The 72089-nt window shown below is 36.3% G+C and overlaps 4 protein-coding genes across 4 annotated transcripts; 2 read left to right on the top strand and 2 right to left on the bottom strand.

Annotated features, from left to right (window-relative positions):
- Positions 1 to 515: 515 nt before the first annotated feature.
- Positions 516 to 1378, bottom strand: LOC109147399 (U1 small nuclear ribonucleoprotein C-like). The gene is made up of 2 exons (XM_019295052.1): positions 974 to 1378; positions 516 to 889 (listed from the first exon to the last, which is right to left on the bottom strand). Exons 1-2 carry the CDS (start codon positions 1248 to 1250, stop codon positions 645 to 647), a joined length of 522 nt encoding a protein of 173 aa, XP_019150597.1. The 5' UTR covers positions 1251 to 1378; the 3' UTR covers positions 516 to 644.
- A 22799-nt stretch (positions 1379 to 24177) lies between these two features.
- On the top strand, positions 24178 to 24951 carry LOC109147335. The gene has a single exon (XM_019294998.1). It carries the CDS (start codon positions 24178 to 24180, stop codon positions 24949 to 24951), a length of 774 nt encoding a protein of 257 aa, XP_019150543.1.
- Positions 24952 to 40033: 15082 nt separating this feature from the next.
- LOC109147301 (methanol O-anthraniloyltransferase-like) lies at positions 40034 to 44514 on the top strand. The gene is made up of 2 exons (XM_019294956.1): positions 40034 to 40550; positions 43345 to 44514. The coding sequence occupies exons 1-2, from the start codon at positions 40104 to 40106 to the stop codon at positions 44323 to 44325; spliced, it is 1428 nt and encodes a 475-aa protein (XP_019150501.1). The 5' UTR covers positions 40034 to 40103; the 3' UTR covers positions 44326 to 44514.
- Positions 44515 to 49160: 4646 nt separating this feature from the next.
- On the bottom strand, positions 49161 to 54196 carry LOC109147443 (methanol O-anthraniloyltransferase-like). Its single transcript, XM_019295103.1, has 2 exons — positions 53602 to 54196; positions 49161 to 50445 (listed from the first exon to the last, which is right to left on the bottom strand). Exons 1-2 carry the CDS (start codon positions 54046 to 54048, stop codon positions 49471 to 49473), a joined length of 1422 nt encoding a protein of 473 aa, XP_019150648.1. The 5' UTR covers positions 54049 to 54196; the 3' UTR covers positions 49161 to 49470.
- Positions 54197 to 72089: the final 17893 nt, after the last annotated feature.

The raw sequence follows: 72089 nt of genomic DNA, 5'->3' as shown, positions 1-72089 counted from the left end.
AAACCAGTTTAATTTAAAGAAACATGATCCCCAAAAAAAACTATATTATATTGCCAGGCAAAAAATATTGTTCAACTTTATAATAATAATATTGAGTTAATCTATTAATCATCCATTGATTACTGATATTTATTAATTTTTATATTTTCAATTTATAATTTGACCATAAGTCTTCTCTTGCCAATTGATTTTGTTCAAGATTTGATTATTTAATTAAAGAACAAATTCTACTTTTAGTCATTCATATTTGTGGCATTGTCAAATTTAGTCATGTTATTTTAATTTTATCTCATTACATCCTTACTTTTTATTTACTTGCCACAAATAATTCTCCAATAAAATTTGCGTCATTTTACCGTATAATAAAGAGAACTAACATATAATGTTTTTAATCAAACTTCTTGCCTCAACAGGTGATTACAACTAATAATATTCCATGGCATAATTAAAATCGATGCAGTTAGAGAATTGAAGCGAGTAGAAATAAAAATTGAAGGCAAATAACACCGGAATTATATATGTTGATATAAATGGAGCTTTAATTTTCATTCATCATTTCTATAATTTCCTTTTCTCATCCAATGGGAAAAAAATGAGAGAGTACGGTCAGCAAAGCATGACAAGAGGCAGCAAAGGAAATGAACCTATACTATCTTGGACTCATCACTCGCGAGCTCGATGCTAGGACTTGGTGCTTCAACTGGACCTTCTACAGGTTCCCCGGGAACAAATGGTGGAATTTCGGGAATCCCATAAGAAGGTCCTGGAAATGGAAAATCAGGAATTTCGGGAATTCCATAGGTAGGTCCTGGAATTGGAAAATCAGGAATCCCATAGGCAGGTCCTGGAAATGGGAAACCAGGAATTTCGGGAATCCCAGGGATAGGTCCTAGAAATGGGAAACCAGGAATTATTGGAATTTTGGAATCAGATTTTAGTCCAGGAAAAGGGAAAGGGGGAAGATTTGGATTACCCGGGCCTGAGTTTGGGGGAACAGGAAAACCAGGGATAGGAAAACCTGCAACAGGAGAACCTTCTGGGGGAACAGGAAAATGAGGAATAGGTAAACCTGCATAAGGATAACCCACAGGAATGTTTGCAACAGATGAAAATGATGACAAATCTAGTATCTTTTTTGTAGCTTGATGATTTTCTTGTTTAAGAATACGAGCATCACAGTACTTTGTCAAGCTCATACCCAAGATCAAGCATAGCACATATAGCACCTTCAATAAAATTTGAATCGTCATTTTCTTTAATTTTGTTTTCCAAAAACAGTAAACACGTACTAAATCAAGTAGAGAGGAAAAAGGTTTTCACTATAGGCATCATTACCCATATTTGCTTACTTATATAGCCACACACAAAGACCAAAAAAAAAAAAAAAAAGGAAAAAAAATAAAAAAAATAAGTCTGAAAAAAACAAATAAAAAGTAAACAACAATTAATGTATGGTGCCTACAACCGTTTCTTTCCCCAAGTAAAAATATTGCATATAAACCAACTAAGAATTTTGATAATTTTGTTTTCAAAAAAAAAAAGAATTTTGATAATTTTGACTAAGTGAACGGTTACAGAAATATGTCAATCATTATTGCGTGAATCGTAATTCACACAACTGAGTCGACCACGATTCAAAAGTACATTATTGTAATTTATAAAATGCATTATCTTATACTTCAAGAAATTTTATTATTCTAATACATAATGTAAATTATATATTTTTCTATATCATAAAATACATTATTCTAACATATAAAATACATTATTCTAACTTAAAAGATACATTATCTTACCCAGAAATTTCATTATTCTAACACATATAAAGTACATTATTCTAACACATAAAGTAAATTATTCTAACACATAAAGTAAATTATTTTAACTCATAAAATACATTATCTTTTTCTCAGAACATTCATTATTAAAACCTGTGCGTAGAGCAAGAAATTTTTTAACATAAAAATGAAATCGTTTTGTACCGTGATCCACATAATAATTTGCTAATATGCATTCAATTTATTCGCATGAACTTGCGGGATAGTCAAATACGCGTCATAAGTCCAATATTTGAGCATTATAAGCATTTGGTTATTTCAATTTGAATGAAGAATTGAAAAAGAATAAAAAATTGTACTTTTTTTTTTAAAGATTTTATTACATTGTAGTATCTATTTAAAGCACAAAGAGTCAACAAAACATACTTTCTCAGTCTAATGAAGCACAAAAAGTCAACAATACATTTGCTGAGGTTCAATCTCATGACCTCCCACTAAGAGAGGTCACTACATGTCATTTGAGCACAAGGTGCTTGTCTAAGAAAAAAAATTGTACTTCAAATTTGTATGAATTTTAAATCAAATGTTTGTATTTTCAAAAAAATTGTATATTTTGTTTTATTTTATTTAATGAGATATTTGAAAATTTGTGATTTTAATTTTTAAATTCTTGCAATTTTGGATTATAATTTATTTTATTTTTAAAGCAAAAAATATATCATCCTATCAAAGTCCAACAAACCAAATTCGCAATTACCACATCAGATTGAATGGGATCCTATGTCAAATATTGTAATAATTAATTATTCAACTTAATGCAATATTTCATAACTTAATTAAGGCCGCAAATTATATCGTGCACCGCGGTGCATGATCGATCATGCACCGCGCATCAAAACGATATTTTGTTTAATGAAAAGAAACAGAATTTTCGCAAAAAATAACTGTGTTCTTCAGTTTTATTTTGTATACATTGCAGTTTTAGTTCAACACAACTACAGTTTCATTTCGATATAACTACAATTTCATTCAACATTTATACACTCAAACATGTGAAAATGTTATTTAATTTTATTTTATATACACTATAGTTTCATTAAAACATAACAACATGATCATTTCAATATAATTACAGCTTCATTGTACAATATACACTCAGATATGTGAAATGTTATTCAATTTCATTTTATATATATTGTAATTTCATTTCACCACAACTACAGGAGCGGGATTTTTTGGCCCGCCCCGCTTAAATTAATGAATTTTTTAATTTTTTAATTAAAAAATTGTCTCGTGCATTATTTAATAATCTCTCTTTATAATTGGTCAAATTATTTAATTATGGTAAATTAGGGAATAATTAATAATGGTAATAGAAATCCTAGAAAAATATAGAATTAAAGAATATTTAATTATTATTGTGACTCACGGAATACAATACAAGAATATTTAATTATGGTTATATTATTATTGTGTGCCTCACGGCTAGAGCCGTCAAAACGGGCTTAGCCCGCCCCGCCCCTACTTAGGTAGGGGGCGAGTTTTCAAAATAGAGGACCGTTTAGGAGCGGGCTTTTGCCCGCCATTATTATATTTTATTTTATATAAAATATTTTTATATAAAATATGCACTTTAAAATTATTGTTATGTGTAATATTTTTGGACTTTGTAGTTGTGACTAGTTTGATGTTTGATAAACTATGAACTTTGAACTTTATGTAATATTTAATGTTTGATTATTATGTTTTATGTGAGTTATGACTTATGTATCAATTTATTTTAATTAGTTAGATATTTGATGAACAATTTTTTTTAAAAAAAAGGGGTTTCGACGGGGGCCCGCCTAGCCCGCGGGCCACTGGCTGGGCGGTCCGGGCCTATCAAACCCAAGCCCGTTTAGGAGCAGGCTTTTTTAGACCGTCCCGTTTAGGCCCGCGGCCCACCGGGCTTTGGCCCACCCCGCCCCGCCAGCCCGTATTGACAGCACTACTCACGGCCATTATATTTAATCTATACTATATATAATAACAAAATCCTGAAATTTTAACTTCCCGCCCAATTCCTAAAAAATCTCTCTTCCTAATAAAATATATTGATTTCTACTTGCAAATTCGTACAATAATTCTGCGTTAAAATTCAATTCTAATATTATAAAATAGTGTAATACAATTCCTATTCTAATTTATACTATATATAAAAACAAAATCCTGAACTTTAACTTCCCGCCCAATTCCTAAAAAATCTCTCTTCCTAATAATATATATTGATTTCTACTTTTCCATTTGTACAATAATTCTAAGTTAAAATTCTATTCTAATATTATAAAATTGTGTAATACTATTCATATTCTAATCTATACTATATATAAAAACAAAATCCTGAACATTAACTTCCCGCCCAATTCTTAAAAAATCTCTCTTTCTAATAAAATATATTGATTTTTACTTTTCTATTCGTACAATAATTCGGGGTTAAAATTCTATTCTAATATTATAAAATAGTGTAATACAATTCCTATTCTAATCCATATTATATATGAAAACAAAATGTTGAACTTTAACTTCCCGCCCAATTCCAAAAAAAATCTCTCTTCCTAATAAAATATATTGATTTCTACTTTTCCATTCTTTCTCCTGTGGCATGGAAGGCTGAAATCGGCCTCCTCCGCGGCCGTCTAGCCGGCTGAACCGTCGATTAATTTTTATTTTTTTTTTTAAATTGTAATGTGTCAAAACTTCGGCAAGGCATAAATTTTGACTCAGTTGTCCGTTTTGGACAAATTTTTTTTTGAAATCGCATATTTTTTCGAGATCTATCCACCTCAAACTGCCGTAGGCGGTTTGGCCCACCAAGTTCTCAAAAAATACTTCATTAAATAGTTTCTAAAAAAAACTATGAGAACCTTATGTTTTATTAATGAATTTTTAAAATCTATACTATATATAAAAAAAAAATCCTGAAATTTTAACTTCCCGCACAATTCCTAAAAAATCTCTCTTCATAATAAAATATATTGATTTCTACTTTCCAATTCGTACAATAATTCTGGGTTAAAATTCTATTATAATATTATAAAATAGTGTAACATAATTCCTATTGTAATCTATACTATATATAAAAACAAAATCCTGAAATTTTAACTCCCCGCACAATTCCTAAAAATCTCTCTTCCTAATAAAATATATTGATTTCTACTTTCCAATTCGTACAATAATTTTGGGTTTAAATTCTAAAAGAAAATTTATATTATTATTATTGTTATTATTATGTAATAATGTAATAATAAAATAAAATTACAATAATAATAATAATAATAATAATATTAATATTAATATTAATATTAATATTAATATTAATATTAATATAATAATAATCAAAATAAAACTATATACAAAATAAAATTAAAATTTAAAAAAAAAAAAAAAAAAAAAAAGACAAAGCGGAACCACGAGCTCCCTTTGTAAATGATGTGGGATCATTTTGATCCCACATCGAAAATGTTTGGAAAGGGGAGCTCTGAGCAATGCTCCTTTTCCAAACATAATTGCTTGCCCATCAACGTGGGCAAGTATTGAGAAGACAAAAGGCTTTTATTTAAGAAGTCTTAGCTTAATGACTTATTATTTTGGTTTTTCTTTGAAGAAAACATTTTACAAACCATGATAAATAAAATCTTCAAAGTTATAGCACCACATGTGTACATCTAGACATTAGCTATTAATTTGAGCAATTATTTACACAAATTCAAGCAATGATAACATCAAAATACATAAACGATCCAAACCATATTTTTAAATGCACTATATAATATTTGATGTTCTAATTTAAATAATTATATATCTATTCAAATATTCTTAATATATTACAACAATTCTATAATTCTATTCCGTGCATCGCACGGGTGAAAATACTAGTTACGTTAATAATAATTATTTTGGACAATAAAATCTTTGTAGATCAGGAAATAATGTAATATTTCGTAACTCGAAAGTTTAGATTTATTATATGGGAATTTGCTTCCATATATAGTTTAACCCAAATTTTGTAGAGAAAAGGGTAAAATACACCCCTAAACTTTACCCCAAAGATCAATTAGACCCCTAAACTTTATAAAAGGTCAATTAAACCCTCAAATATGTTATATTGAGTCAATGAAGCTCACAAACTGGTAAATGACCTGTTATTATAGGTCATTTCAATTCCGGCGACGAATTCCGGAGACCGGCGACAAAATCCGGAGACCGGCGACAAAATCCGGCCACTGGCGACAACATCCGGCCGTCCGGTCGTCTTCCACAGGAGAAGATGACCGGACGACCGCCTTCTCCGGCCGTCTCCTCCGATGGAGAACACAGCCAGATCTGGCCGTCGCCGAAATTGAAATGACCTATAATGACAGGTCATTTACCGATTTTTGAGCTTCATTGACTCAATTTAACATGTTTGAGGGTTTAATTGACCTTTTCTAAAATTTAGGGGTCTAATTGATCTTTGGGGTAAAGTTTAGGGGTGTATTTGACCCTTTTCTCAATTTTGTATATTTTGATTCTATTTTTAAAGCCACCAATTAATGCATTACAACTTTTCTACTATGCATGGATGTTCGATTAAAGTTAAAATATTTACATTGTTTGTTGGAGATTACATCAATTTTAAAAGAATAAAGAAAGTCATCACAAGAGAAAATGACAGATTATATTGGGTCCACTTTAGATTGTGGATCCTGATCTAAAATAACTTTCAGATTATGTATATAATTTATATATATAGTTAATAGTTTTTGTACATTGAAATAAATTGAAAACACATAACTAGGGATATCAATGGAGGTCGGCAAGTCCCATTAGGCCCACCCCACGGCAGGCATTTTATTTGACGGGCATTTGCGGGCCGGCCAGCAAAACCCGCGGGCTGAAAAATACACAGCCCAAGCCCGCCCCATGCAGGCTTGCGGTCCCCGTGTGCCATCCATCAATTAAATTAAAAAATAATAATAGTAAATACTATTTATAATCAAATTCAAATATATGATAATAGAAATAAATGCATTCAATATTCTAATTTCTTAAAGTTCACACCACAAACCACAAATCCACAATCATAAAAATCCAAAACACATCAAATTAGTATCTAAAAGTTCACATCACACCACACCACAAATCCACAAATCCACAATCATAAAAATTCAAAACACACCCACTCTTCAAGTCTTCAAATTAGTGTATAAGTAATGACAGTCACCATTGAAAACTCGGATGGAACTGAGACAATTTCTTCAACACCACAAACATCACCATAATCTATGCATGATACATCAATTAAAATAATCAAAACAAAATAACAATAATAATTAAATCATAAGAAAATTAAAAATTTTGAAGTAAAATATTATATGATTTACCATGATCTTCGAGTTCAAAACCACGTACCCAATTGCGAACACACACCAATGCTTGAACGTTTGAAGGAAGCATAGAATTCTGTATTTGTTCAACGCACGACCTCCTATATTAAAAGCTGATTCCGATGCCACAGTAGTGATAGAACTATTTAATATATCACATGCCATGCAAAATAACTCAACAAAGCGGTGCCTATTTTTCTTCCAAAAGTTCAAGATATTCATATCAGCATACATGTTCATGTCCTTCTGTGGTTCATCTAAATGGACATCCAATAGTGATTTTCCATTATCCACATCATCTTGGTTACAATATTCAACAAACTCCTATATCATTTATTCATTTATAAGTACAAAAATATCTAAAACTGTTATAAGTTATAACAATATATAACAAAAAAAAATGAAACTAAAATAACAACTTACATCAGTCATTTCATCACTTGTTTCTTGTATTCTTGCATTTTCACATGAAGAAGTGGTCAAAGTTGAAGAACTAGGGGCCACGGTCATAGACTTGCTTTTATATGCTTCAAAGAACATATACAACTTGCTTTTCTATAATTCAACTTTTGCTTGCAAGTATTTGGATCCAATTTTTTGAAGCAAAATTCCACAAATTTAAATTTCATTCTTGGATCAAACGTCGCTCTCATAGAAATAACAACACTATATTGTTCCCAATATTTTTCAAACTTCACTCTCATGCTAGCAATGTTTCTAATAACCACATCTTCATTATTTAAATTTATTTTAAACGCTAAGCACCTTGTGCTCATATGGCATGTAGTGACTCTCTCATATGGGAGATCAAGAGACTGAGCCTCAGTGGAGACGGTGTTGACTCTTTGTGCTTCAACAGGTTGAGAAAGTATATATCTATAAACAGACTCTATAATGTAATAGAGTCAGTAGCTTTCAAAAAAAATACAATCTGCACACGTTGTTCTTTCACAACGAACGCAAAAAACTAGGAAAGTGCACAATTCTTCTCCGGTACATAGCATAGCGCAACACCGTCGTAGCTCATCCTCTCCAAAATGCATAGTCGACGTTGCCTTCACCGCCGCCCCTTCCTTCGTCGCGTTCTCCATTGTAGCAGGGCAAGCTAAGGTCGTTATCTTAGCTTGCTCGTCGCTCCTCAACAGTAAGTATGTTTTAATATTTTATTTAATTATACTATTTTATTTTAAGTATTTTTAATATATTATAGAAATATTTTTGTTTATTTTAATTTAGATTGTGTGTTATTGTACATGTTAGTTATTGTTGTGAAAAAAATTGTTTAATAAAAAAATAATTGTCAAAATATATTACCAAATTTAACAAAAAGTTATATAATCTAATTATAATTATGTGAAAAAGTTACATATGATTACTCGAATAAGGGAGAAATTTGTAGCAGATCGTCAAACTGAAGAGTTCAAGGTACACTACGTAATTCATTTGCTTAATAATTATTTTTTATTAGTCTTAATGCTTTATTACTAATAACATGTTATTATTTAATGAAAAGTTTTAATTTAGGTCAAAATTCAAAAGGCTAGGGAGTTGCAACAACGAAATGCACATCGTCACTTTTTAGGGTCTAGGGGATATGTTGGAAAGTAACCTGAGTGGATTATGTCTGACCCGTTGTCTTCACGATTTTCTTGTTATTCTGTTACCTCAACCATATCAGCAAATGATCATAGCTTTGAATGGTTCGAGTGCGATCTAAAAATTTTTTAGATGGAAGTTATTACATTTCCAACGAAAAAAAAGTGTTTGATGATAAAATTATAAGTAATACAAACACCTTAAATATATACTATTGATGAAAATGCTAACATTTAGTTTATATATCTTGTTGTGTTGATATAGGCCGAGAAGTGTGAAGAGGTGAGTTAAGGCTCATTCCAAACAAAAAGACAAAATGATATATTGTCAGCATCTCTTGGCAACAATGACTACCTTGGTTATGTGAGAGGTGTTGGTATATATGTCACTGTCAAGGATTTGTTTGGTAAACCAGAGAGCACTACTCGTGGAAAATCAGCTGGAATTGTTTCAGTTAGTGATCTTGAGGAGATTATGGAGAAGAAAGTTTATGACAAAGTGGCTGAAAAAAAATTAGAAAACAAACAATATTGGAGATGCAATCTAAGTTTGATGTGGTAAACTCTCAACTTGAATTTTGATGAAGAATTCACAACTTAGTCCTTTGGTTGGCACACCTCAAAGCGAGTAGATGCATTTTGATCCACCACCTACTAAAAAATAGTTGTCACTCTGTTGATCTATTCAGTAAGATCAGGTAATATTAAAAGTTTTATATTGTCTTTTAAACAAAGTATTTGAATAGGAGAATTAATATTGTTTATATCTTATTTTGTTTGGACAATTAGATTTCGACGCATTGTCGCCTTGCCATATGTTTGGTTGGTAATGCATTATTTGTAGTTGCAAGAGCAACGACGCATAAAACTAGACCTGATACTATTGTGTACAGTGAAGGAGTTTTACCCAATCATGTTAAAGTTTATGTGGATGAGGTATTTAAAGAAGCATAGATAACTCCTTTACCAGTTCCAAGTCTATTTCATAACACCTTGGGAGAAATCATGGGAACTGTCACCCAATGGCCTCTGCAATTACTTCTTTTGAGTGAGGTAACAAGTAACAACTTTAATATCTTGTTCAATTTAATATCTTCCACTTGTTATTAAGCATTTTAATTTTTGATTCATGGGAAAATACAAAACGAAAAAAGGGATGAATTTTGAATGTGGTGAACTATTTAGTATAAAATTACTACCCCCCTTGTTCCTGATGATGTGCTGCAGCACTTGCGAGAAGAAGAACCAAAAACCTTTGACGATGCTATGCGATCTGTTGATTGCACCTTATGGAAGGAAGCAATCAAAAGTGATTTAGACTCAATTAAGTCTAATCTCACTTGGGAGTTATTGAATCCCCCAAAAGGGTGTAAACCAGTTGGCTGTAAATGGATCTTCAAGAGAAAATTAAGACCATATGAGTCTATTGAAAGATTCAAAGCCAGACTCGTAGCTAAAGGCTATACTTAGAGATTTGGTGAGGATTACTTTGATACCTACTCTCCAGTAACAAAAATCTCAACCATTAGAGTTCTGTTTGCCTTAGCTTCTTTACACAAGTTGTTAGTCCACCATATGGATGTCAAAATAGCATTTCTCAACGGCGATTTGGAAGAAGAAATTTACATGGAACAACCTCCTGGTTGTGCAGAGCCTGGTCAAGAAGAAAAGGTATGTAGACTCAAAAAATCTCTGTATGGCTTGAAGCAAGCTCCTAAGCAATGGTATGAAAAATTCCATAACACTTTGCTAGACCTAGGTTATTTAACTAACCGGTCAGATGCTTGCTTATATTTTATAGAAGTTGAGTCTACAACCGTGATTATATGTCTCTATGTAGATGATATGTTGATATTTAGTCCAGACATTGATACAATCAATGAAACCAAAAGGACTTTATGTTCCAAGTTTGATATGAAGGATCTGGGTGAAGCTGATGTTATCCTTGGGGTAAAGGTAACAAAAACTGTCAGGGGTTATCATTTGGCTCAAAGTCACTACACAGAGAAATTATTAAAGAGATTTAACAGTTTTGATATAACCCCGGTAAAAACTCCCTATGATCCAAGTATCAAACTAACTAAGAATATGGGAGAAGGCATATCCCAGAGAGAATATGCCAAAATCATTGGAAGTCTAATGTTCTTAATGAATTGTACTAGGCCTGACATTTCCTTTTCAGTGAACAGACTCAGTCGATATACTCACAACCCAGGAAGTGCACACTGGAATGCTCTGAATTGAGTACTTCGGTATCTCCGAGGCACTATGGACTGGGGCCTTGATTATGCCGCAGGATTCCCGGGAGTAATAGAGGGATTCTGTGACGTGAACTGGGTGAATGAAGGTGATTATGCCAGCTCCACTAGTGGATATGTGTTCACTATGTGCGAAGCAGCAATATCATGGAAGTCGACTAAACAGTCGTGTATAGCCACGTCAACTATGGAAGCAGAATTCATTGCTTTAGATCTGGCAAGCCAGGAAGCTGAGTGGCTGAGAAACCTGTTAGCAGACATCCCATTGTGGGGGTGTCCAACACCTTCTGTGCCGTTGCACTGTGATTCACAAACGGCTATATGTGTTGCAAAGAGTAGCGCCTATAATGGCAAAAGAAGGCACATAAGAGTCACACATGAGTCTGTAAGACAATTGATTATGACCGGAGTAATCACGTTGGAATACATGAAATCTGAAAGGAATATTGCATATCCTCTCACAAAAGGGCTTAACCGTAAAGCCATCCTTGAAACGTCAAGGGAGATGGACTTGAAATCGGTGAGGTGAGGAATTCATGACGAAGGCCAGCTCACTGGTCAATAGAGGTCATGGAAAGACTCACATATTGAGTTAAGCCTCAATAACTCTGTAACCTAAAATGGTGGTCTATGTTGAGATAGACTTGACAGAGCGAGATTCAAGGTGTAAGTGGTAGAAATGAAAAGTTGGTGCGTGCATCTGAGTTCAAAATTTGTCCAACCGACGAGTTCAAGACTAGTTTCACTCTCGGGAAGAAAATTACTCAATGTCACTACGTGTCAGTTCAAGACTTCGATCAAGTCACTGGCATTAAGATCAACTTTATGTGTTGCTCAGACGCTATCTCTATCAGTCTTTTCTTTTAATTGTCTGGGGGATTGATGGAAAACAATTAATAAAGAAAGACTCACTTTTGTAGTAAAGAGTTGGTCCCTATTTTTCGGTCAAACTACTCACCTTGTCCAATTCAACATGGGAATATGTTCAAACCATGATCCCCATTTTTCTCTCTAATTTGTGGCGTTGTAGAATTTGTTTGTTGCACAGAAACACTATAAAACCACCAGCCATGTTGTTCACTAAGAAGCATCCACTATTATTAATCTTTCTCCGCCAAATTCTTGTTTGAACATAATTTTGCTTTCTATCTTTGCAAGTTGTCCAGAGTCTGCCTGTGTTACCGGTCGAAAGCAACCGTGTGTGTCCAAAAATTGCTTTTAAGGGTGTGTTATACATACACGACACAGTGCCTTTCGTTATACATTCACAGTGTTCTTCGTTCCTTACCTACAACACGACATTGTCCACTCTCTAAATCACAATATATATTAGGAATAAGGTGCAAATTGGCCACCAAATGTAACTTGAAAAATGCAATTAGGCCATTGAATGAAAAAAAATGCAATTAGGCCACTGAACACTCCAAATGTATGCAATATCACCTGATAGCAGGTTACCATCAATTTTAGCAATCATTATTGTGTGGACCATGGTCCATACAAGTTGTGTGAATCATATTTTGTATACTGTAAAATAATGTACATTCAGTAAAAAAATAATGTACGTTGTATTCAGGGAATGCACATTATTTTTGTACTGAGTGTACATTATATTGTATAATGTACATTCAGTACAAAAATAATGTACATTTACTATATTAAAAATGCACTTTTTGTTATGGTCTACATAACATTGTGTGGACCATAGTCCACACAATAATTTGCCCAATTTTAGCAGGTTACCTACTTACCTGGCAGCTGAGTTTGTATTTTTAATAATTTTTAATAAATTTTAATAATAAATTTTTAAAAAAAATTTAAAAATGACAGGACCCCCTCTTCCTTCGTCTCCGGCGGAGAAGGAGGAGGGGTGGCCGGCGGCCCCCCATCAGTTTTTTTTATAAATTTTTTTTAATTTGTTTAAATTTATTATTAAAATTTATTTAAAATTATATAAAATTTATTAAAAGTTATATATCTGTGCTAAGCAAGAATTTAATACATACATATGATATTACACAGCCAGACGAACAGAAGGTTCACTCGTTTGGTACTTTGACTCTGGAGTGTGTTTCAATAACAAAGAAGCTAGATCTGGAGGAGCAATCTCAAGGTGCAGTGAGTACAACTGAATGTGGCTTAGTGGAAGATGTTGTGGATTCACTGAAGATCGAACCATTCCAAATGAAGATGCAGTTGGGAGATCACCTGAGTGTTCTCACTGCTTTTGATATTTCTGATTTGCCAAGGGAGGATTGTAAGATTTTCCCTAATAATATATATTATATATTATATATTATATATTGGGCCTTAATTAAGTGGTGCAAGTTGACTAGGCTTATTAAGTGGTCTGGTTGGACTTAATAAGTAGTAGTTGTTAGTCAACCAAACTCTGTGCCTAATATAATCCTGGATTGATGGGATACAGGATGTTGGATGTTAGCACATTCAGTTACGGTACTCAGACTGCTCAGTAGATACCAATACACCATCTAGGATTCTGAGTCAGGTCTGAGGCAAAACATGGCTAATGGTCTACCGTTAAGAGGCAACACAATAGGAACATCAACTATGGCTGGAGATCTACATGGCTATGCTTCCGCTATCATACGAGGTCAGGTTTCTCGTATACTATGGTTTATTATAGTTAGATTATTTATATTTAACATTTGGTATCAGAGCCATTATAATCTCTGTCTGGTTGATTGTATTGCCTAGAATCAACATTAGGTTTTTCATATACATTGAGCTTTCGTATATGTTTTAATTCTTTAAACTATACACGTAAAAATACATCTATTCAGTACGGATATAATTATGTAATTTATCGTGTATGTTTTGAGTGAATTAAGAATAATTTTGGTTAATTTGAATATGTATGCAATCTAAATATATTCATTCTATTAAAGACATGCATATATTTGTGCTTTGTTTTACAATCTGTATGTATATATATTCGGATTTCATATATGTATATATATACATTGCCAGTTTTTCCAGAAATAATGAAATAATTTTGGAAAATAGTATAAAGTGTTTTTCGAAATATTAAGGAAATAATTTCGAAATTAAAACAATAAACCTACTGCCTTGCTACTTGTTCGCCAGAAAATCGCCGGAAAATCACCGGATTTGTTCGCCGGTTACGGTTTCCGTTCGGTGGAGAAGCTAGACATGGCGGGGATGGGTGGTGGCGGCGTTCACCGTTAGACGCTGCACATGGCAACGACGTTGGCGTTGCAACCAGGAGAGACGGCGAAGGCAACACTGGGTTTCCGGCGGTGGCTTTATCGCTGCTTTTCTTCTTCTTCTTCAGGCGATGCCGGCGACGGAGCTTGGAGTTGCAGCGACCTTGAGGGAGACGGCGGATGGCGATGGCGACAGCGAGGTTGGGACAGGTGGACGACGACGGCAATGAATTGGCCCTGTCTCTTCCCCCTTTTAGTCCTGGTCGCACCTGTCTCTTTTTCTCTCTGTGTTTGGCTGCAGCCGAAACAATAATCATGGTTGCTAGGTTTTGGCTGATTCAAGATGGAGAAGGTGATGGATAATTAATGGGCCGGGTCAGGCCCCTTTGGCCAGACTTGGAGTCTTTGTTTTATACAATGATACATGAGCCTACTTTAGTAATTTTGGGCTTAATTAAGTTTTTTTTCCATCACATTTGGACTTCTTCTACCTTGTTCAACTTTCATTTTCTCCTTAATTCATTATTAAATTATCATTCAATTTAGGGCAAATATTAAGTTTTAATTTTCTCTGTGAATTTTAATTTAATGTTAAGGTGCAAATTGAATTGTCTCAAGTCTTACAATTTATGGTTAATAATATATTAATATGCAAAATCAAAGCATGCTATGTATATTCATAAATTATTGTTGTAATTATACATTCATAAAAGCACGCATTAAGGTTGGATTTAGTATATTATTAACTCATAAATTCATTATTAAATATCATTCAATTTTAGATCCTTTGGCCCATTTAGTACGTTTCCCCTTAATTTTGAGAACATTTTAATTTTATGTGCCTCTGGGACTTTAGAACCTATTTTAAACAAGCTATTTGGGACCTATCTTGGGTCATTAAAGTATGGATCCCACCATTTTGATTGATATTCTAAATAATAATTATAGCTCCTTATAACATGTTTATTCACTTTTAATTATTACTAACTACCATATTTTGGTATTAATCGTTGGTAATAATATTAAGTTTGGGTCTACTTCAGTACTAGACCATTTATCATTCACGTTATAATTCACTTAGGCCATTGAGGTTTATGAGCCTAATTTGAGTAATTAAGTGCTATAATTATTGTCTTGATCTATTTTGAGACATTAAGGATTAAAGATTTAATTGTTATTTTGGCCATTAAAAATTATTACTATTGTTTAAGTTGATTAATTTTTTAATCTATCAATAGTTGTTTTTTTAGGGCCTTAATAATAATATTAAGTCCTTAATTTTATGGCAACAACAATATAGTTATGTTGGTATATTGTCTGTATAATGGTAATTTGGTTATTACCTTAACTTCAGTCTCCCTAAGTATCATAATAGTCATTGTTAATTATTATGTGGTAAATTGAGATTTGTATTTGGCATCCCTTAATTACAGTTTTGCATTTATTGTAATTATTATTAATTGGCATTATTAATTACTGTTATTAAGTTTAGGGGCTAATCTCATTTTATTACTTTTCATAATAATTATCATTTAATGGTAATCTGCAATATTTGGTACATTGGTAAGATTACCACTTCATTTTACATGACTATTAATGTTGGTAATTAAGTCCTACCAATAAATTTTTTAAATGTACCATTGGACGCTGCATCGAGGCTACTGACACCGACAGTGAAGATGGAAGAATTCTGGAGTTTTTCTTCTCTTGTGGATCGTCATCGTTGTTAGCGCAATGGGCAGATGCGGTTTTCATCATTAAGGTTAGTCATTAATTATCTTTTATGCTTATTATTGATAATTAGTGCTACAGTTACAATTAACCGCTAATTTGGACTAGTCACATATTTTATCTTTAGAAAATGGAAACATTAAAAGTGCATTACCATACTTTCGTTTGTCATTACTAATGTTAATAGTGATTATAATGTTACTTATTGCTATTAATAATTGATTAATGATAACATTAATATTGTTATGGTATTCAGATATGCATCTTAAACTGTTTCCAAATAAATTTATGTGACAATACTCCAGTTCAGAAAATAATTTTCTTGACATTAAAGATTTTCGGACTTCAAATTTTATTAAGTTTTCAAAATTTTATCCGAAAATGTTTATAAATGTGAGTGGTTTTGACCATTGTTTTTTCATATTTAGTCTCCTACTTAATGTGATAATATTATTATGGCTATTTATTGCTATTTAGGTTATTTGCAATTTTGCCATTAATAATAATAATATTATCAACTGGGTTATGGAGAGTGATTTTGAATCAATTTAGTAATCTTGGAAAAACATATTTTCTAGGCAATTGACTTTTGCCATTAATTCCATAATTCATTTAGTTCTTGAAATTATGATTTTAATTAGTTCTGATTGCCCATGTTTGGTTAAGTATGAATATTTGGTATAAATTCATATTCTTTAGTTGGTTCATACTTTCTAGATTGTTTTATGCATTCGATCACATTAAGTGCATAATATTAAGTTTAATTATGCAATTAGGGTTTGTGAGATTTTGATTTACAAATTATAGCATATCTTTTTGGTGTGATATTGTTTGAATTTGTAAATTTAGTTATTTCTCATGAATTTGATCTTCATGCATTAAAACATTTTACCATGGGCTTATAGTTTAAAAATTTTAAAGTATATATTCAGTACATTGTTATTCAAAGTGCTGGGTCTCTTTTGGTTTGAACTCATCGGTGTTTGAATATTAAATTTATACTTTGAAATCTCATATTATAAATTGCTTTAAGTTATGCAATTTATTTGAAATATATGAGTTTAATGCATAATTTTATGCATATTTGTCCACCGCATAATATTATGTTTTTTAAATTATGCAATTTTATTATGCCTTTAGCAATGCATACTTTGAGATGGAATTATATTAGTTCCTATTTAAGTTGGACTTACGCATAAACTTTAGTCGCGGTAGTGCTTGAATTTAAGCACATTTAGTCTGCTATTTTTAGGGACTGACGATATCTCCGGAAAAGGGAACGGCGGTAGAGTTGCCTCCATCTCCGTCGAGGTTCCGCGATCCTCCGCATGCGATCAAGAAAATCAGTGAAGACACGACCATCCGTAAACCTTCTGGAGGGCTTGCCGGGAAAGGTTATACCATAAGGCTGCTTCCAAGATGATGCGAGCTCCTTCGGGAAGTTTCCGGTATAGGCGTACGAATCCCCAAACACAAACAGCGCCGTCAGTGTAAACCCGGCCTTCTTCTCATCCCGTCGCGATGGCGATCTCCAGCCAAAGCTTCAACAATCCCTAACAATCCCTAAATGCCCAGAGATGAGGAGCGAAAGGAATAAGGAGAAGAAACTAAGCAGAACACGTCTACATGAAAACCAGCGACAGATAAAAAACCATATTGGAGAAGAGAGTCATTAACAATGAGGCTCAGGGTTAGAGTCTCGTGATAACGTGTTAAACACAAATAACAAAGCAAGAAAAAGAAGAGGGGAGAGGGAAGGCCCTATCTTCTCATTCATCATTCACCATTCTTATACAAAGGTATCACTATATATACAAGGTAATAATTAATATATATAAAAAGTAATAACTATATTAGTTACAACAGTTACCATATAGATAATAATGTCCACAATAATCATATTTATAACAAAATTTACATTTTTCATTATTTATATCACTTAATTGAATTATTTGTGAATAACGCTTAACATATTTATTTATGTTTAAATGTAGACATCATTGGTTGCTTCTAGTGATTTGCATTAGTTCAAAAACAATATATTATTAGACCTCAGCTCATGGAACTGCGACAAAGAAATTAAGTCTACATTGAATAGTGAGAATGCATGACTTAGGGAAGTTTCTTGGGGAGGAATACTAGTTCTATGGCCCTGGCTTAAAAAGCCTTGTTGCTACTAGTCCCCTTGCGACGCTACTCTGTCTAAGGAGTTGGTATTTAACCGAGCTTCGTCTCGACCAACTTTCCTGGGAGTATACCTAATAATTGTCTTTCATATGTTGGTTTAATTTGTTTGTTAGGCTTTAAATTCCCCTTTTGCCAAGTGATAACAATTTTAGATTAATTAAAGAGTAGCCACAGCATCTTTAATTTATTAAAAATTGTCTAAAGTTCAAATCACATAAAGATGGCAATGATAAATGTCTAGTGATCTTATAATTTTAATTAGTTGGGGAGTAGCCACAACATCCTTAATCAGTTAAAATTATATATTGAGTTGTTAGGGCCACATAAAGTTCTAGACATATCAATTGTGATTAATTGTATCTAATTAATATGATGGAATTTAGCCCACAGGCAATTTCGTTATATTTGTATGATTAATTAGGATGAAATACTGAACTATGATCATAATTTAGCCCACAGGCAATTATGTATCGGAATGTAGTTTAGTAGTTTTATCAGTAATGATAGGAATAAAGAATTTTACTTACTTTATGAGTAATTTTCACTTCTATCATGAAGCTTAATTTTATGATGTAAACTTTAGGTCATATATCTTAATTTGCCCACAGGGATTAAGATAAGGAACATGATCTCTTAAGTTTTTTCTCATAATGGTTGTAATGAATCTAATTGAACTAAAACATTAGCCCACATGCATGTTTTTATGTCACTTGATTCTTCAACTCATTTGATAATTGTTTCATCATAAAATTTCAGTTGGATCTTATTGAGTAAAACTTTAGCCCACAGGCAAGTTTTATGTCACTAGATTCTTCTGGCCATTTAGTAATTGAGATTAAAATATTATCATAAGGATTTCTTAATTGAATTTAATAGAATTAAAACTTTAGCCCACATGCAAGTTTTATGTCAATAAATTCATCAACCCATTAGATAATAACTTTATCTCAATTTCTTAATTTAGTTCAATTATAATTCTAAGTTTCGTGGTTTGCATTGGCAAAACATGTATTTAGTCACTTCCCAAAATTTAGATACACCTTTTATTAATTATTTTTCACGAAGCTTACTTGGTTATTTGGACTCACTATAGTAAGTTGCGTGGTATGATATACCTTTTATGGATTCCAATAATAAAATATATCTTCTGAGCCGAATTCTAACTTGGTTTTGGAAGGCGTATTTTATTATTTTAGCATGTCTAACTATGGTGGAGAATCAAGTCCTCATTAATCATTCATTTAGTTAGACTATAATTGGAACCAAATATTGATTATTTAGTGTGCCCAACTAATGGTGGGGAATTATATCTTTATTATTTAGTTGGTCAAATCAATTATGAGTGTTATATCATTAATATCTTAATCAGTGGGAGTGATCATTTAGAAAAAGATCATTAAATACTCCACTAAAGCTTATGGATTTAATTGTTTTCATACATTCCAAATTGGATTGTGTGTCTAGCAATAAGTCCAAAAGTTTCCACAATTATTAATTTAGTTTTTTGTTCTTATAATTCATAAGTTCATTTCATTGAATGTTTGGTTGTACAACATATTTATGAAAATGTTGTAACAATATTAATGAATTTATTAGAACGAAAGCATTTAACTTGTGGTCCACTTTCAATTAATAAATTCTTTAGCGATTGATAGAGTCTTTAGTTTCTTCAAAATTGATCTTAGACCATTTTTGGTTTGTAAGGCTCAAAACAATTTTGTAAGACATAATATTACTCGTAAATGTTCAATTAATTTCGAGGTGGACCTTGAGATTATTTGGGAAGTTGGTGTATGTTTAAGATTCCAAATTATGGACTTAGACTTTTTTGGTTTGTTGTCTAAGTTATTGGAATGTTTCTATGACTTGACTATCCTTTGGCTATCTTAATGAGTGGGAGTGACAGACGTGTCAACTCCAAGCTCTTATCCGTTCGAGGTAGTGTTTATGTTAACTTATAAACAAGTCATAGAATATAGGAGTTAATACCATATGAGGTCCTCCGAGTATAGTGGTTTTGCCACGATTAGTCCTAAACTTTCAAATTGACCATCTGTGGTCCTTCGACTTTCAAATTTAACCATTCGTGGTCCAAGTTAACCACCCATGGTCCTTAAACTATTAAATTTTAACCAACCATGGTCCTTTCAAAAGGACCATAGCTGGCTAAATTTCAAAACTTGAAGGACCATGGGTGGTTAACTTGGACTGCGAATGGTTAAATTTGAAAGTTGAAGGACCACAGATGGTCAATTTGAAAGTTTAGGACTAAACGTGACAAAACCACTATACTCGGAGGACCTCAGATGGTATTAACTCAAGAATATAGCTAGCATTATGCTAACATTAAGAGATCTCTACTTAAGGCATGCTTCTAAGATTTTGGAGATCATATAGTGAATTTGGATGGTTTCTTCCTTCAGTTATGCACATAATATATTTTGAGAAACATCCATTAAGGGACTAAGAATAAACGTAGGGTTTGTTCATAAAGAACCTAAGTTAGGGAATTTAAATGCATGTGATCATAGTAGATATTACTCACTTGATTAGTAGAGGACGTATTACCGTGGTTCATGTGTTTTGTTCTTTAATGAAGGTTGTGCCAGTACTTGCACCAAGTGGGAGAATGTAAGTATTTTCCCTAATATAATATATTATAATATATTGTATTAATTAAGTGGTTGTGGTGCAAGTGGAAGATTAAGTCAGTTAGTGGCTTAATCTGTTAGGCAACTCAAGATATTCAGTTTAGCATTAACTGAATATCTGCCTAAATTGATGGCATGTAGGCTTATAAGCATAATGAGTCCTCCCACAGCTCCTGTGTTCAGTATACACGCACCATCGAGTATTCGGGAGAGAAGTGGTAGACAAAATACCAGCCTTTATTCTGCAGGTTTACCATCTCGTGACAATACCAACGACTATGGCTGGGGATATTCGGGCGATCCTAAAGCTTCCGCGGTAACGAGGCAGGTTACTCGTTTACTATAGTTTATGTTAGCCTTAATATTATTATCTAACAACACACACATATATAGACAATTATTAACCATTATTATTTATAAATTTTTTTTATGAGCCTATATTATAGGACATTTCGATTATCTATAAATTTACGAGGGCAAAGAGCTAGAAAGACGGTTGATTGGAAGAGAATTACGATATATATCAAAATTAAAGTATTAATATTTTTTTACAATTTTATTAGTAGTGTTTAATTTCAATTGTTTAACTTACTAATATATATATATATATATATATATATATATATATATATATATATATATATATATATATATATATATATATATATAGTAGGGTTTCAATGAGAACAATTGCTTAGGTGAGAACAAATCGTGTGCATTCATCTAATATTTTTTAATGGTCTAGATTAGATCAAGTATGTGCGAACGCAAATTAAATGTGTGCAAATATACTTAATCGCGTTTGTCACATTTAATTCGCGTTCGCAAACACTTAATTGTGTGATAGCATTGATAGGGCCGGTAAATTAGGGGTTTGGAATTTAAGGTTTTATGGTTTATATGCAACTGAGATTTTTCAATTCGACCCTATAGGCTAGAGAGCGAGCAGATGGATCGGTATGTGTTGGTGCGAACAACAAACAATTGGCCAATTTCTTGACACTTCAAAGCGCAAGTCAGAAAGCTCTCTACGGGAGTACGGGTGGTGCAAAAAAACTTCAATATTGCAATTCTATCATAATTAAAAGTCCTAAAATCCGCAAACAAAAAGATAAGCATTATAAATTAATAAAATTTTAAATGCACACACAAATACAATTTTACCCTTGTAAATTAATTATGGAAACATGGATACCAATATATATATATATATATATATATATATATATATATATATAACATCCAAAAGCAAGATTTAATGGTCCAAAAATGTCCACATGTTCTCATATAAATGCGTGTTCTCATTTGAATATAAATATAAATATAAATATAAATAAATAAACATATATATATATATATATATATATATATATATATGTGTGTGTGTGTGTGTGTGTGTGTGTGTGTGTGTGTGTGTGTGTGTGTGCTCCCATGAGAACCAACCTTAATGTGAGAATGTGCAGACAAATCTAGAGCATTAAATCAGAATGATGCACGAGATTAAAATGATCAAATCACAAGGATTAAGGAAATAAATCCCTTTAAAATATTATAAAGTATATGGTTAGGGGTAAATCAGTCTTATTAGAAGCTATGCATTCATATACAAAATATTGTGCATCCCTATACCAAATGTCATGCATCGGTAACTCACTAGTTGTGCATTCAATCACCACCAAAAAAATCCTACGATGGACATCCCAATGTCCTACAATGTACCGCACTGTCCGCCCTAAGTGCACTGTACTATTGCATATCTCACAACATTGGATTGCACAACTAGCACACCCGAAGACACATACAACTGTACTACCTAGACATGTGTACATATACACCAACATTCAAATATAGACAATATTCCATGGGTGAACACTTGATCGATGATGAAGAAATCTTGGCTCCAAATCGTAACGGTGATAATGCAAGAAAATAAGAAACAAATATGGTTAAGGATTACCTATGCGTACACACTTAAAAAAATGAAACGACACTACTACTCCACTAAGACAAAAAAGATTATGTCATCTTAGAAAATCAAATATGGGTCATTAATGGTGGTTCTCATTTGAATACACACACACACATACATACATACATACATACATACATACATACATACATACATACATACATACATACATACATACATACATACATACATACATACATATATATATATATATATATATATATATATATATATATATATATATATATATATATATATATATAACATAATAAGTGTGAATGAATGTTATACCCTTCATTTATGTCCATTTTTTCCATTAAGTTTTTTGATACATTATGCTATAAAAGTTGTACTATAAAATATTTTGGACAAATATACCACTACCGTTATAACTTCCGTTATCTTTTCCACTATTGTTACTATGCACGTGCATCTACCATATATTTTTTTATCTTCTTCAATAACAATAATAATAATAATAATAATAATAATAATAATAATAATAATAATAATAATAATAATAATAATAATAATAATAATAATAATAATAATAATAATAATAATAATAATAATAATAATAATGTAAAATATTTTTATAAATATTTTAATTTTAAGAAATAATAACTAACATATAACTCCAATATATAATGTGTATTATTATTATTATTATTATTTACAATAATTTAAACATTTAAAATCTAAATAAATTTAAAATTTTAATATAAATTTTTATATTGGGCACCTATGTTTTGCGCATCGTGCATAAAAAATACTAGTGTATATATATATATATATATATATATATATATATATATATATATATATATATATATATATATATATATATATATATATATATATATATGTCTAAACCAAGATCAAAGGGAGTTACGTGTCTCCATGGAATGATCATGGTCCATTATCAAAGAGTAAGAATGTGACTCCAAGAATTCTCCGAGAATGCAAACCGTCTCCGACACGCTGTCTGAACGATCCACCCCCACGGCGACCCATCAGTCGCCAGACGAGGATGCCGTCCTTGAATGGAATACCAAGAAGCCCAAGAGAGGAAGAGACAACCTGGGACCATCTCCCCCATCTTCAATGGTGAACGGCAACCAGGAAATGCATCTCGAAGCGGAACTTTTATCCCCAGACTCAACGCAATGGAAAACGCCATCGGATACACCAGTTCATGCCTCGTCTTAGACTATAGTAGGGGGTTCATTGGTAGAAAAGAACGACCCAGCTGATACAGACATGGAAGATGACAGGTCGGTACCTGGTAACCCTGTCATCCCGATTTCAGAAGAGGAGAAAGAGAGAATTAGGCGACCTTGGCATCGCTCGCTCATCATTTGAGTTCTGGGCAGGAAGGTGGGCTATTCATACCTGCTCCAACGTCTGCAGAAGATATGGAAACCATTGGCCAGTTTCGACTTAATCACTCTAGACCACGAATACCATATGCAAGATTTGAGTCTCAAAGTGACTACGATTTTGCCAGATTTGAAGGGCCTTGGAGTGTTCTTGATCATTACATGGTAGTTCAGGAGTGGGTTCCAAACTTTAGCCCACGGAACAATAAGACTATGAAGTTACTAGCATGGGTTAGGTTCCCGACATTGCCGGTCGAATACTTTGATGATCTGTTCTTGATGAAAATCGCAAGGAGAGTAGGACGCCCTATAAATATCGACTCCACCACGAGCCTCATTTCCAAAGGAAGCTTCGCTTGGGTTTGTGTCGAACTAGATATCTCTAAGCCATTGTTGTCTAAGTTTACCCTCGAGGAAGAGGTATGGCCGGTAGAATATGAAGGATTGCATCTCGTATGTTTCAAATGCGGCCTCTATGGTCACAAAGAGAATCAATGTGGGGTCGACAATGTTCAAAACATCCATGATCCAGCTTTGGGTGAGGATCGCATGGCGCAAGAAGTTCATGAACCAAGGAAGGATTACTCAGCAAACTACGGATCTTGGATGCTAGTCACAAGAAAGGATCGAAGAGGAGCACGGAGGGGAGGTAACCGTCCAGCCACCGGAGGGAAGACCGGTGGAGCAACTGTTGGCAACGGCATGGGGATACAGTCGCGCTTTTCACCGCTGGCTAACCAGGAGGAAGAAGGAGGTGAGCCACCCAACGAAGGCCACCAGACCAGCCCCCGTAATCCAGAACATGAATGAGAATCTTCCACGGATTAGAACAAATAGGCGTATTGGTAAAAGCCTAGTAAGATACCCCCAGAATCAGAGTCGTCCTGTTCAAAGGGAGATGGTCCAGAATCACTCCGAACTTCCACGACAAGGAGCTAGTAGAGGCAGAGGTGGGAGAGGTGTGACACCAAGGAGAGCAGCTGCTGAAACTGAGCACACCGTTGTTCGTGGGTCAAACCAAGGTCGTCACATTACTAGCAAAACAGTCTACCACCTCGAGAATCAACAGGAATTCCCACCCTTGTTTGATAAGGAGGCTGCACCTAGAAACGATCCCCCGAATATCCCTTCAACATCAGCCTTCCAGGTGGAACAACGCGATATTGCTATGGATGCATTTGGCCTTGATGGCTCAGTGGTTCCTGAACCAATGCGCTCCTGAGCGTTGTTCTCTTTCTTTCCTTGTTTAATGTTCTGTTTAGTGTGAAATTGCCAAGGTGCGGCTTCAAGAGCTTTTCTCTGTACTCTTAAGCTCCTTATTAGTTTTCATAAACCTTCTTTTGTTTATCTTCTTGAGCCTAAAGTTTCAGGTTCCCAAGTTAACAAGATTGTTCCAGCTTTGGCTTCGACGAATGGGTTAGAGTCGAAGCTGTGGGCTTTTCGATAGAGATTTGGGTACTTTGGAGGAACTCCACTCATGTAATCATTCATGACACCCACCCCTAGTTTATAACTATGCAGGTTGACCCTTCGAGCACGAAGACTTGGCTGTTCTCTATAGTGTATGGCAACCCAAATGCTCAAAAAAGCTCTTCTCGGATCTCACATCTAATGGCTTCAATCAAAATATCCCATGGTTGGAAATAGGTGACTTCAACTCAGTTCTAAGTCCATATGAGACCAGCAGCCCAGATAATTTTTCCTTGAGTCGCAGCACGGAGTTCAAAAATTGGATTTTTCGGGAGGGCCTAATGGATCTAGGCTATACCGGTTCCAAATTCACTTGGATGCGCGGAGTTAATACCTCGTCCTTTAAAGGTGCCCGACTTGATAGGGCTCTTGGGAACGTGGACTGGAGGATCAATTTCCCAAACTCGTGCGTGCAACATTTGCCTATGGTTGCTTCGGACCACACTCCAATTATGGTCAAATTTGATTCCCCTCCACCCATGCAGGCAACTAAACCATTCAGGTTCAATTTGGCTTGGTCAACTCATCCAAAGTTTTTGGAATGTGTTAACCAAACTTGGATCCAAGGAAATGATCTGGAGTTAAACAAAGCCTCTGTGGCAAAGTCCCTAGCAAATTGGAATAGGAACACCTTTGGCAACGTTTTTATGAGAAAGAAAAGGCTGATGGCTAGGATAAGTGGGGTGCAAAGAGCCATGGCAGTTAAGCCAACGGCCAATTTGCTTAAATTAGATAGGAAGCTGCAGGAAGAACTCGATGTCTTATATCAGGAAGAGCTCATATGGTTCCAACGGTCGAGGGAAGAATGGCTCGAATCAGGAGATCGTAATACTCGGTATTATCATGCAGCAACTGCTGCAAAAGGAAGTTCTACTAATATCAGTAGCATTAAGGATGAGAATGGCTAGGAGTTTACCTCTGACACTCAACTAAGGGATCATATTTTTAATTTCTTCATAAATTCCTTTTCGGATGACAGTTTTATTACCCCTACTGATGTACAGGTCTATTTCCCAAAACTAAGTGAAGAGGATTGGGCAAGGATTAATGCTCCATTCAAAGCCGAAGATGTCAAACTTGCTATGTTTGAGATGGCACCAAAAAAGGCCCCGGGTCCGGATGGTTTTACGGCAGGTTTCTACCAACTTACATGGAATATCACTGGTATTTGCTTAACAAATTTTTCTCTGAGTTTTTTTGCAGATGGTGTGCTTTCTGAGGCATGCAATGACACTTTGATCACTAGAATCTGTCAGACAACTACGTCTTATAGGACTATGCAATGTCTCGTATAAACTTCTAACTAAAATGATGGTAATGAGACTAAAAGAAGCATCTAAAAAGCTCATTGGTCACCATAAGACTAACTTCGTTCCTGAGAGGCAAATCACCGACAACATCATTGTGTATCAAGAACTTCTCAATTCAATGAACAACAAGAGAGGTGCTAGGGGATGGATGATGTTTAAAGTTGACCTTGAGAAGGCCTATGATAGGTTAGCATGGAGTTTCATAGACGAGACTCTTCAGGACATTGGTTTCAATACTCACTGGATGAGGACATCATGACATGTGTGACCACGCCAAGACTAGCAATCAATTGTAATGGAGTGCACTCCGATTGGTTCCACCCAGCAAGAGGAATTCGTCAGGGAGATCCCATATCACCTCTTCTTTTTGCGTTGTGTTTAGAAAGCCTAAGTCATGCCATTAATGTTTTGATGAATGCAGGTCGCTGGAAAGGCATAAAGGCATCTTGGGAAGGTCCTCTCATTTCCCACCTTTTCTTTGCCGATGACATGGTGCTGTTTGGGGAAGCTATGATTGGACAAGCTTTGGAAATGAAGGATTTCCTAAGCTCTTTCTGCACCAGCTCTGGACTGAAAATGAACCTTCAAAAGTCAACAATTTTCTTCTCTAGAAATACTCCAATCTCCCTTCAGGAGTCCATTTCTAATCTTGTTGGCATTTCAAAGGTTGAGGATCCTGGAAAATATTTGGGGGTGCCATCAGTCCATCGCAGATTAAAGAAGCAAGCCTTCTCAGGGATCCTTGAAAGAGTTCAAAACAAGTTAGCGGGTTGGAGATCAAGAACTCTATCCCTTGCTGGTAGACAAGTTCTAGCCCAATCTTTTCTATCTACCATTCCATATTATTCAATGCAGACGATGCCCTTACCAGCTGGAATAATTGACTCAATTGAGAAACAAATCCGTGGTTTCTTGTGGGGCAGTTCGGAAGGCTCTTAAAAGATCCACTTGGTTAGCTGGGATGTTGTCACCCAAAACAAATTGAGAGGTGGACTTGGCATTCGACAACTGAAGGAAATGAATCAAGTTTTTCTAGCTAAACGTGGATGGAGGATGCTTCATGAAAAGGACAGCCTATGGGTTCAGTTATTAAGGTCGAAGTATTCAGCCACCAGTGACGATGTTTCTCTGTGGCAGCCGAGAAGAAATATGTCGCAGACTTGGAGAGGTCTTCTAAAGTCCAGACACATCCTAGAAGGTGGTATTGAGAAAGTGGTGCACAACAAAAATAACACTCTTTTCTGGATTGACAAATGGTTGGTAAATGTTCCACTTAGGCAATTTTTATCTGAAGCGATCCCCCTCCCTGATCTTTACAGAAATATTTCGAGCTATTGGGATCCCGATGTGGGATGGCTTATGAACCAGCTTATCAACTTGCTTCCAGAAGAAATTTTAGACAAGTTGGCAGCAGTTCTATTAAGCACTGACCTTGACGATAACGACTCGCTAGGCTGGATACATGAATCTTCTAGTGAATTCTCCATTAAGTCTGCCTATGATGCAGCCTTGAGGTCTCCTACCATGTCTGATGATGTTAAGTGGAAAAGCATTTGGAAGCTAAAAGTTCCTAATAGGATTTGCACTTTCATCTGGCTCGTGAAGCATGGAAGGATCCTGACTAACAGTAATAGATGCAAGAGGGGTCTCTCTGAGTGTGACAAATATGCTTGCTGTTTAACCGCAATTGAGGATACACTACATGTTCTTCGGGACTGCCCAGCAGCTAAGGAAGTTCTGGAACTTGTTCTCCCTTTCTTATCATCGGCTACCAATCTATCATTTGAAAACTGGTTACATTTAGGAATCAAAGGAAGAGGAGGCAGCAGACATCCATCCAATGAGGCTACCTTATTTGCAACCACCTTATGGTGGATCTGGAGGTGGAGGAATGATGTGATTTTTAACAACGTAGAAAGAAGGTTCTCCTTTAAAGTCGAGTGGATCAAATCACAGGTTGTAGGGATAACTAAGGCCTTTGCAAAAGGGAGAACAACTCCGCAGGGACTCTGGTCTAAGCTCTGTTGGGAGAAACCCCATCTGGGAGCTTTAATATGAATTTAGACGGATCTGTCGACATCCAAACGAACAAGGCAGGATGCGGAGGAGTCATTAGGAACGATACAGGTTCTTGGCTGGCTGGGTACATGTATAGTATTGGAAGTTGCTCTCCATTAGAAGCTGAAACTTGGGCTCTCTTGAAAGGTATCCAATTAGTAAAACACCTTGGCTTCAGGAGCATCTCCTTTGAAACCGATTCCAAGGATCTTGCTGAAATAGTGGATGGAAGCCGGACTTCCAACAATGTAGTTCAGAACCTTGTTGCTGCTTGTATTCCTGAGGCAAGTTCATTTCATGCATGGTGTTTGACCCCAATTGCTCGCGAACAAAACTCTCTTGCTGATGCCTTGGCAGTAAGGGCCAAGTGTCTCCCCAAGGGAATCCATATCCTCAATGATCCACCAGTCAATCTCTTAAGCATATTACAGGACGATATAGATGGCATTCCAGTTTGGCGTCAGTATACAGCAGATGTCTGATGTAATTTTTACCGGGTTTCCCCCTACCTTCTTGATAAAAAAAACACTAGTATATATATATATATATATATATATATATATATATATATATATATATATATATATATATATATATATATATATATATATGCAATAAAACTTCTTTCCACACTTTGAAATTGAAAATCGGGGTCAAAGAATAGAAATGATAGAGAATTAACCCCCCTTTTGCAAGAGATTTTCCCAAAATTGTCATCATCAATAATCTTTGCCTCAACCTTTTGCTATGGACAAAACAAATAGACAATCAAACCGTTAGTGGCATAAACTAAGCACATGGAATAAGAATCCGTAGGAATGACAAGGCATCCCTACTGTACCTGTTATCAACTCAATCTTGGCACAATTTACACAGATAAGCTCAATATCAACATACATGAGAATTCAAGCAATTATTAAAGCTTTAAAAGGTAAAAGAGTCTAGAATTAACCCATAGTAATGGTGCAGGAATTAAAATGCAAGAATTTAAAAGTGCAAGATTTAAAAGTAAAGTAAAGGTGGCACCCCACACATAGGGTACCTAGCGTTTGTCGAGTAACCAAGAACAGTATTCAGAACACATGAACATGTGGAATGGGGTGGGGTGGAGTGGGAAAGAGGAATGGGGTGAAATGGAATGGGACAAGGTCTTTCTCTGAATCATGGTCAAATGGGATTGTGCGTGTTATCCGCGCCCTCTTCGGGGAGTGATGGTGGGTTGTCATTCGGTGCAGTTCGGGCTCTGATGGTGTTGATCGTAGTATTCATGGCTTCCAGGTGCAGTTGATACAAGAAAGCTCTCATGGACTCCCAATCGGTCACTGGTGGAAATCTAGCAGGCACTATGGGCAAGTTCGGAGGTAGAGCTCTGACTACGGCGGGTGGTGGAACTGATGCGAGTGGAAGTATCTGAATGGGTTCTACCGACCTTTCTCCCTCCCCAGACTGGGGCACCAGGCGAATACCCATCATAGCAATCTCTGAAATGGAGTTCGGTAGTACTCTCCATAGGATATTTCCTGTGTGGAGCTCTTTCTCTATCTCCATCCTCTAGCACAGTCGGTCTAATAGAGGTCCTACAAATATCACTTCGGTCTGGCGCTTGACCTGTTATTGCAACCATTGCTTTCTTTCGGAATATGTTTTTCCTAGGTTATCAATCAAGCTAAGTACACCCGGGACTTGATCAAGAAGTTTGGCCTTGATGGAAAATCTTCAATTAACATTCCAATGAGTACATCATTAATGCTAGACAAGGACGAAGATGGAAAGGATGTCGATCATACAAAATATAGAGAAATGATTGGTTCACTCTTATATCTCACTGCAAGCAAGCTGGACATATCTTATGCTGTGGGAGTGTGTGCAAGATTTCAAGCAAATCCAAAAGAAAGCCACTTCACCGCCTCAAATAAAATCATAAGATACTTGAAGGGCATTGCACAATCAATGTAGGATTATGGTATCCTAAAGGTACTGATTTTACTCTAACGAGTTTTTCATATGCGGATTTTGCAGGCTATAACATAGACAGAAAAAACACTAACACACCTTCATCCCACGATTTTTTCAAGTCCTCAATCAAAGGCGCCAAAAAGACATCTATATCATTACCGAGTTGTTTTGGGCCAGAAATCATCTAGGACAATAATATATATTTGTATTTCATACACAACCAAGGAGGTAGATTATAAATCACTAACATAATTGGCCACGAGCTATGCTTGCTACTTAGGTTCCCGTGAAGGTTTATACCATTAGTACAAAGTCCAAGTCTAAGATTTCTCAACTCATGGCCAAATTCAGGAAAAACATTATCAAAGGTTTTCCATTGAAGAGAATCAGCCGGGTGTCGAGGCTTGCCATTAGAAATTTTTTGATCGGCATGCCATGTTAAGTTTTTCGCGTCGCTTGAATTTGCAAACATACGCTTAAATCTTGAAAGAATTGGGAGATACCACATAACTTTAGTTGGTTGCCCTTTTAAACTTGCTTTACCAACAACATGCTCTCTTGTTTTGTACCGAGATGCCCCGATTGGACATGCATTCAATTCTTTGTAATCATTCATAAACAATATGCAATCGTTAGGACAAGCATGTATCTTTTCAAACTCCATACCCATGGGACACAGAATCTTCTTGGCATCATATGTACTCTTCGGGAGTCCATTATCTTCTGTAAGCATATCCTCGATTAAATCAAGTAAAGAAGTAAAGCTCTTGTCGCTCCATCCATTCCCAGCTTTTAAGTTGAATAATTTCAAAACAGCAGATAACCGAGTATATTTACTACACCTTGGCCATAAAGGTTGTTTTGAATCATTTAATAATTCATCCAACTCATTTGATCGATTGGTGAACTCTTCTCCAACATCACGAAACATTTCATCCAACCTATCTTCAGACTCATCATCTTCATTTGCGTCGTTGTCAACATACATGTTAGATGTACTAGTGCCTCATCCTCCTTCACTGTGCCATATCTATTTTGTATAACTTGGATTAATTCCATCACAAATTAGATGATCATATACGTCCTTTGCACCTAATTTTCTTAGATTACAACACTTCTTACAAGGTCAAAAAAATCCTATTATTATTTAGAAGATGACGTTTTGCAAAGTCTAAAAATTATCTAACTCCGGCTTCATATTCCGTACTAATCTGAGAAGCATTCATCCAACTTTTATCCATCACAAGTCAATCTAAAATAATATTAACTCTAATTAAACTTTTGTTAACATTCATTCTAACAAATATCTAAAATAATAATAATATAATATCTAAAATTGTTGTGGTGAGAGTAGACAAGTTAGTAGTATTAATTTTTCGGTACACTAGGTAATGAATACAAAGGCAAGTAGATGGACAAAATAAATCACTACATATTGACTTAATAACATGGTGGAACATCATGTTATTTAATTATTAACAAAATATTTATTGATTTATATTCCTAGTAATAAATAAACATTTCTTTCAAGGTTTAACCATTCAATTCCTAACAATAATTCTAAAAATAATTCAAAATATAACAATAATGCCTAAAATTCGAAATAAAGTAATAATAATAATTAATAATATAATATCAATAAATCCTAAAACACAAATATATCAACATTATTTACTAAAATTCGAAATAAATTAATAATAATTTAAAATATAATACCAATAAACCCTAAAATACAAATATATCAACACTATTTACTAAAATTCGAAATAAATTAATAGTAATTCGAAATATAATGCCAATAAATCTTAAAATACAATTATATCAACCTAATAGTTCCAAATATATAACCAACTTATAAAATTTCCTAAAATACAAATATATCAACACTATTTACTAAAATTCGAAATAAATTAATAGTAATTCGAAATATAATGCCAATAAATCTTAAAATACAATTATATCAACCTAATAGTTCCAAATATATAACCAACTTATAAAATTCAGAATATATACCTAATAATTCCTAAAATTCGAAAAACATTAATAAATAATTTCAAATATAATAATTGTAATTCTAATATTCAAAAATTAAAATAATAATTAAAAAAAAAAACTTACCAACGGAAGGCGGTGCGGCACTTCGTCGGCGGCTCGTCTGTGTGTGGCGGAGCGGCGACGGAGGCTGTGCGATGCTGCGACGGCTGTGGCTATGGCTAGGCAGCGGAGACGTAAAAGAGAAGGGGCGGTGTAACGGTGGCTATGCGGTGGGCTGCTGGCTGTGCGGTGGGCAGTGGGGAGAAGGGTCGGGGCTGCTGCGATAAGCGAATGAAAATAATTTCAAAAATGCGCTGAGCGAGATCTGTTTTTTAAAACACTATAACGTCGGCTATTAACAAATAGCAGACGTTATAGATAAAAATTAAAAAAAATAAATAAATACAATACGATGTCGGCTAGCTATTTACCCGACGTCGTAGGTTATTTTTTTTAACATTTCATATATGACGTAAGCTAAATAGATAGCCGACGTCGTATTTTATTTATTTATTTATTTATTATTTTTTGTCTATAATGTCAACTATTTGTTAATAGCCGACGTTATAGGTTTTATAAAATTAAAAAAATTTAAAAAAGACTTTAACATCGGCTATGTATATAGCCGACGTTAAAAGCCCGACGTTATATGTGAATTCTGTAGTAGTGCACGCACCTAAGGTTTTAAAATGACGCACCTTAAGTTTTAACAACTAATGCACCTTAACATACAAATCACGCACCTTAAGAAGGAAAACCATGCAACTTAACTTCAGGTTGACGCACCTTTAAGTTTCACCAACTACTCACCTTAAGCACAAAAACCACGCACCTTAAGCACAAAAATCAACACCCTTTTTTATATGAGATTGTGAGATCAAATCATGGGCATCAATTTAAAAAATTTTAATTGTTATGATTGCTCAAGAGTTCAAGTTGAAAATTACTTAAAATAAATAAAAGGGGTGAAATAATAAACTAATGTAGGATGTTTAAAAGAATTTAAATATATAAAAATAACAATGCCATATTTATAGGACCGAGTTTTATTAATAGTAGGAATGCAAACAATAACATCTGATCTAATCACTAATCGTAATTACACGGTATGTGCATGTTGACATTTATGATTGCACATGCAGGTGTTGCAATTTTGGGAATGCTATGTTTGTAGTCTTGACTACACACGCGACTATTAACAGGTGTATGCAGTTGTTAGCATGGTGTATGATATGATGGTTGTAATAAGTCAATAATTTCAGTAGGTAGCTCCAACCATTATTGTTAACGGCTTTAGTAAGAGGTGGAATAAATGTAATACAGTATGTGCAGCAACAGATTGAAAAGGACAGTGTTTTGTACATATTTACACAAGTTTTATATGCACATGCACATGCTTAACCAAAGTAATGCACACGATGCTGTATACACTTAACAAATCTCATATTTGAATCGGAGTTGTTCTAAATCTGATACGCACAACGGGTCTCACATGCCTGCACACGTTGTACCATCCTACGTACACTCAAGTCTAGTCTCGTGCACACGCTAATGCGCACATTTCAACCATCGCACACAGCAGTCCACACCAATGCACAAACCAATACGCACACCGATGTTACTGTTTGCATTCCTAACATTAATTAATAAAACCCCAAAAAATATGCATTCCTACCATCCCACCCCTTTTATTTATTTTAAGTAATTTTCAAGTTGAATTCTTGACCAATCATAACTGGTAGGGAATATCCCAACCGACATAATTTTACCCCGACTGGTCTGCCTTTGTCTTTTCTTCTTGTCTTTGCAGGTAACAGGTCGGGCTTTTTGTGAAGAACCCGGTCCGGGTCCGACCGGGAGTTGCCCGAGCGGTAGCCCTTTGACGAGAGAGCTGACAAAGGACACGTGGCGGCTCCTTGCGACGACAGACAAGGCACCCGGGAGGATGACACGTGGTGGCTACGTGGAGAGCATGCCGAGCGGCCGGGTTTGTGTCTCCGGCGCAGCGGCTATAAATACCCACAGTAGCTACAGTGTGGGTGACTTTTGGACGATCGATAGGTTGTTGTTAGAGATTCCCGACCGCTGTCAGTCGGTACTCAGAGCAACCAAGTAGATTGTACTTAGGGCCTTCACCGTGATCAATAAAGATATTTACTCGCTTTAATTGGTCTCGTGTTTATTTAATTACTGCGTACGTGGCAATTAGCAGTATCATTTTGGCGCCATCCGTGGGAAACCGTGCAAGAAAGCAAACGTCTTGACGAGCACCCGATCCTTCTTCAACAATGTATCCGTGGGCACAAAACCTCTTTGCCGACGACCAGGCGGATGCAGCAAGCTCATCCGACCACCAGGCAACACAACAACAAGGTCAGACGATGGACCTCAACCTCAATCTCTCACCACCACATCCATCCAACACATACCCGGCCGCCCAACAGCCGGTGAACTACATTCAACCGGGGTACCCAACACCTGGTCAGCCATATCCACAACAGCCGATGATGTATCCCGGCCAGTATCCATACCCGGTCCCACCTCAGCCGTACGGGTATTGGCCAGGTCAACCGATGTATTACACGCCCCCGGTTGGCTACCCACCACACACGCCTGCGTACACGGCTCCAGCCGCCGCCCCTCCAGTCTACTCGGCCGCACAAGTAGAGCCGCAGCATCAGCCCGCTTCCCGGGCTCGACGCTCGGCTCGTTCGCGGTTGGGGTCGGGGGGTGCTGATGCGATGGAGGCACCATGGCAGGCCCAGCAAGCAGCCGAGGTTCCCACCCAAGTGGAGGACCCCGAAGAAGTTGCCCGAGCGGTAGCTTTTGATCGTCTTCGACCAGAGATGCGGCAGCGTTTGGGGCCCCAAGACCCGAACCGCCAGCCGGAATACGTACAGATGCAGGAAGCCAGCCAGGAGGCTTCATCCGGGCATAGCGGGTCGAGATCTCATCGCCGACGACGCGCTCGGGACGCTGCCCAAGCCGCCGAGCTCAACGAGACCCGAGGATTGCTCTACAACCTCCAGGCGGAATTTGCGCAATTCAGAAACGCGCACCCTGCAACACCCCCGGTCGACCAATCAACCTTACTCCAGACGCCTTTTACAGCGGCAGTGATGGCTCAGCCTTACCTGCTTGACTTAAAGGTCTCCAAGGAGAAAAGTTACAATGGCCGTACGGACCCTGAGGTCCATGTCAATGACTTCTACGGTAATATGATGCTGAAGGGCGTATCAGACGCCGTAATGTGTAGGGCTTTTTATTCCACGCTTACCGGTCGAGCGGCGGAATGGTTCCGAACTTTGCAGCCGGGCTCAATCGATAATTTTGATGCTTTGGCGATCAAGTTCGTGAGGAAATTCATCACCTCCAAGGTGGTGAAGAAGTCCTATATGTACCTGGAGAAGGCCAAGCAGCTTGAAGGGGAGAGCTTGACCGACTTCCTTGTCAAATGGAAGGCGGCGGTCGGGGAGGTCGAGCCCATGGATGATGCGACCGCCATCCACATGCTACACATCTCCCTCCGGGCGGGTTACTTGTATCAAGACTTCATTCTTCACCCCCCGGCCACATATGAGGAGGCTCTTCGAAGGGTCACAGATTATGCCAACGCCGGCGAGGCGAATGCCGTAAAGCGCTCGCAGGAGGTCGGGTCTTCGTCCCGTAAACCGGCCGGCCGGGCGGAACACCGATCGGGTGATGGTCATCCCCGATCCCGCACCAGGCCTGGTGGGTTTACGGCCTTGAACCGATCCGCAGCGGAGGCCATGCAGTACGCTCAGTCCTGCAATCTCATCAAACTCCCCCATCCTGATCGAGACGGCCCTGACAAGAGTAAGCATTGCGCTTACCATCGATGTGCCGGGCATGACACTGAGGAGTGTACCCACTTGCGCCAACTGTTGGAGGATTTGCTCAATCTTGGGAAGTTGGACAAGTGTGTGGGGAAGAGAGAGGACACCAAGAGGAATACCGATCGGAGAGATCACCGGCGTTCCCATCACCGCTCCGATCGTGATGGACGCTCCGATCGGTCAGGCCATGACCGAAGAGATGATCGTCATGATGACCGACGGGACCCTGACCCTCCGTCTAGCAGCCGACCATCCACGTCATTTTTGGTGGATTGAAAGACGCTTCCCGACCGAGGAGTAATTGCCCAGTCGCCATAGTGGATTCCCGGGAGACCGGGAAGAGGCAAAAGATGGAGCCCATAACCTTCACCCTCGAAGATCAACCCAGTAGCGGTGACCATGGCATGGAGGCGCTCGTGGTCACGATTGATGTGAAAGGGACGGATGTCCAGAGGGTTATGGTGGACACTGGCAGCAGTGTGAACGTCCTTTATTTGGACATGTTCGAGAAACTCGGACTTGACAGGAAGGAGCTAACTCCGGTCGGTGTACCACTGTCTGGTTTTACCGGGGCTCTTGTTTACCCCGAGGGAAAAATAACGCTCCCGGTTGAGATCGGCACATCCCCAAAGTCGATCAAGACGGAACTATAGTTCGTTGTGGTCAACCTCCATTGACCACAACATTATCTTGGGCCGACCCGCCATTATGAAGATCGGTGGGATAATTTCTATGCCTCACCTGTGCATGAAATTCCCCACCCCCAATGGGGTCGGCATAGTCCGCGGTGACGTCCAATCCACCCGGAAGTGTTACACCCGAGCAGTCAACAGACGCGACTCCGGTCAGTTTTCCCGGGTGAACACCATAGCCAAGGAGGAGGCTAAGGAGCGGAAGGAGCAACCTGAGCCTTCCGAGGAGATAGAGGAAGTTCCCCTGTCCGAGGACCGACCGGACAGGAAGATTAAGATTGGTCGGGCCCTCACCCCCGAGCTCCGAGCGGAAGTCTTGGCCATACTCCAGGAGTATGCCGATATCTTTGCATGGGGGCCTGAAGACATGCCCGGGATCGATCGATCGGTAATTTGTCACAAGCTAGCCGTCGATCCCGCAGCCAAGCCGGTCGTGCAGAAGACCCGGCGCCTTTCCTCCGATCGCCGTGAATTCGTCAGGGAAGAAGTTAAAAAGATGGCGGCGATCGAGCACATCCGACCGGTGATTTATCCCGAGTGGGTGGCTAACATTGTCCTTGTTCCTAAGCCCCCAGCCTGGAGGATGTGCATTGATTTTACCGACCTCAACAAGGCCTGTCCGCTCGACCCGTTTCCTCTACCGAGTATCCATCAGATGGTCGACGAGACGGCCGGGGCCGAGTTGATGAGCTTCATGGATGCATTCAAAAGATACCATCAGATAATGATGCACCATGAAGATGAGAGCAAGACAGCCTTTGTGACCCCGGACGGGCTGTATTGCTACCGAGTGATGCCGTTCGGCCTCCGTAATGCGGGAGCGACCTACCAGAGGATGGTCAATATGCTCTTCGCTGATCTACTAGGCCGAACGATGGAGGCCTACATTGATGATATGCTGGTCAAGAGTCGAGAGCGATCCGACCACGCTCGGGATCTCCGGGAGTGCTTCCAGATCAAGAGGAAGTACCAGTTGCGGCTGAACCCAACCAAGTGCACATTTGCGGTTCAGACCGGTAAGTTCCTCGGCTACATGATGACCAAGAGGGGAATCGAGCCCAACCCGGCCAAAGTAAAAGCGATTCTGGACATGCAACCACCTTCTACCGTTCGGGAGGTCCAGCAATTGACCGGTCGGTTGGCAGCTCTCAGCCGATTCCTCTCTAAGTTAGCCGAGCGCGCTTTACCTTTCTTCAAGGTATTGCGAAAAGTTAATGGATTCGTCTGGGACGAAGAATGCCGAGCGGCTTTTGATGAGCTGAAGGAGTACCTCATGTCACCAATCGTGCTCTCCAAGCCCGAGCTCGGAGAAGAGCTAGACGTGTACCTCGCCGTCTCTGATCGTGCAGTAAGCGCATTATTGTGCCGAACCGATCCGGAAGGGGTCCAGCGACCGGTGTACTATGTAAGCCACGCGCTACATGGTCCCGAGCTCCGGTACTCCCTGTTAGAGAAGGTCGTCTACGCTTTATACATTGCCGCGAAGAAGTTGGCTCCCTACTTCTAGGGTCGAGCAATTCGCGTGTTGACCGATCAACCGATCGGGCCAGTCCTCTGAACTGCTTCATCATCCGGTCGCCCAGTCAAGTGGGCGTTAATGCTGACCCAGTACGCGATCGAATACCGACCGAGACCAGCGATCAAAGGTCAAGCCCTTGCTGATTTCTTGGTCGAGTGCACCGCCCGGGATACCCGACCCCCCGAGGTTGCGGATCCCGAGGCTGAGTGGTGGTCGTTGGCTACTGATGGGTCGAGTATAAAGAAAGGGGCAGGAGGAGGAGTAGTAATCACGAGCCCGGAAGGATTCAAAGTTTATTTTGCTCTCATGTATCAGTTCCATCCGACTAACAATGAAGCCGAGTACATGGCCTTTGACGAGAGAGCTGACAAAGGACACGTGGCGGCTCCTTGCGACGGCAGACAGGGCACCCGGGAGGATGACACGTGGTGGCTACGTGGAGAGCATGCCGAGCGGCCGGGTTTGTGTCTCCGGCGCAGCGGCTATAAATACCCACAGTAGCTACAGTGTGGGGGACTTTTGGACGATCGATAGGTTGTTGTTAGAGATTCCCGACCGCAGTCAGTCGATACTCAGAGCAACCAAGTAGATTGTACTTAGGGCCTTCACCGTGATCAATAAAGATATTTGCTCGCTTTAATTGGTCTCGTGTTTATTTAATTACTGCGTACGTGACAATTAGCAGTATCAATAACCATTAAAATTGTTAAATTAATGCTCATGATTTGATCTCACAATCTCACCTAAAAAAGTAATATGGATTCTTTATATATTGCATTAGCAAGGGATGCAGTGGGAGGGAAAATGGTAACTGTATAAACTTATGTATCATATTTATTTATAATATGAATGGTGGGAGTGTGAGAGGGACATTTAATTTGACAGTTCATTTCAAAATATAATATTAGCAAATGTGAGCGCAAAGTTAGTAGAGGTGGAAGTTATAAATTGCAGGCAGTTGAACTCAAATTAAATTAAACAGCTAGCTAGCTAGCAGGCATATATGATATATCCTAGAAAAATCTAAGTGTTGCAAGCCAGATAGGTGTTTGAGTATTGAAGAAGAATGGTGTGGCCGTCGTTTCCTCCACGATTCTCAATCAAGCTAAGCAAGCCGGAGCTAGTGCCACCCAAAACCCCGACGCCGAAAGAGAAAAAGGCACTTTCAGACCTCGACGACCAAGCCAGCCTCCGGTACCACATGCCGGGGCTATGGTTTTATGAGAACAAAGAATCAATGGTTGGGGTCGACCCTGCTGCGGTTATTAAGGAAGGGTTGGCTAAAGCTCTGGTTTTTTATTACCCCTTAGCCGGCCGCCTATTCCAAGGCCCCAACAAAAAGTTGATTGTGGACTGTAACGGTGAAGGGGCGCTGTTTTTGAAGGCGGAAGCCAATGTTGCACTTCGCAAATTGGGTGATTTCATACACTCCCCATCTCCCTATCTCAGCAAGCTTCAGTATAATGTGCCTGGCTCCGAAGGGATTACCGGTTGCCCTCTTCTCTTGATTCAGGTACTTTTTCTTTTTCTTTCAGTATCATATTATTATCAATTCAAACTATCTACTATTAAGCAGCAATATAATACTTGTGCATGTGCATGTGTATCCTACCTAAAATACAATAATGTTAATTATAATGTTATTTAAATATGAGTATGTTGCACGTTGTTGTTGTGGTGTATGGTCACTGTGTGTGCCATAGTTCACGTGGATCGGAAACTACATTGCAATTATATATTGCTTTTAAGCATAATATAAGATATATGTTATTAATAACCGTAGCAGGGTCGAGCCCAAATATTTTAAGCATAATATAAGATATTCCGTATATGTTATTAAACAAGATGCGTGTGTAGTACTCCTATATTGTTTATATAATTAAACTTTATTTTTATGAGCATATAAAAAAGAACATTATGAACCTACTAAACAATGAATGAAATTAAAATACATATGATGTACATATATTTTAGAACTTATGAACATTAGTGTTTTATGGACAGATAGAAAAAATAATTTTATGAACATAATACAAAATGGATTCTATTAAACATTATGTGTTTGTAATATAATGTTTATATGCATTAATTTTCTTTTATATATAAATATATAGAGAGAACAATATTTTTTGTGGTACATATATAAAGAGAACATTATGAATCTACTATATTGTGAACGAATATATATATATATATATATATATATATATATATATATATATATGAAGTTTTAAGTTTATGAACATATATAACAAATATTATAAACATAGTGTATTATAATGTCATATATATATATAATACACTAGTTGACACGTAATATAAAACAATGTCACTTTAGACAAAGATCTACTATGCATGGTAGATCCTTGTTGACTATATAAATTGCCTATTGTTATTGGCTTAGACATACATGCATACGTGCGTAAATATTCTGCTCATTCTGTAGTTAATACGGAGTATTTTATATTTATTATTTAATAGGTAGAGAGATAATATTCTCAAATAAATATATACCGTTGGTGGTCCATTAACCTATTTATTTAAAGAATAAATAAAAATTAATTCTACTTTCACAAGTAACGTAGACAAAGTCACAAAGTATACTGCACGAACTGCAATAATTGGTATACCGGCCAATTATATTGCGTGCAAGCTAGCAAATAAAAAAAAGCAAAAATAAATAAAATAATTGGCCATAATTGTATGTTCGGATTATTGGGAACATATAGTAATATTATATTTCAGAGTAATTTAACTTCGCTGTGCATATTGATAAATTTTGAGTTAATTTCATTTTTTTATCCTAGATTTATAGATGACAGTCTACTTTCAGTTTCTTTTTATTAAAACATCTTCATTTGGTTCTAGTATTATTGTGAAATGATTATTTTTAGTCTTCTATTAATAAAATTGTGAACCAAAAATGAAATTAACTCGATAAATTTTAATTACATATTATTATATGTTTATATTCTATTTGTTTTATTATATTTATTAGTTAATGAAATAATGTATCATTAACTTATAAAATGTTACAAGAGTCAAGAGATATAATTATATGTTGTCTTTTTTTCTCCCAAACTATATATTATCTTGAATATAGGAATTGGATAATATATAGAGAGGCAAATACAGGCAAGGCCATATCGCTTGCTTCAGCCCTTTCCTTTCATCCATAGCCTCTTGAGGAATGAACACTTCTATTCCTGCGAGTGATCGATGATTTTTAGGCGCAAGAAATCCTAACCAACAATCTTTTATAACTAAAAGATATTTCATTAATGAGTAACTCTAGTGAAATCGTTTTACAATCTTTACTCATGAGACAGATTAAGTTGAAATATAATACTTATACTGAAAAATGCAATATCAAGATAAGTGTTTATTACTTAGGAAAAGTGTAATACTTTTGAAAAAATAAACGTATTACTTTTAAATAAAAATGTAAAAATATTACATTTATCTTCAAAAAAATACTATATTTTATATTATAAGTAACAAACACTTTAGGGGTGTTAGGTTGGAAGAAGGAAGGAATTACGGAGGAAAGGAATTGCAATTCGGTGGAAAATAATAAGGTGTGAATAATGTAGGAATTCAAATTACATTGTTTGATAGGGAGAAATAGAATTGTTGGAATTGAGAAGGAAAGAAGGGGTATAAAGACTAAAATACCCTTGTATAATAATAATAATATTAATAACCAATAGTAGTAGTGTCATCGGTGTTGCAAAAATCGCGCTTAATCGGCGCCTAAGCGCTAGGAACTCGGCCTCCTAGGCGCTCGCTTAGGAGCTCTAGGCGGTCCCCAGGCGCCTAGCGATTTTTTCAACATTGAGTGTCATTTTATTCCTTTTTTTTTTTTGCTTTCTTACCAGCATTGAATTGCAATTCGTGGGGAGTACCTCACGAATTGCAATTCAACAAAATGAAAGAATTCAATCAAACATTGTAATTTGTATAGTTATAGAATAAAGTAGGAAAATAATTCCAATTACGTACATCCAACCAAACACCCATTTATTCATGACTAGTATTACAATTCATCTTAACACAATCCGTCTCACGGACAAGAATTCGTGAAACGATCTCACACAAGCTAGTATTTGCCTTCAGTAATGTATGCTTCATCCAACCCAAAATCACACACAATAACAACGTTAAATATATTTCTCTAACAAATGTGCGTTCAAACAAAATTGTCCTTTCATATCATTAAATATTTTTACCAACTTTATTCTATTGAAGATGAAAACTTTGTTTGTAATGCATAATAAATGTATGTCTTCATTAATTTGATTTGTTAGGTAACTCGTTTCACTTGCGGCGGTATAGCACTAGGAGTCCGGTTCAATCACACCATGGCTGACGGCTACGGGATCGTGCTGTTCCTAAAGGCACTATGCGAATTAGCGCAAGGCGGTTCAACGCCCTCGGTTTTGCCGGTATGGGATAGAGACACGCTGAGCGCTACGGCAAACCCCAACCCGACGTGCTCGCACGCCGTCTACGACGCCCCATCCTTCCGCCACAATTTCAGCCTCTTCGACTTCGAGTGGTGGGCAAACAAAATTTTCAACGTCGAGAAACTCGCATCCCAATCTCTTTACTTCTTCTTCCCTACCATATTGAAACCCATAATGGTGCGGACCTCTTTCATTCTCGGCCCCAAAGAAATCCAAGCCCTCAGAGACCAAGCCGTGGCTCAAGATTACGGCCGGTGCTCCACGTTTGAGCTGATTGCCGCTTGTTTGTGGAAATGCCGCACAATTGCCCTGCAACCCAACCCCAACGCCACCGTCCGGCTTACTTTTCCGACGGATATGCGCCAAAAATCCTTGGCGGGGCTGAAACTTTCCGCCGGATACTACGGCAACGCCATTGTGATGCAATCCGCCACCTCCACCGCCAAGTTGTTGTGCGATAGCCCCATTACTTACGCCATCCAGTTGATTAGAGAGGCGAAGAACAAAGTAAACGGTGATTACGTCAAGTCGGTGATTGATTTCATGGTGACTAGGGGCCGGCCCAGGATGTCGGTGCTGAGGAATATGTTGGTTTCGGACATATCGAGGATTGGTATGGAGAAGATAGATTTTGGATGGGGGAATGCAATATACGCCGGGGCCTCCATTGCAGCTTACGGGGCTACTTTCTTAGAACGGCCGAAGAGCAGCGACGACAGTACTACTGAGAAGAGCATTTTGGTACCCATATCTTTGCCTCATATATATATGCAAATCTTCAAACGTGAGTTCAAGAAGATGACTAGTTCGTCGACGCCATAAGGGATCGATGATCGTTACCCTACATATACTCTGAATTCCTATTTTCATAATTTTCTAAATGCAACAATAAATATATTTGTGGTTCTATATTACTTCATATTCAGCCTTGTAATTCAATGTTTAATTTTTATTCTAATACTTTGTGATGGGTTAATTGGATAACTACAGAGTCTCGGTTCCAATCCGAAACACTCTTGGTCAAATATGAAGTCAAAGCAATTAAGACAATAATCAAATATAAATAGTAGTGGTGGTGAAAGTGTTCGTTACACTTAACACATATATAGTTACTGCACTTATTAGGGATAACGTTGCAGTTATTAGGGGTATTAAGTATGCAGCCGTTGTACTTATTACACCGAATTAATTACCCATTAACTAGTATAAATGCTTAGCTCCTGTACCAGGTAGCGGACACGCAAAACCTTGTACTCAAAGTATCAGCAATACTATTACTTATCTATTTACTTGTAATTACTTTTCTGTAACATCTTACCGTCACGGGTGCTTTCATTCAGAGTTTAAGATCAATTCTCAAGTAGGCTATCACATAAGTCTTTCTTTCTCATCAATGAGTTTTGAATAATGACATGATCTGGATCAAACAACGTAAGTCCCATAGTTCCTACAACGTGAACCTCAATGGGAAAACTAATGGACACGCTCGGCTGAAAAACTCACGTGATCTGTACGACCAACTCAATAGCAATCATGACAAAGGGTAGCAAGAGCTCGAAGCACCAGTTTCACCTGTGGACCTCCAAGCGTGTGTACGAGCTATTCAGCAGGCAGCAACGATACTAACCCGCTTGGTGGCAGGGATGCAAAATTTGGTTCTCATGCCGCCACCCAAAAAAGAAGTTGAGGTGATGTCACCACAATGAGAGAGAACCCAATGGAGAGAAGCAACGCGTGCAATGGATAGCCGACCTCGTTCCGAAAGAAGAGTTTCTAAGGGCCAAGGCTAACATATGGAGCTAAGGGAGGATGTTATTGAAGGGGATGGATCGGCTAGACGGCCTATTGGTTCTAGGTTCATCCTAAAGTGATTGGGTGAACGGGGTGCCTACCTGAGAGAAGTCGGAGCCAAAATTAAGGGCCAAGGGGTTATCATCCAAAGGACCAGACCAGAACCTAGCTAGAGCGGCAACAAATAGGGGTAAACATTCCAAACATTCAAAAAGGGTAAGTGACGCTGGTGGGCCAGCTCCATTTAGAGTTACCTCAACTTGTTAGCCTATTAGCACGAAACCCTCCTCTATCCTTAAATGTTGCCCACTTCCTTCACCTCCTATCAACCCAAGCAAGAGAATACAAACAAACATCATACACAAGCATATACACATAGATAACAGTGAGATAATGTAGGAGCAAGAAGAAGAAGGAGGAAAGGGAGAAAGAAAAAAGAAGAAGAAAGGAAGAGGGTGGTAGCTCACAATTGTTGTCTTCCAAAGTGAGAGTCTCCTGCAAATGAGAGTGAGGAAGAGCAAGGGAGGGATTGAAGAGGCTCAATGGAATAGTGATGTTTAAATAGGGCACAAAACCCTATGAGGATGGTGTCTACACGGCTAGTAAGGGCAATTTGGTCCTTTTGCAGTTTAAAATCTAATTTTGGGTCAAAAGTTGGGTCAAGTTCGGATAAAAATATAACATAATAAATTTAGAAATATGTTAGGATCATTTTGAAATCAAATTTGAGTAAAAAATTTGGCTATCAGATTCACAGTTTCGTCTTAGATAGACTTTTGAGTCTAGTTTTTATCAACAGATATTTATCTAAAATAAGGCTTTGAAAAACCATAAATAAATATATAAATATTTTTTATTAAATCATTTGAAATAAAGAGTTTGAAAATATTTTATCTATATACTAATTGGCAAAAATCATTATAGGAGTACAAAATATATATAGAAGTTTAGTGGAAAAGTATTTTGGGGTCTCAAAACATAGGAGGAAAGCTTAACCTTATAAAATATATTTTATATATGAGAAAATACTTACAATAAAAAGTAACAATCATTGACGTTCACAAAATGGACAAAATTAGATATGCATAGTTAAAGCTTTAAGTTTATATTGTTCTAAATCGATAACTAATTTGGTAGTCACTGCATAGTCAGCCACTATCTTAAGAATTAACTTATGATATTTATTATTTATTATCAAATCAATTTTTTTTTACTCTTCTTAATTTTTTTAACAAGTTTTTATGATTTTGAATTTGTATTTTTTTATTAAAAAAAAAAACTTTTTAAATAATTTTAAGGATATATAAATTTTGTTCAGAATATAATATTAAATTAAATATTATTAAAAAATAAATTGTATATTTTTTTTTTAATGCTACTGGCTCTATTACATGGTATATAATTTAAGCAAAGTTTTGCTATTCAAACAAGGCTATACTTTTAGATAGAAAGAGTAAAAAACTTTTTGAATATTGTATAATAATTGTATTTGATGTGACAAGAATTGAATCAGTATAAATAGTAATATAATGATAATAATGAATGAATACACGTCACGGGGACGAATATTGTATTAATGACGTATAAAGTGCTACTACAGAGGTACATGACGTGTAATAACAAGACAAGTTTATGTAATAGGTAGAAGATGTCTCAATAGGACACAAAGGAGTGCTTTAATAGGCCGTGTCGTCGCAATAACCCCGGAGAACTCGGTTGGAGCTGCCTGGACCGCAATCGCCGCCGCAAGACTTGCTTCACGCGAGGAACCCGTCTCTTGGCCAAGCTCGGGGCTCGGCCAAGCAGCCAATCAAGGGGTAACCGACCCCAAGGAGGCCGACCCCAGGGTGGCCGACCACACGGAGGCCGACCCCGTGGTGGCCGACCCCGAGGGGGCAAGCCCCTCGTTATTTGCTTGGCCGGGTCCGGTGTCCGAGTCTGGTTCGCTCCAAATCCATCCATAATTATTCCATCATCAGTCCCCCACTCACGGTGGCTACGAGAAGTCGTCAGCACAAGAGAGTACTACAACCAATTAATAATTCCGGACCAAAAAATCGCGCACAAAATTTGCCATTCGTGCCCGGGTAGATTTTCTATCGCGGTAGGAATCCGATGCTGTACAAAATTTGAAATCAATCAATCCTTGTCTCTTTAGGAGTCTTCATCCTACTACAACTCTTCCTCCTTCCTTATAAATATTCTTCAAATCTTCCAAACCGACTCCCACACTCAACAAGTCACATCATCTCTCTTCCCCAAGTTTCACCTTTTCCCAACACCAATTTTGAAATTCAAAATGGTCTTCCACTTTCCCCCCTTTTTCCTCCACCCCTTAGCTTTCTCTATATAAGGTAGTGTTTTCCCTTCACTCCCCACACACTCTCAAACAATCAAAGTCACCCCCTCTCTCATCAAGAAAAATTTCGGCCAACCACGCAACCGTCGCCGCCGTGCGCCACCGCCGAGTCGCCACCGGACCTCGCTGCCCGCCGACCACGCCGACACCTTCGCCCGCCGATGAGCTGAAGCCGCGACCGAGTTCCCTGTCGGACCTTCGTCGGACGCCGCCACCGCCCACTTTGCCCCGCCTAGCCGCTGCCGCCGTCGCTCGCCGAGCTCACCCGCCTACGAGTTGACCCGCCGAGTCCCCCCTGCCGAGTCAGCCCAGTTCCGCCTCACTGCAATCAATTCCCATCTTGTCGAGTCGGGTGAGTAGTCCTTCACCATTCTTTTAGAGGGTTCCTTACGTATGTGTCCGAGCTTGTTTGTGTATTTTCCCGTGCTTGTTTATGCATTTAGCATCCTTTATTTGCAATGAGCGAGTATTAGCGTTGACCGAGCCCTTTGACTATCATGTTATATTGAACTCTATTGATTATTCAGACCTCCCGTTAAGTGATGACGAGTCCCTTGACTTAGACCGATTTCCCTCTCTCCCTTCGTATATCGATAATCCTTTTATTGTGCCCTTAGCCATGCATCCTCCCTACATGTTGACTCCTGCACCTCTTCTGTTTCCATTCCCTGCGAGTCGGGACACCGCGCTTGATTCCGTTATTCCACGGGGATTCGGGGCCTCCATGTGTGCCTACGAAATTTCCCTCGCACGGTCTTTAGTTGAGCCGGCCGCTAAGGTCCATGTTCCCCCACCGGGGGTATGCATATTAGAGCCCCTCGCCCCACATTTCTTCGGGGTCCATCTTACCTCCCTCCTGAGGTATAGCTTTTCCCCTTCATGAGTTTGTCATCGAGGCCCTCAATTAACACCGTATATCTCCGGGTCAGCTAGTTCCCAACTCCCACCGGGTATTGACCGCCTTCATCGTTAGGTGCCTTCAAGTGGGCATACGCCTCAACCTTACCCTTTTCCGCTTCTTCTTCATTGCGGATAGTGCGTCGTCCGCCCATAGTAGAGGCTTCATTGCATTTTCGAATCGATCTAATCCGAAGGTGTTGGGGAACATAAAAGACTTCAATGAAGAATGGAAACTGAAACTTATCTTCATGTCCACCGGCGACTCTCTCCCCTTTCAAGTGCCTTGGGGGGGGGGGGGGTGCTTTCGCAAGCATAAGCGTCCTAAGAGAATGAATGAGTCACGTAGAGTTGTTGTTGGGTACGGGGGCAACGGTGGAGAACTCGGTTGGAGTTGTCTGGACTGCAACTGTCGCCGCAAGACTCGTTCCACGCGAGGACCCTGTCTCTTGGCCGAGCCCCGGGGTGGCCGACCCCACAGAAGCCGACCTCATGGTGGCCGACCCCGAGGGAGCAGGCCCCTCATGGTTTGATTGGCCGGGTCTGGATCGGGTCTGGTGTCTCGGGTGTAGTTCGCTCCGAATCCATCCGTAATTATTCCATTAGCATCAATTCAAATTCATGAATCTTACATAACAATTTTATGAATATTATTGCATATTCACTTTGTAATTAACATCGCATGCACCCGGATACATAGGCCACCCTAAAAATTAACAACGCATGCACCTGCATATACATAGATAAAAATTAAATAGGCCACCCATTATCTATGGGCTCAGTCTCCTAGAACGACTTAATCATCTTCTCTTTTATTTTTTTGATTGAGAAGATAAACCACATATGTTATCATACAAAAAAGTACTCCATAAATTACAATAGAAAGATTGTTTGTCACTAGATCAATTAAAAGAGTGTTATCAATTGAACTTAGTCATCTTCTTGATCTCACGTTTGAAAATGAGCATAGATAGGTGAGGCAGAGATATAGGTACCAAAACGCTCCTTTCAGTACTGCTATTGCTCTTGGGACGTTCTAAGAATGTAGCCCCGTAAGCGGCAGTGGCGGAGCCGGCATATATCGCATCCCCCCATCCAAAATCTATCTTCTCCAACCCAATTCTTGAAATGTCCGAAACCAAGATGTTCCTCATCACAGACATCCTCGGCCGGCCATTAATCACCAAGAAATCCAGCACCGACTTCACATAATCAGCGCTTACTTTGTTCTTAGCCTCTCTGATCAACTCGATGGCATAAGTAATGGGTCTCTCACACAGCAACTTGGCCGTGGTGGCGGCGGACAGCATTATAATGGCGTTGCCGTAGTACCCAGGGTCGAACTTCAGTCCGGCGAAGGATCTCCGGCGAATATCCGTGGGGAACGTGACTCGGACCGTGGCGTTGGGGTTGGGTTGCAAGGCAATCGTGCGACACTTCCACAAACAAGCAGATATCAACTCGAACGTGGTACACGGCCCGAAATCCTGAGCCGCGGCTTGGTCTTTGAGGGCCTGGATTTCTTTGGGGCCGAAAACGAAAGAGCTTCTGAGAAGGATGGGTTTCAAGATGTTGGGGAAGAAGAAGAAGAGAGGCTTAGCCGCCAACTTCTCAAAGTTGAAAAGTATGCTGCCCCACCACTCAATGTCGAGTCGCTTGAAATTGTTGCGCATGTCGGAGGCGCCGTACACGGCGTGGTTTGTGGTGGGGGTATTTGGCTCAGCGGCGGCGGCGGTCAACATTTCTCTCCCCCACACCGGCAAAACCGACGGCGCTGAACCGCCCTGCGCTAATTCGCATACGGCCTTCAGAAACAACTGGATCCCGTACCCATCAACCATGGTGTGATTGAAACGGACACCCAGTGCAAAGCCGCCGCAACTAAAACGAGTCACCTATCACATTCACATTAATAATTAGGATTAGGAAAGGAAATTGCTTCTTAACCTTTCTAATTAAAAAATAAAATTTAAACCAATAATGCCAATTAAGTCAAGAGAAAAAATGTAAGAAAAATAAATTAGAGGTATATATATAACATTGCTCATTAGGAAATGCTAGATGTACTCCTAAATAGTATAACGCTGTACATAATGGTTCCTCAATTTTTAATCAATCCGTGTATGACACCTCATTGAATTAGAAAGTGAAGTACCTCTCTCTATCCCATTTTATGTGTCTAGTTCGGTTAACGAAACTTGACTGAAGTTATTTTTAATTTAATTTTTTACAATATTAAATTTAGTATTAATATACAAAATTTATATATTTAGAAACTACACTAAAATTACTATTAAACACAAAAAAAAAAAAAAAACAAAAAAAAAACAAAATTTAAAAATAAGTAAAAAATAATAAAGAAAATAAACAAAGAAGAAAGAGTTGGTTTGACTTATAAATAGTAAGTATGACATATAAAATGGGACAGAGGGAGTATAAAATAGGAGCCGTTATAGTACAGGTCTAATAATTAAGAGAAGTGGAGACTATCTTTATCTCTCCAATACTCTCTTGTTTTTTTTTTTTTTTTTTTTTTTTTTTTTTTTTTTTTTTGAAAGCTTGCAAGCTGTGTATTTTAGGAAAAAAAATATATATACAAGCTTGAAAGAGGTAAAATTGCATGGATAATTTCAATCTAGAATACATGAATTGTATGTATAATATAGTATGGTAGTTCATTATTATCATAAAAACAACTTCATTACTCAATCTGTTCCATTTTATGTGTCTAGTTTTATTAATGAGGATTGACTAAAATTATTTTTAATTTATTTTTTCATAATATTAAGTTTAATATACAAAATTTATATATATAAAAACTACATTAAAAGTATTATTAAACAAAAAAAATAAATTCAAAAAAAATAAAAAAATATTAAAGAAAATAAACAAAGAAGAAAGAGTTAATTGGACCAATAAATAATAAGTAGAACATATAAAATGAGACAGATAGAGGATTATTTATCCTACCACCAACTACCCCTTCAATTCAATTCTGAATAGAGAAAACCAATGCATTTCTCCCAGCGTTACATTTAATTACTTGTACTACAATTTAATGCTATGATAGGATGGATGGATAGTCGGTCAACAGAGTACTACTTGTATTCTTAAGATTAATTATATACTTCCAGGTTTTAACATAAGATTTGTATTGATTAATTTTTGTTTTATGAGTTATACTACATAGACTCCAAAATCTTACTTCCTAAATTTTACTCCTTGATGTGACGCACTCTGATAAGCTACTTTTTTCATGTAGGTCTTTATACAAATGTCTACATCAAAATTTTGTGTGTGGAAGTACATGTTAGGAGTAGGAAATAAGAATACACATAATATTTTCCTTGTTTTATGTTTAATTTTATACCGTATTTTTAACATTGTAAACCTAATTTAAATTTAGTTCGAAACACTCCCACAAAAGTTTGACTCTTACTTAGGTCAAGGTCGAGTCTATAACTATTTAAAAGAAAAAGGAAATGTCAAAGTATAGAGTAAATGAAAATACATCTATAATTTTTTTAAAATGATAATTATACTAAATGTTTGGATTTTATTAGAGATATAAGATAAGAAATAAAAATAGTGACCTAATTTATTTAAATCAATCAAAGCATATTAAGTAGTCGGAGTCTAGGAGAGTAAAAAATATGAGTAGAAATATTATTTTAATTACTCAAATGATAACGTGAATAACAAGGAAAAGAAGTTCTTTTTTTTTTAATAGTACCTTTCTATTGTACTAATTAACAACAAAGTGATGTTTTCAAAAAAAAAAAAAAAAAACAACAAAGTGATATATGTACTATTTATGTACATGTGTAAGCGAACCTCACTTTGCACCTACGGCTTATATTTATTTATTACTCACCCTGTCATAGTTTATCTGTCCTACTTATTATTCATTAATCAAATCAACTCCTTTTTCTTTATTTAATTTTTTAGTATTTTTTTAAAATTTTTAAATTTGATTTTTTGTGTTCAATACTACTTCTAGTGTATTTTTTTAAATATATAAATTTTATATACTAATACCCCTAAAATTAATATTTTTAAAAATTGAATGAAAAATAACTTCAGTCAAATCTCGTTAACTGAACCAGATACATAAAATGAGATGGAGGTAGTACAAGATATGCATGTATAACTAATTATAGTTTTAAACCAGAATCAATACATGTACCCAACACATATACTCATCATAGGAAATGTCAATTTTAGCACGAAAATGATGAGCTGGTATAAACCTAAAATTTTAAAGTTATGCCTCAAAAAATTTTAACTTGAAATCGATAAGTCTGATTACTCGAACGAACTAATCCGAAAGAATTTTGAACGGGATCAAAAAAATTAATAGGCTGAATCCATAAACTTGACAGCTAGAACTAGAGTGAAACTGAACATGATGACATGATTTACATCCCTAATCACAAGCAATAATTAGTTACTCCGTATTATTTACTTATTAACTATTGTCACCTACAAAATTATTTAATGGGATTTTTTTTTTGAAAACTTTTAATGGGAATTAAATGCATGTTTTTGGTTTTGGGTGTCGCTAATACAATGTCACCTAGCTAGTACCTACTAAGTCCACAATGTCTCCTGCATGAAAACCACAATTAAACTGCACTAAACCTTTTTTTTTTTCTTTTTTTGTTAGATTATGAGGTGTACTAAGCATGTCTATGAGGCACCTTTAAACTCGTAAAAGTCCGACTAAGATTGCTTTTTTCATACAAGAAAGGATTCGAACTCCCAACCTCTCTTATGACACTACTGGAAATTATAAAATTTTCGACCACCTGAAATTGATCTTAAATCAAGTTGAAAGCCTTGTTCCGACCACTTTTGGTATCCGGAAAAACCTTTGCTATTTCCGACCACTTTTTAGACTTTTTGGTATAATTTAATTTAAGATTATTTTCAGGTGGTAGAAAATTCTATAATTTTCAGTAGTGTAAGATGAGAGTGCACGATCACTCATGCCAACCAAACTGGTTTCACTAAACTTTATTTGATTATATTAAAACTTTAAAAAAATTTACCTGAATCAAGAGAAGTGGGCAACCAGTGATCCTGTGAGAGCCAGGCACATTATACTGAAGCTTCTTGAGATATGGACATGGGGAGTGTATAAAATCACCCAAGTTGTGAAGCGCAATATTGGCTTCAGCCGTCACAAACAATACGCCTTCACCGTTGCAGTCCACAATCAACTTTTTGTTGGGGCCTTCGGTGAGGCGACCGGCCAACGGGTAAAAAAACACTAGCGCTTTGGCCAATCCTTCTTTGATAACCTTAGCTGGATCTTTCCCGACCATGGATTCTTTATTCTCGTAAAACCATAGCCCCGGCATGTGGTACCGGAGGCTAGCCTGGTCGTCGATGTCGGAGAGCGGTTTCTTTTCTCGGGGCGTCGGGGTTTTGGGCGTCACCAACTCCGGCTTCGTGGTTAGCCGAACTGAGAATCGTGGGGGAAACAAGCACGCCATTGATTAATAATTATATTATATTATATTGTTGTCAAAGACAAGATGATGAGTTTTTCTCGAGGAGATCGAAGATTGATCGAGAAGAAAAGAGAAGAGTGAATTATATACTGGCTGGGGGGCTCCTGCTGGCTGCTGCTTTGATATTAAGTGGTATTTATAAGCTCAGCTCAGGAGTCAGGATAGCTACGCTACTATTCGCCATGGTAATTAATGATTTGAGATTATCTCCCAAATTAAATGTCCCTATCAGTATCCCACCATCCATGGCCAGCCAGCCATAATATCAAATCAATCAAGGTTCCAAGTTTGATTCACAATAGAGCGATGTATTAGCCTTCTTGCTCTGTTTTACAGTTTCATTTTCCACACACTAATTTTATTATAGCAATACCAAAGTATCATTTTAATTTTACTATAGTTTCATTTGACGATATGTAACACTTTCCCGTAATATGTAATACCAAAGTCAACTAGATTCATGTCTTGTTAATAGGTAATAAGTATATATATATATATATATATATATATATATATATATGGGTATGAATTGCATGAGTACTGGAATATGATTTTCACTTGCATGTGAACCGGTTACTTATTAACTAAGTACTATTATTGTATATGTATATCTATACATTTGTGAACCTATTTGATTTGCATCGATGTTCTTGATTGGCTTAACGTATTATAAGTGTCAAACCATTTTTCCAATCTATATATATATGTACTTTACAAGTTGGAGTGGTTTATACTTAGCATTCGTGCTAACATGTTATCTTTTGTATGCTTTTTACTTAAGAGTTAATACCATCTGAGGTCCTCCGAGTATAGTGGTTTTGTCACGTTTAGTCCTAAACTTTTAAATTGACCATCTGTGGTCCTTCAACTTTCAAATTTAACCATTCGTGGTCCAAGTTAACCACATATGGTCCTTCAAGTTTCAAAATTTAACCAGCCGTGGTCCTCTTGAAAGGACCATGGTTGGTTAAAATTTAATACTTAAGTATATATATATATATATATATATATATATATATATATATATATATATATATATATATATATATATATATATATATATATATATATATATATATATATATATATATATATATATATATATATATATGTTCTTGATTGGCTTTGTAGCACCCCGAAAATTTGAAACTTTTAAAACTTATATAACAAAGGTAATTTCGTATTTAGTCCCAAAAGTAAGCATAGGAGTACGGGGTGCTATGCCACACCTGAGTTAGGGAGCTCAGGTGCACAGGCAACTAACTAAAATCCTCAAAGTAAAGTCAGTACATAAGCATGACACGCAGGCCGAAAAGGGGAAACTAACTACACTACGCTTCAGATCTCTAGCGCGCTCCGGTGTCTACTCCTCTGTGCCTGAAAGCCAAATATATCTGTTCAGGGAGAGATGCTGGTAACCCACTCCAACGCGTTGAAATATATTATAGATAGATATATATAGATATACGAAAATCATTTTGAAGCTGGAAGATATGCACTTAAGAGACACTAATTTTAAAACCAGGAATGGACTCAGCAAATAGGGGTAAGCACAATAATTAGTGATAACAGTTAAGTAGAATCATCATAAAGAATACGCAACTAAAGTCATAGTCTATGCCCACATTAATCATCATTCTAATCGTCATCCAATCATCATACAATCATCATTCAATCATCATTCAATCATCATTCAATCATCAATTGTGACACTCAATCACACTGCTCTGGGGCCACGAGACCAATCGCATGCCCCGAACATGAGGGTTAACGCGTATAGCGTTAACACGGCCCCGCAGCACCCTACCTCATACCGCGACACCAACCCATAGAGAACCGCTGACGAACTCAACGTCGGACCACAATCCGACACACCGCTGACGCGCACAGTCGGTGGACCGTGGTCCCCTTTTCAAGGGGGGACTTACGACCCTACACACCGTGGTCCCCTTTTCAAGCGGATCAAGCACTACTAATATGTTAGAAGTTTAAGCGTTGAGATTGAGAAAATGCTAAAGACGTAAAGAATAAGGAAAGTAATGACTAAGGTTATGAGATGTGTGATTCTAGCAATGCTCCTAAGAATGATGATCAATGTTGAAAGAGACAAGAAGAAAGAAAGGTCAAGACCAAGAACCTATGTTATAAGTGATGGATGAACTACAGGGGAGTATGGAGTTTGGATTCTCCACACTTGGTAAGAGAATGAATCAAGGTTTCTGTAAACATCACCCAAGGATGTCAAGTGTTGGATCGAGATTTGAAATCAGGATTCTTTCATAGATGGCCCGTCAGGGGCAACAATTGAGCTTTGGTTATCAAGGTGGTGCACCGAGGGACTTTGGTCCGAGGAAATCGTTTAAGTTTCCTTAAGCTTTACCAAATTCCATTTAGTAGATGGAATATTAGTAGTGCTTGTATTTTGAATGCTTGCATGATTCGCCCTATTGGTTTTTATAGCCTTGGGTAGCCGTTCGGTGGGTCAACACTACCGTAAAAAATAGGTTTGGAGTGTAAAAATATGAATGCAAGAGATGGGAAAATAAAATTGAGAGAAGAGAGAATAATGCAGTGTTATTTCTCCAACGTTTGGCCGTTCAAGGTGCCGATCCCTTACATATTGATCCCGTGGGGGTATTTATACATGAGTATGAGATTCTTACAAGGTAAGTAGGGTTGACGAAAGGCCGAATCTAGAGTAAGTAGGGCTGACGTAGGGCTGCCACGGTTGCCTACTTACTACCATAACCGTCTAAACTAATTAAGGAAGCTACTTAATGAGTGAAGATAGCTTCCGCAGAATTCGCTGGTATCTATCTCTGGACGTGCCCCCGGCCGGGAATGTCCCGGTGGTAAGGGGGTGCTTTTAGGGGCCGCCGCGTCCGGGCAAGGACACTCCGCCCGCGGAGCCGGGTCGCCTGGTTGAGTTCCCCAACGGCGCGTGGCCGAGGACACACCGCCCGAGTAACCTGGTCGCCCATCTGAGCTCCTCAAAGCATTCAGCCGGGGACACACCGACCACCGAGGCTGGTCGCTCAACCTAATCTTGCCTGAGAGCCCGGCCGAGGACACACCTGCTGCCGGGACTGGTCGCTCTATCCGCGCGGGCAAAACCCCGCCTGTGTAAGCGCCTGTCGCGATGGCTAACTGGTCGCCGGAAGATGACTGGGCGCCATCGCTAGGCGTCTTATGTAATGATTAAAGGGCTCTGAGGGTCCTTAGCTCGCTAAGTATCGGTCCATGCCTTGACCTGACTGCCTTGCTATACCTTCCCGTCCAGATATCTGATTTGAGGTATCTATCACTCCCAAATCCTTATTCTCAAACCCTCTTGAATTCCTTCCAAAACTAGAGTTGTTTCCAATATTCATCATCTCTCCTGATTACAAACCCTCCCCTGATACTCATAAAATTTGTTTTTGAAATCCTATCCAAAACACTCTTTTCCTTACCCCGGCCTAAGCTTATGGGACGAAGCCTGTTTTAAGGGGGGTAGAATGTAACAACCCAAAATTTTTTTCCTTTAAATTAAACCTATTTTATAAAATCTAGTAAAACCTTTTACAATATTTTGTTCCTACATTAACTAATGACTAGTATAAATAAAATATTTGTTTTTAAAATTTTTATTATCAAAATGATATCTTATAAAATAATTATCTTATGTTTCGAGCTTAGACTTCGAATGTTTGGATATGTGGACCGTATATGATGTTTTATGACGATGACGTTGTGTTATGGTTAGTTAGTTCTTTTCGTGTAGTTACTCTATTGAGGGTAGCTACGGAATAACATCCCCTTTTTGGTTGTTTGTTTGGGTAAATAGTTTTTTACCTCTTTCTTTATTCCGCAACTTTACCCTTTAATTAAGATTAATACTAGGCTACCTTCAAAAAAAAGATTAATACTAGGCTCAGATATATGAAAATTGGGGGTGTTACACACCTGGCCCCGACCGTCGAGTTGGAGGAAGTCATGTTGGTACCCGGCCGCCCGGAGAGAAATGTTTGGATTGGAGAAGGATTGCCCGAACCTATGAGGCAAGCCGTCATCGATGTGCTCAGAAGTTATAAGAAGAATTTGCTTGGGGTACCGAGGACATGCTGATGGTTGACCGATCAATCATAACCCACAAATTGGCGGTTAATCTCGGCCTTAAATCTGTTGCACAGAAGAGGAGATACCTGTCCAACGACCGAAGAGATTTTGTAAAGCAAGAGGTTGACACCCTGTTGGCGGCCGGATACATTCGAGAAGTGAAATATCTCGGCTGGCTGGCCAACGTGGTGTTGGTGCCCAAGCCGCCGGTGTGGAGGATTTGTGTGGATTATACCGAACTTAACAAGGCGTGCCCTAAGGATCCTTTTCCCTTACCTCGGATCGATCAATTGGTTGATGATACGGCTGGATGCGCCCTGCTTAGCTTTATGGACGTCTTCCGAGGATACCACCAGATATTCATGCACGAGTTGGATGAAGAAAAAATCGCCTTCATAACTCCCAACATGGTATATTGCTACAAGGTCATGCCGTTCAGCCTCAAGAATGCTAGAGCTACATACACTGGAATGGTTGCCCGATTATTCAAAGACTTAACTGCCTATGTTGATGACATGCTAGTCAAAAGCAAGGAAGAAAGTGACCATGCCACAGACCTGACCAACTACTTCGAGGTAATGAGGAAGTTCAATTTGAGGCTGAATCGTAAGAAGTGCGTGTTTGCTATTAGAGGCGGAAAATTCTTGGGTTACATGGTCACCCGACGGGAAATCGAGCCGAATCCAGAAAAGGTACAGGCCATTATGGACATGCAGCCTCTCAGCAACCTCAAAGAGATGCAGTGCCTGACTGGCCGGATGGGCGCTCTCAGCCGCTTCCTGTCTAATTCCGCTGACTGAGCCATGCCCTTCTTCAAAGCCATGAAGAAACAAGAGGGTTTCCGGTGGACTGGGGAATACCAAGCTGCTTTCGAGAATTTGAAAAGGTACATCTTAACTCCACCTCTATTATCTAAGCCCAAGGAGGGCAAAATCTTGTTGCTTTACCTGGCTGCCTCTCATAAGGCAGTCGGGTCAGTGTTGGTACATGAGGAAGAAAGGTTCAGCTACATGTATACTATGTGGGGTGGACATTGAAGGGCGCAGAGATCAACTACTCCCACTTGGAGAAAGTCGCTTTCGCCCTGGTTACTACCGACAGGAAACTGGTATCCTACTTTCAAACGCACCTGGTCAGAGTGTTGACCGACCTGCCGCTAGCCAGCGTGCTACGCAGTCCGTCTTCCTCTGGACGGCTACTGAAATGGGCGATGGAGCTCACCTAGTATGGGATCGAGTACTCTCCCCGACAGTCCATCAAGGCTCAGGTTTTAGCTAATTTCATCGTGGAGTGCTCTGCACACCCAAAAGTTGCCCTGCCAGTCGAGGGGCCGGAAGAAGTCGAATGGTGGGAGATACATACGAATGGAGCAGCCAGCACCCGACATTGCGGAAGCGGAGTAATGATAACTACTCCTGAAGGTTTTTACTAGTACTATGCATTGCAATATCAATTTCGGACCTCCAATAATGAGGCAAAATATGAGGCGGTCATTGGGAGACTACGTCTCATCCTGACACTCAAGGCCGCTCGGGTGCGCGGGAAAACTGACTTGCGCTTGGTGGTCAATCAATTGAAGGCTGGGCATTAAACTAAGGAGGAAAGACTGAAACTCTATAAGGACGTGACCGAGGGATTGTTGGAAAAGATGGCTTGAATATCATCCATTGTTTCTCTACATCACGCAAAACCAAAACCAAAACCAAAACCCTAAATCAAAGCATCCATACTTTACGTGCATACAAATCCAAAAGATAGAGTGCAGGAAGAGACATACCTACTGGTGATGAGCTGGGGAAAGAAACCATTGAGACGTTGGGCATCAACAGTCTATATGTATATAAGCATGTGGATACGTTATAATATGATAAAATTTATAGAGGATGTATATCTGTAACTTTATTTAGTAACAAAGAGAGAAAGAGAAAAGCCGTGAAAAGAGATAAAGCCGGAGTCGGAGATAGACGGTCGTAACAAAGAGAGAAAGAGAGAAGCGAAAATTCAGAGGGCATACAATCTTAGAAACGCCATGCTTGAAGGAGAGAGAGATGAACGTGAAGACTGTATTGGCATTGGCTTTAAGCAATTATATAGACATTAAGGAAGAGAGAGAGGTGAAAAGGGAAAGAAATTAAGAGGGGTTGGAGTGGGGGTGGATTAGGAAATTTGGCTGATCTGTGGGGTGGCGTGATGGTGTATATATATATATATATATATATATATATATATATATATATATATATATATATATATATATATATATATAGGGATGCACTCTCATGCGAACGGCTGCCCAGGAAAGAACTGAGAACCCATCAGTACACGTCACTTGTCCAGATCTAAGGGGCCCAAGAAAGAACTGAGAACCCATCAGTGCGCGTCACTTGTCCAGATCTAAGGGATGAGAAACACTGATTTTATATATATATATATATATATATATATATATATATATATATATATATATATATATATATATATATATATATATATATATGGTGGCATTTTCGTAAATAATTGAACATCGAACTGCAAGTAAAATATATTACAAGTGCAAGTAAAAATTTCATATAATGCACCTCAGTGCATGTAAAATGTATTACAAGTGCAAGTAAAAATTTATACTGAGCATCAAAACTAAGTGCACTTGACGTTATAACTAGGTGAACCTATAGTTATAAGTAGTTGCACCTAGGAGCATGAATGTTAACAAGGCAAAATTACATGCACTTGTAGGTAAAAGAAGGTGCACTTATAAGTGAGTTTACCTGCACATTTTACTTGTAAAGGTGCACTTATAAGTGAGTTTACCTGCACATTTTACTTGTAAAGGTGCACCAACTATTTGCACTTATAACACATTTACATGCACCAAAGTTTGAGTTATTTACGAAAATCTCACCGTGTTGTTTTTTAAAATTACATCTGAATCATTCATTTGGACACGTGGACGGCGCTGAATGGTTCTCATTCTTCTCATGCACTTGTAGGCATGAAATTGAGCACTTGAGGGCATAAAGAGGATCAATAGAAGGCAAGGGAAAAAAAAGACACTAAAAGGAAAAATTCGAAGAAAATTAATTGTGCACTCATAGAAAGAAAAACATGCACTTGAACACTACAAAACGTGCACGTGAAGTCCAAATTTTTGCACTTAAAGGCACAAAGATGTGCACTCAAATAAGAAACTATGTACTGAAACAAAATGATACACTCAAAGAAGAGAATATGCACTAGTAGAAGAAAACATGTGCACTCGAAGAAGAAAAAATGTACACTCAGATACAAAAGACAAGCTGACTTACTTACTCAAAATTACAATTATGTCACCGCGCATTTTTTAATTAATCTGGACTATTGATTTGGACTATATTTATGGTCAGCAATTGTGTGCATTTTTTACCTGAAGAAGCATTTGCATTTGATCTATTATATATATATATATATATATATATATATATATATATATATATATATATATATATATATATATATATATATATATATATATATATATATATATATATATATATATATATATATATATATAAAGTTTGCTCAAATGCGGTCGTGCGGTTGTTTCCAGAATACACCAATAGTATTAACAATAAGCACCAATAGTGTTAGAGAAATACCAACAATGAAATGCAAAAATACAAAAAATACACCATATAACTCCCTACCCCTAATGGTGTATTTCCGAACAATGTGTGGTGTTTTTATTCATATCTAATGTTGTGTATTTGGTGATGCGTACCTAATATGTGTGTTTTTGTAGTACATTTCCTAACGTTGATGGTGTATATTTGCTTAACTATTGGTGCGGCCGCACCTGAACTGAACTAGTGTATATATATACTAGTTTTTTACGCGCATTGCGCGATTGGGATAATGCCCAATGTTTTTTTTTTTAAATAAGTACTTTAAAGTATATTAAGACAGGATTATATTGAAATTGTTCATGCATAGATAATTGAAGGTTGAATTTGCGTATTTAAATAGGTAATTCTTCTCCCAAAGGTTGAGTCCCTAACCCCATGGGCCCCCCACACTCCGACCCAACAAAGCATTGTGGGAAGTTGTAAATCACGGTGACTCAATGGTTCAGCAAACAGGGCCAAATACTGATACGCACAAGGAATCTGCCCACTTTGGACATAATTCCCGCACTGCCGCCGCCGAGGTTCAAACCTTCGTTTCTTCTCCCAAATACTACCCACTAAACCATTGAGCTAAGCTCATGCGGGTTAAATAGGTAATTCTAAGTTTACAAATGCAAGATAATATAGTCAAGATTGATTATAATTGTCAATAAAATAATTGTATAGGTATGGTTGAAACCAAATACGGGACATAAGGGAGAACAAATAAAAATTAGGACATAGAATATTAAATATATACTAATATTGTTTGAGGAGATTCCGACATTAGGATTTGTGGTTAAGTTCTATTAAGACTTTAATATTAGAATTAGATTAATGGTGTAGTTATAATTCTATATTAGACTTTAATATTAGAATTAGACTAACGGTGAATTAACGGAAAAGTTAAATGGATAATCATATAATTAAGGATAAATTAGAAAATCTTAAAAGAAAAAATTAAAACCTGAACAATATGAACCATTCATTTGATTTAATAATTTGGCGGTCATTTTTTCTACCCAATGTTAATAATTAAATAAATTCGCTGGTCAAACAATGACATTGCGAGGTAGTTTTCACTTCAATTTGTTGTGTGATTTGAATACTCTCGTTGTCACAAAATCTCTCAAGTAGTTAATATGGTTGGCTTTATTAATTATATTTTTTTTAATTTTTTTCATGGTATTAATAAAATACTTGGTAAATAAATATATAGCATTATTTTGTATTATAACTTTGATATTTAATTAGAAAAATAGTGCACAAAAAAGATAATAGATAATGTAGTGAATATAATCAATTGATGAATTTGAATGTAAAAATTTTTACATTTGAGAAAAATAAAGACAATATAACTAATGAAAATAGAGTAAATACCTAAAATAGTCCCTCGACTATAGCTAAATTCACAAATTGATCCTCAACTTTCAATTTCAACCAATTAAGTCCTTAACTTTGCAATTTTGACACGATTTAGTCCTCCATCTATTTGACCGTTTGTTGACCGTGATCAACGATCTCCAGAAGAACCTTCAGCTCTCGTCGGAGCACGTGGAGGCCTCCAGGATGACGTTGCACCGGTTCGGAAACACGTCGTCTTCTTCGTGGTACGAACTCAACTACATTGAATTCAAAGGGAGGATGAAGAAAGGCGACCGGATTTGGTAGATTGCTTTCGGCAGTGGATTCGAATGTAACAGTGCGGTCTAAAAATGCAATCGGAACCTTAAAAAACCGACGATGGACCATGAAATTACATATATATCCTCAAAAATCACAGTCAACAAACGGTCAAATAGACAGAGGACCAAATTGTGTTAAAATTATAAAGTTAAGGACTTAATTGGTTGAAATTGAAAGTCGAGGACCAATTTGTGAATTTAGCTATAGTCGAGGGACCATTTTGGGTATTTACTCATGAAAATATTTTTTTTAATTAATTTATTGATAATTAATAAAAAAAATTTCACTGAATAAAGACATTGTAAGGATAATGTAGGCGAATATAATCAATTAATAAATTTGAATATAAAGAATTTTTATATTGAAGAAAAATAAAGACAATATAACTAATAAAATTATTTCTCTTATTTAATTGATTGATAATGAATAATTTTTTTTTTTGAATAAAGGCATTGTGGACACATAATTCTAAATTAAAGAAATGCATATGTATTATTTTTTGTAGTAACTACTAAATTATTATTTATATAATTTAATAAGAGTAAAATAGAGTACTAATTATGCCAACTTTGATTGGGATGAGGTTCGAACCTAAGACATTTTTTTTATTGAAATCAATGAGTAAGTTAACGGTGAACTAACGGCAATTCTTAAAATTTTAACGGAATTAGTAACGATGTGTGGGTATTTTAGAAAATTTTAGTGTAAAATTTAAATCTGATCAATCTTTTAATTAATCTGAGCCATTTATTTGATTAAAATCTGTGACCGCCATTTTTTCTACCCATTATAGGCCTAACTCTCTTGGGCTCTTATTAGTATAGTAGATATATATATATATATATATATATATATATATATATATATATATATATATATATATATATATATATATATATATGTATGTATAATAAAAAAATTAGTTGTTAAAATTATTTTTAAAAATTCAATGACTCATGTTTAATTGTAATTAATCAATTAGTATGATAATTATTTTTCGCTTAATTATCATAATAATTATTAATTAATTATATTAATATTCGTGTAATTATTAGCATAATTACCATAATACGGAGTAATTATTAGATTTTATATAGTATTAGCTTGTGAGGTAGTTTGGGCAGAAAGTTACAAAAGTATGATTTTGTTTTTATTAGTAATATAGAAGTTAGGGCTATAACGAGAATTAAAAAATGTCTGTCCAATTATTTAAACATATACTATGAATATGCTAGACTCTATTAAAAAGAGCGAGATAGCTTAGGTGAAAAATAGTGTTTAATCTCATCCATTGATCGACTCCAAATCAGGGGTCTAGAATGAAGACAATTAAAAAAATGTGGTGGCATTATGACAATTTTGTGTAAGTAAGCAAGATGGTCTTTGTCTTCGAGTGCACATTTTTCCTTCTTCGACTGCATATTTTCCCTTCTTCGAGTGTATGTTTGTCTCAGTACATAGTTTTCTCTTTGAGTGACCAAATTTGGCCTTTGAGTGCACGTACATTTTAGTGCCTTCAAGTGCACATTTTTGTGTCTTTAAGTGCACAATTATGGGTCAATATTGTTTATTATATCTTTTCCCTACTTTTCAATAATGTATAACTAAATTTCTAATGAGATTTGTGAGATTTACAAACGATTTGTAAGGGTAATTGCTTCAATAACACTTAAGTTGAATAACTCTAATCCACTTGTTGGTACCACAATTACTTTGATTGCACATCTTTGTACTTTCAAGTGTAGAATTTTGGCATTCGAGTGCACATTTTGGTGCCTTTAAGTGCACATTTTTGTTCTTTCAAGTGCATAATTATGGGCCAGTTTTATTATATGTTTTGCATCATTTCAACAAAGTATAATTAAATTTCTAATAAAATTAGTGAGATTTACAAACGATTTGTAAGGGTAGTTGCTTCAATAACACTTAAGTTGAATAACTCCCATTTTGGTACCATAATTGCTTCGATTTCATATCTTTGTGCCATCGAGTGCACTTTATGTGCCTTCTGGTGTACATTTGTGTTCCTTCAAGTACACATTTCATATAGAATTTATTTTTTTTTTTAAAGAGCCATTGTTCATATTTAATCGTACTTTCGCGCGGGAGTTGCTCTTCGCACCTAATCTTGATCATATATATATATATACTAGTCTTTTCTATGCGCGATGCGCAAAAACATATGTCCAATATTTATAATTTTTTAAAATAACTAACAAATCCCTATTAATTAAAATCTATATGAAATCAAATTTGTTTATTATAATAATCCAATATATAATGTCTACAAATATTATTATCATTAAAGAATATAAGAAAATATATGGTGGATGCATGTGCATAGTAACAATAATGGAAAAGATAACGGAAGTTATAACGGTAGGGGTATTTTGGTCCAAAAAATTATATAGTACAACTCTAAAAGCACAATGTACAAAAATGATTAGCATTAAAAATATGAACATAAATGAGGGATATAACTTTGATTGAGACTTATTATGTTTTTAGATTAGATATAGACACACACAACACACACGCACAGGGATTGAGGTGAGAACATTTATAGGATCAATTATAATTATGCTTCTGAGTTAATTCTATCGGTGGTCCCTTATCTTTGGTGGCAATTCTAAATTTAGCCCAAACTATCGTTTTTGTCATTTAACATCCCAAACTATCATATTTTGGACACCTAAAGTCCTTCTGATGACTTTTCTGATTAAAGCCTATTTTAAGAAAAGGTATTTTGGTCTCATCTATTATTTTTTTAATTTTTACGTTAATAGCTCCATTTTTTGTTTTGTTTTGCCGGTTCAACTAATCAACTCTTCTCTTTCAGTCGTGGCTCTCCCTAAATCTACTTCTGCTAGTGAGAAGAGTAGAGCAAAGAGAAAATTTGTTGCCCCAAATCTATCGTCCAAAATCCCTAAATTTTAACTCGTTTGTGCTCTTCATGCTCCAAATCCATATAGAGTGACCACGGTAGGCGGCAAATCGATAGCTTCAGATAAAAAAAAAAATCAGTTTATTCGCCCCTTTTTCGTCGCATTTCCCTCCGATCGAGGAAGGGTGGTGTAGGTGTTGCGAAGTGGGGAAGATGGTGGAGACGACGTTGGGTAAAAAAAAAGTCATCAGAAGGATCTTAGGTATCCAAAATATGATATATGTGTAGCACTCCATTATCTCTTGTGGAGCAAACTTTACTGAGTACATTGAGTAATTTCAAAATGTCACATTATTTTTTTAAAAAAAAATTTCGTATTTTATAGCCCTTCATCAATCCAGATAGAAATATGTGTTTTTTTTTTTTTTTTATAAGCTTAAACCTACACTAGTGGCTTGTGTCTATTTATTTTTATTAATATTTTTTATGCGTGATACATAAAAATAGATACCTAATATTAATATTTAATATTAAAATCTTAGTTATATTGAAATATTTTTTAAATAATAATTTATAGTTGTAAAATTTATATTATATTAAAAATATAATTGATAATATTGGTAATTATTATGATATATGATTAATAATTATTAAAATAAAAATTTTAAATATTATAAATAATTAAATATAATTATGATAACATTTAATACATACTTACAAAAGTTAAACAGTATAAGATATTATGGTTAATCTACCACAGTGTCTTGTGTTTCTTTGTTTTTTATATCCGACGCGTAACTCCCAACTAAGCTCATAAATTGGGTAAAGATGTATGAAGCTGTCAACGCAAGGACCTTCTACATATAGTACACGTTCAAATTGGCTATATGTCTTTTTCCACTTTAATTAATTTCCATTTTTTCGAAAGGAATTAATTTCCATTTGTCATTGATATTTATAAATAAATATATCTCATCTTAAGGTCGAGAACAAAATAGTAAAAATTGTTAAAAGTATCATGTCAGATAATTCATTGTATTTGTGATAATTTACTACTGTTTAATTAATTAGATCATCCAAATTATATTTTTGTTATCATATTAAACTTGGAAATTAAAATTATTGTTTTTACGCAGTATTTAAAATGCTAAATACAATGGTAAAACTATAATTCCATGAAAAAATTAATTCAGCAATATAATATAAGTACAATATTGTTGCATCAACTACAAATTTAAAATTAAGAACAGTGATTATTGAAATATTATGGTTAAAAATAAATATAACGGTCGGATTCTTAATAACAAATGTTTATAATTTTATTATTCCATTTGTCACATTTTATTTGTCCTACTTATTATTCATTGGTTAAATTAACTCTATTTTCTCTGCTTTCTTCAATTAGCATTTTTTTTAATAATTATAATTATACTCCTTCTGTCCCATTTTATCTGTTCTACTTACTATTTATTGGACAAACCAATTATTTCTTCTTAGTTTATTTTCTTTAGTATTCTTTAATTATTTTTAAATTTAACTTTTTGTGTTTAATAGTATTTTTAGTGTAGTTTCTAAATATATAAATTTTATAAATTAATGCTAAACTTAATATTATAAAAAATTGGATTAAAAATAACTTCAAACAAGCCTCGTTAATCGAACCAAACACATAAAATAGGACGAAAGGAGTATTTTTTTTTTTTGTGTGTGTGTGTTTAATAGTATTTTTAAATATATCAATGTTATATACGAATTCTAAAATTAATATTATGAAAAAAATTAAATTTTAAATAATTTCAGAAGTAAGGAGAGGGAGTATTCATGGCTATACGAGTTGCGGTAGATAATTGAAGCGTGTGTTGCCTTCCAGGCTCTGATACCAAATTGTAGCATATGCGAGTAGTCGCTTATGGGGTGACATAGAGATTCGAACCCATGACCTTCGGTCTAGTTTTGATACCAAATTATAACATATGCTTCATCTCAACTAAAAGCCTAAACTGGTAGTTAGATTATACATTAATGGTTATATGTTCAACAGTCATGACAATATGATCTTAACAAGGTAGGATAATGCAATGGAGGCATGACGTGGTATTAGTATTTATGATGTAGTGAAAAGAATAAATAAAACAAAAATGTAACGAGGGACTTGACGAAACAAAAAAAAATATCTAATTTTATTTCTTTTGGAACGAAATAAACGAATTCTTAAATTGCGTGCTTGCTTGGTCAAAGCTAGTAGCCTACTACTACTAGTCGTGAGACATTTGCATTAATGTAGGCTTCGACATGTAACCAAACACGATGGTAGGGTTGGTTGTAGGATCTTTTTGCCAACATGACTGGACTCTATCCAAATTAAAGTTAGGGGTGTTGGGGGTAAGAAGGATATGAATTTGTAATCATAATATTACAAATTTGAATTTTAATCTTTTAAGTTTGACTCGATCAGTTATGAACAACTTAGTTTAGTTAATTATTTTATTATAATTTTTGTCAGTTAGAGTTATAAGACGAGATTTATTAAGTACGCATCCATGAATAGCGGTTGTAAGTTTTTCTCGTCATAAAAAAAAAATAAAAAGTTAATACTTTCAATGGTCCTTCGAGTATTAGCAATTTACCAGTTGTGATCATCTGAGTTTTAAATAACTTCCAATGGTCCTCCATGTTTTAAAAAATAACCACCCGTGGTCCTTTTAGGACGTCTCGTGGTCATTTGAAACTCGGGGTTTTTTTTTTAATGAATTAGGACCACGGGTGGTTATTTTTTAAAACACAGAGGACCATTGGAGGTCATTTGATGACCACCGTTGGTAAATCGCTAATACTCGGAGGACCATTGGAGGTATTAACTCAAAAAAAAAAAAAAAAAAAAGGAGTTTTTGGTTCAAGATGTATAAAATAATTAATGTTATATTTGTTTGAAAATATAAAATTTGTATGTTCAGTTTAAATTATGTAATTTTTTCAAAGAATGCAATTTAACCTCTACATAAGATTTTTAGCTATTTGAAGGGATTGTGAGATGACATTCTCTTCTTTTAGGTTTTTTTTTTTTTTTTTTTTTTTTTTTTTTTTTTTTTTAATTTTGTCATTGTAACCAATTGGCTTTTCTCCTACTCAAGACATATAATGTTATTCAAGTTTAAATTATTTTAAATCATTTGCTTCTATATTTTTTCTATTGCCTCATTTATTTATTTTAATTCTAAAATTTATTGAAATACATATAAATAAGTTAAGGGTATTAAAGTAAAATAACCATTATAATATAAAAGATCACACTTCAATCAAACAAGCTTATATTACATACCTTAATTCTAACCAAATATAAGAATATTTAAAATTTAAAAAATTACTTTTTGTAAATACAACATCTATAACTTCATTAGTTATTAAAAATACCCTACATGTATTAAGACTAAAAATAAGGAGAACACTTTACGTGACATTTATTATAGACAAGCAAAATATATCATGTCCGCATGAATACCTTAGTTAGTTTTTATGTGACAAATTATAAGTAATAACGTAGGATCAAGTTATAAAAATCACGGTGAATTTTTGTGAAGGTAACTCATTGTGGGCTAGGTGGGCCACTTAGGCACTACGTGAATCAAATTTAGATCAGAGTAATACCAAAGTACTCATTCTTTTTACTTTATTTTTAATTCTTATTGACGTACAGTAAGATGCTCTATTTGAATTTTTAAATAATAAACTGTGGACTATAATTTTTAATTATGTATTTTTTATTTATTAAAATCTAAACATATATTAATAGTTTTATTTCTTAAAATACACTCATATCGTTTTCTTTAAATTTAATTTGTATAACGAAATCCATATACGGAGTAATAATTAATGACATATGTTGGCCCCCGAAAAGATATTATTGGGTGTCCGGGTATTTTTCCAATTTATTTCCGGACCGAGCCCTGAAAGGACATAAAACTAACAAACTAGATTTGAACTATTTAAATAAGGATGTTAATCGGGTCTTTTCATTTAATTTTGTGCGGGTCTTATTAAATTGTGAGACTTATCATTTTGGGCAAATTAAATATTTTGTTTTTCATGGTCGGTTTTAAAATTCTTGACCGTAAATTTAAAATCTCGAGCTGACGATCTTATAGGACAAGTTTAATTAATTTATTTTTTAAATTAATATTCTAAACTTTCAATTTTAATAAATCAGTGCATTTGTACTAATAAATATAAATTTATACATATATCATTCAACGAATATAAACTTTCATTTCAAATTCCAAGTAAAAAGAATTAATATATTTACACTATAAGATATGGAGTAATAATTATAATAAATTTTTTCATTATTTATTTAAAAAAAAAAACAAATTATTTTGTAGTAAATTTATTAAAATTTTATTTACACATTTAATAAAAATTACTAAAGATGAACTCACATATAAATTTCATATATATTTTGTTCAACATCATTTGTAAAACAAAGAATAAGTTTAATTGTCTTGCGCTATCAGGCTAGTCCACTAAAGAGAGTGAGAAGTTATTGTTTAATTAATGCTTGAAGACTTTTTTTTTTTAGTATTATTGATTTTATTACAATGTATTATCTGTTCATATATACTTTTCCAGTATAATAAAGTACAAAGAGTCAATATCCCACTGAAATTTGAACATGTAAGTTTGTGACCTCCTATTTGAGAGAGTCACGAATGTTTTATTGAGTTACACTGCAAGCGTTTGAAGAATTTTTTGAAAACAAAACTACAATTATCACGTCAAAATCAAAGCTAAAATATTTGACACATTCTCTTCAAAGAAAGTAAAAGAGAGAGAAACAAACGACGGTTGACGACAGTGTTGAAAGCATAGTGTGCAAGTTGGTGACAAGTTCAAAATTATCGCGTCATAAATTCAAAATTTATGTTTGTTAAATACTGCATGTACTAAAAACTGAAATATACAAAAGAAAAAGAAAGCATGCATATATTTGGTCAATTAAATTAATGAGTTAATAATGACCAGGGATCGAGTCTCACCCGCGGCAGTGTGGGAGCAACCTTTCAAAGTGAGGGGGGCTTCTTGTGCGCAGTGAGTACCGGTCTAGCCTTTATGGTTCATGTTCAATTGAGTCACCATGATTTACATCCTCCCAAATGCTCTGTCGGGCCGGGGTGTGGGGGGCCCTTAGGGGTTGGGGTTCAGCCTTTTTAGAATAATTAAATTAATGAGTCAAAACAGTGTGGAACAATAATTTGTTGCTGGCTCAGAACAATAATTTGTTGCTGGCTCGGGAGTCGGGACTAGTATAGGTTCAATATCCACATCCAACTATCTTATTTAATTCTATTTATTAACAAAAAAAAAAAAAAACATTGAATTTCTGTTACCCCAGAATTTAAATTCTCATGCAACTTGAAGGTTGCAACTATTCCTTTTAAGTTTGTAGTCTCAATTGGTGTGCTCTGAATAAGGCCATTTCACTCTTTTCATAATTGTATATGATTATAGGTTTTATTAAGTAAAACCAATTTTAATTTCTTACTGTTTGAATGTCAGTACATATACAAAAGTTGTCCATGACCATTGAGAGATGGGAGAGATTGCATTAGTGACGATTTTATTTCAACCAATATTTTTCTTGCTAGATGGGGTGACGTATTAAAGATTTTATATTTTATTTTATTATATGATGACATGGTTAACAAATTTGCTACTGCAAC

This window comes from Ipomoea nil, unplaced genomic scaffold (assembly GCF_001879475.1).
Source record: "Ipomoea nil cultivar Tokyo-kokei standard unplaced genomic scaffold, Asagao_1.1 scaffold1993, whole genome shotgun sequence".
Taxonomy (NCBI): Eukaryota; Viridiplantae; Streptophyta; class Magnoliopsida; order Solanales; family Convolvulaceae; genus Ipomoea; species Ipomoea nil.
This window is presented reverse-complemented; position numbering and strand designations above follow the sequence as displayed.

What these genes read in the sequence shown, in the direction of transcription:
- LOC109147399 (XM_019295052.1), bottom strand. Translation starts at nt 1,250, where the DNA reads ATGACGATTCAAATTTTATTGAAGGTGCTATATGTGCTATGCTTGATC. An exon ending in TCCCCCAAACTCAGGCCCGG is followed by an intron (nt 890 to 973) that starts GTAATCCAAATC and finishes TCCCATTTCTAG; the next exon opens with GACCTATCCCTGGGATTCCC.
- LOC109147335 (XM_019294998.1), top strand. Translation starts at nt 24,178, where the DNA reads ATGGAAACCATTGGCCAGTTTCGACTTAATCACTCTAGACCACGAATA.
- LOC109147301 (XM_019294956.1), top strand. Translation starts at nt 40,104, where the DNA reads ATGGTGTGGCCGTCGTTTCCTCCACGATTCTCAATCAAGCTAAGCAAG. An exon ending in GCCCTCTTCTCTTGATTCAG is followed by an intron (nt 40,551 to 43,344) that starts GTACTTTTTCTT and finishes TTGATTTGTTAG; the next exon opens with GTAACTCGTTTCACTTGCGG.
- LOC109147443 (XM_019295103.1), bottom strand. Translation starts at nt 54,048, where the DNA reads ATGGCGTGCTTGTTTCCCCCACGATTCTCAGTTCGGCTAACCACGAAG. An exon ending in GCCCACTTCTCTTGATTCAG is followed by an intron (nt 50,446 to 53,601) that starts GTAAATTTTTTT and finishes TGAATGTGATAG; the next exon opens with GTGACTCGTTTTAGTTGCGG.